Source organism: Glycine soja, chromosome 7, assembly GCF_004193775.1.
Source record: "Glycine soja cultivar W05 chromosome 7, ASM419377v2, whole genome shotgun sequence".
Lineage (NCBI taxonomy): Eukaryota > Viridiplantae > Streptophyta > Magnoliopsida > Fabales > Fabaceae > Glycine > Glycine soja.
In genome coordinates, this window is record NC_041008.1 from 9612663 (window position 1) to 9684751 (window position 72089).

The 72089-nt window shown below is 31.5% G+C and overlaps 6 protein-coding genes across 8 annotated transcripts; 4 read left to right on the plus strand and 2 right to left on the minus strand.

Annotated features, from left to right (window-relative positions):
• Positions 1–1741: 1741 nt before the first annotated feature.
• LOC114418663 (uncharacterized GPI-anchored protein At4g28100-like) lies at positions 1742–4940 on the plus strand. The gene is made up of 2 exons (XM_028384125.1): positions 1742–2594; positions 3843–4940. The coding sequence occupies exons 1-2, from the start codon at positions 1902–1904 to the stop codon at positions 4179–4181; spliced, it is 1032 nt and encodes a 343-aa protein (XP_028239926.1). The 5' UTR covers positions 1742–1901; the 3' UTR covers positions 4182–4940.
• Positions 4941–14287: 9347 nt separating this feature from the next.
• LOC114418660 (beta-glucosidase 44-like) lies at positions 14288–18211 on the plus strand. Its single transcript, XM_028384122.1, has 11 exons — positions 14288–14678; positions 15637–15695; positions 15781–15856; positions 15950–16021; positions 16121–16208; positions 16360–16612; positions 16704–16819; positions 17132–17349; positions 17447–17478; positions 17568–17670; positions 17763–18211. Exons 1-11 carry the CDS (start codon positions 14303–14305, stop codon positions 18038–18040), a joined length of 1671 nt encoding a protein of 556 aa, XP_028239923.1. The 5' UTR covers positions 14288–14302; the 3' UTR covers positions 18041–18211.
• Positions 18212–19230: 1019 nt separating this feature from the next.
• On the minus strand, positions 19231–23841 carry LOC114418659 (exonuclease 1). Its single transcript, XM_028384120.1, has 12 exons — positions 23684–23841; positions 23555–23591; positions 23293–23467; positions 23087–23165; positions 22562–22606; positions 22231–22380; positions 21978–22092; positions 21482–21582; positions 20630–20727; positions 20447–20539; positions 19980–20197; positions 19231–19845 (listed from the first exon to the last, which is right to left on the minus strand). The coding sequence occupies exons 1-12, from the start codon at positions 23759–23761 to the stop codon at positions 19307–19309; spliced, it is 1728 nt and encodes a 575-aa protein (XP_028239921.1). The 5' UTR covers positions 23762–23841; the 3' UTR covers positions 19231–19306.
• A 577-nt stretch (positions 23842–24418) lies between these two features.
• On the plus strand, positions 24419–30993 carry LOC114418658. Of its 3 annotated transcripts, none has more exons than XM_028384118.1 (10): positions 24419–24965; positions 25439–25944; positions 26625–26821; positions 26934–27101; positions 28078–28392; positions 29021–29170; positions 29242–29391; positions 29478–29678; positions 29854–30259; positions 30344–30993. In XM_028384118.1, the coding sequence occupies exons 1-10, from the start codon at positions 24575–24577 to the stop codon at positions 30680–30682; spliced, it is 2823 nt and encodes a 940-aa protein (XP_028239919.1). In that variant the 5' UTR covers positions 24419–24574; the 3' UTR covers positions 30683–30993. The 3 variants fall into 3 exon arrangements, with proteins under 3 accessions (XP_028239919.1, XP_028239920.1, XP_028239918.1); XM_028384119.1 differs by having other exon boundaries at positions 30347–30993; XM_028384117.1 differs by having other exon boundaries at positions 24420–24965; positions 29854–30993.
• A 2649-nt stretch (positions 30994–33642) lies between these two features.
• LOC114418664 (receptor for activated C kinase 1B-like) lies at positions 33643–36080 on the minus strand. Its single transcript, XM_028384126.1, has 2 exons — positions 35058–36080; positions 33643–33978 (listed from the first exon to the last, which is right to left on the minus strand). Exons 1-2 carry the CDS (start codon positions 35973–35975, stop codon positions 33880–33882), a joined length of 1017 nt encoding a protein of 338 aa, XP_028239927.1. The 5' UTR covers positions 35976–36080; the 3' UTR covers positions 33643–33879.
• A 21259-nt stretch (positions 36081–57339) lies between these two features.
• Positions 57340–60133, plus strand: LOC114418662 (WUSCHEL-related homeobox 1-like). Its single transcript, XM_028384124.1, has 4 exons — positions 57340–57804; positions 57937–58218; positions 58403–58479; positions 59386–60133. The coding sequence occupies exons 1-4, from the start codon at positions 57612–57614 to the stop codon at positions 59905–59907; spliced, it is 1074 nt and encodes a 357-aa protein (XP_028239925.1). The 5' UTR covers positions 57340–57611; the 3' UTR covers positions 59908–60133.
• The last annotated feature ends 11956 nt before the right edge of the window (positions 60134–72089 follow it).

The window sequence follows — 72089 nt, forward strand, 5'->3', positions numbered from 1 at the left end:
CATAGCAAAATTTAACATATAATGAAAATTACAATTGGCCTCCTGACAGGCTTCTGAACCCACAATTCCGTTCAAAGACATAAGGAAAAAGAAAAGAATAAAGAAAAACTGAAATTCTTAATTTAAACAAGAAAAAAAAAACTATTTGCTTTTTCTTCTAGAAAAAAAACTATTTGCTTCGGCTTCTCAATCAGGAATGGATACTGCTTTTTGCAAATCCCTTTACTATCAACTTAGAAATAGAGTGAAATATAGATAGAAGTGTTTTTGAATAAATCTCACGATGATCATCCTAACATTAGAATTCAGTTAGGTTAGGTTTTGAAATCACTTCCTTCAAATGTTTTTGTTTATTTTTTAGAAGATATAAATTTGAGATGAGAGGATAATTTTTCAAATCTTAGAATGAGACAAAATTCAAACTCAAATTATGTGCTTATTAATTATTATAAGTAGGACATTTTTAATTTTGTTTTCCTTTTGTAACATAAAATCAATTTTTTGGGTATTTTTATTTTTTTAACAATTATATGTCTAAGACTCGGACTAAAATCATGGATTAAATCAATTAGAATAACTTTGTCTTAGTTGATGCAACCGCCGGTGATAGATTTTATTCAAATGATGTACGAAAGCATAAATTCTTCATGTTAAAATTATATAATACTACATTTAACTTTATCCTTATGATACAATTGATCAAGTAATATCAAGGCTTGGAAAATATATCACAGTTATTCACTTGTAAAAAGAGAATATTTGCTCCTAGGCTCCTAGCCCCCTATACACCCCACAAGAAAAAGCGTAAATAGCACATAATTCATTTCCATGATTAGGATTTAGGAGTGACGAGTAAAAGAAGAATAAAGGTTGCAACAACTGCTGGTGGAAACAATTAAGATATGGGCACTTCTGCGTTACTCATTGAATAAGAACCCTCCCAATCATGTGAAAACTCTAACCATCCCTCTGCGCTCACAATGGCATGTATTAAATACATTTTACCTACTCATATTCATACACTCTAATCCAAACACCACACAACAACAAAATAATAATTTTGGAATAAAAAAACCCATAAAATTATAGCTTAACAACGTTAATTTTGTGATTACATTTCCAGCAGAAGTGTTTAAAAAATATTTGAGACTAAAATTAGTTTGAGATTATATTTAATTATCTAAAAATATGTTTGAAAGTAAATTTTTGTCTTGAAAACTTAATTTTAGAAAAAAATAAGACTTAAGTTGTCTGCAAACTTAATTTATGTAAACATTTGCCAAAAATTATATTAATTGTATCATTTAGTCCCAATACAAGTTCAATGAGTTAGTAATTTCATACTTTAGATTTTTTGTATTTCATATCTAAGCTGTCTTCATTGGGTCGAAGTCAATGGACTAATTCATTGAATAAGTCCAATTAATTAACAATTTCATACTTTAGACTTTTCGTACTTTGTATTTAAGCCTGAAAAATCTTATTTTGGAACAGTAACTAACGTGATTCTAGATTATATAACATGATTCGAAACAAGCTACAAGACCACAACCTAAATCAAATGTAGTTCTTGCATGAATGATTTGGTCATGATACTACATTCTAAACCCTTCTCTAAACTTTGCTGAGGGCGAGTACTTTAGAATATCTTAAACGAGGTAGCATACTGCCAAACTTTCCACAACCCCACCACTCTTTTTTCCTTTTTTTTAATCTTTATATATTGTACACAAGAACCCCATCATTTTTTACCCTTTATTTTTCTTTGCCTTTTCCCTTTGGTTCCTACCCATATAACCTACACTAACATCATCACATTCTCTTCTTTTTGGTTAGAGAAACAAGACATAATCTTTTTCTTCTTCCATTCCCTTCTCCTTTCAATCTCTAGAATTAACACCATGTCACTGACACTTTTCCTGAAGACCCTTTTCCTCTTCTTCCCTTGCTACCTGTGCCTCCTTGACTCAGCAACAACAACAACAACAACCCTTAAGCCCATTTTGCTAACCCCATCCAAGCCTGCAACGACAATCCCTGCATTCCCAGAACAATCTGATGTCTCAGGGTGCCCTCTCACCCTCTCAGATGAGCTCTTTGATGGGATCAAGAGTGCATGTAGTGGTGCCAAAAGTGGTGCTGACATGGAGCTCCACCACAGCAGGTGCTGTCCAGTGCTTGCAGCATGGTTGTATTCTGCATATTCTGCCACTGCACTAGGCAGCATGGCAGGCCATAGCCATAGCCATAGCAGCAATGCTCATGGTCATGGCCATGCCACATCAGCATATGACATGATGCCTTTGCTCCCAGATGACTCCGAAACATGTGTGAATGAGCTGGGAAAGGCCTTGGTAGTGAGAGGGGTTGAGCTGACAAAGCCTAATGAGACTTGTGATGTGGTGTATTGCTTCTGTGGCATTAGGCTGCACCACTTGACATGCCCTGATTCATTTTCTGTTGGCCAAAGTGGGGAACTTGTTGGGGATGCAATTGTGAGAAGGTTGGAGAAGAATTGCTTGAGTAGCAGCACTAATGTCAATGGCTTACCAGGTCTTGGAGGGTGCTCTAAGTGCTTAAATACCCTCTATTTGGTGAGTTTTCCTTCTGTGTTTGTATGTTTTAAAAAAAAAAAACTATATTTTTTTTTCTCTAGGGTGTTTTTTCATGTTTTGGTGTTCTATTTGGTGTCATTTTGCTTAGTTCATTATTGTGACTTGGAATTTGATGGATCTTATTGAAAAATTGAAGAAGATCAAGATGGTTTGTTTGGGTTTCATCTCCATCTTCTTGACTTCTTCACTCATGCTTGGTACTTGGTAAAGTTGTGTCTTGCTTTTGTTTACTTGTGATGTTGGTTGCTTTCTAAGCTTTTGCACTATTTCTCACGCGCCTTTGGAGCTTGTGTGGTTCACGAACTTGGACAGAACCAATAGTGGACTAGATGAGTGGTACACTTTTGTAGCGCAGTAACTATTTTTTTTGTCATGTGAGAATTTAGAGAGGAAAACAGTATTAACTCTAATGCCTTGAAGTTATTGAATAAATTTTAATATAAATGTTAAGCAAGTGCAATGTCGCTATCTTGGTACTTCAAATTAAGTTGTAGTTTTGTCATTCATGGTATTAAGAGGACAGTTTAGTTAGAACCGGTCCTTTTTGCTTATTCTATTTTGGATTAAATAGGAAAACAACTCAAATAATATGGTCATATGTGAAACAAGCTTTCTTTATTATGACAGAATATTGTCATTTTGTTAAATGTTAAAAGACCTTATAGTCTTATACAATTTGTCAATTTGACTGTTCTTATTATTAGGCTGCCCCAGTCATAAATGATGGTTCCTTAACATAGAATTTTAATTTTATTCTTTTTCTTTCTCTCATGTGAATTGATGTGTAACATACAGTTTTGAGGATTAGATGACAACATCATTTGTGGCTTCGTTTGGATTTGTCATTCTTGTTTCTGATTTATAATTAGCAGTTTGCAAAAATGATGTCCCTTGTCGCTCTTGCAATTGCTTCAGAATCTTAAATTATCATCTAAAGTCTCAAGCTAGGTGTCGCAACTTTTATTTTTGTTGCATTTAAACATATTATTCAGGACTGCTGTTTCATTAAAAATAATTTAATAATTGCATATTGCCACACTATTGAAAACCTTGATTAGGTAGTGTATTAGCCTTGATGTGCATCTGAGACCATTTATCTATGAGTGGATGTTACACCAACCAAGATGCTATTTAAGAAGCTTTGATGCACCAAACCCCTTTTGTGTAATCACTCATATCATATGCAACCTCTTTTGATATTCTCATTGAAATATTGCTTGTACGCAGCTTAACAAGAAGACTTCAAATTCAAGCAAAGCAGAAGACAGGACCACCAAGATCCACAACAAAGATTGTGAGCTCATGGGCTTGACATGGCTTCTGGCTAAAAATAGGACAGCTTATATGCACACGGTTTCTGCGGTTCTCCGCGCTTTGATGTTGAACACCGATGGCTCTTACCCTCAGTCCTGCTCTCTAAACAGTGATGGAATGCCTCTTGCTGTGGATTCATCGGAAATCTCTGATCACTCTTCATCAAACAACCTCCAACCACCCATCTCTCTTTCTTTGTTATTCCTTTGTTTGTTACTACTGCCTATGCATTTAACAATGTTATCCTCATAGCTATAATCTGAGCCAAAAGAGGATCTCAAACATGACATTTTGTAGATTTGAATCTCTATGGTGTTGCTTAGGAATGTAATTTTTCTCAGTTATTAATTCTAGGATGTGTATCAAGTTAGAAGAGTGTTTATAATGAGAGGGTAAGAGGAGATTAAATCATGATCACACAATCATACATGGATAGTTAGGATTAAAAAAATATTTAATGATGACAAAACACATGATTTTGTGATTTAATTCTAACTATCCATGTAAGATTATATGGTTTAGATTTTCTCTCCCAACCTTGTACAAACACTCATCTCACTTGATACGCGCCCCTTTATTGCAATAGTGTGAGGTGTTTGATATTTGTCACATTTTTGTTTTGGTGGACCACCATAATAGGGACTAGTGGATTGTTTTTGAGGGACAACATTTGGAAGTAGTGCTCAGTTTTCACTTACTAGGGTGGCATTTTTCACGAGACAGTTATGTGCTTCACGGGCAATTTATGCATTATGGAACGTCAACTTCCTCATCAGAACACTGAATTTTTCTGTTGTCTACACTTAATGTGGTGAGGTTGTTGCTAGCTGAATTATTCCAAGACAGTGACTTCTCACAAGTTCAACATGAAGAAATTATAACTCGCAAACGGAATTTTCTTTTTAGTGACAAAAGAAAACAATTCAAAAAAGCAGTTAATGGCAACTCGTTTATACTTTCACCTATTGAAGGTGAAAAGAGTAATGTTCCCATCATGCCATAATCTTTTTACATCGTCTAACCTTATATCCCTTTTTAATTCGTGTAAAGAGGATTAAGGATAATGTGTAGAAAAATTATGACGTGAAAATATCATTGTTGAAAGCTAAGTCCTAGGTCCATAGATAATATAAGGCCTTGTTCTTTATGATAATTGAGAACAAAAGTCAAAGCAAGGTTTGGTTAAACGAATGGACGATATCAGTTTAATGACTTGCGTTGGTTTTGTTAAATGTTCAGCATAAATTTTATGCATGAGAATTAAACTTGAGAGCTTGTAATTATTTTAAACAAAATTAAACTGAAGATTAAAAAAAAAAATTAACTACATATACATTGGTTTTAATATTCAGTGCCTCGATCAGCTTGAAGTTTGAATCTAGTGTAACAACACAAGTCTTATCATACGTTTATTTTTTGACAAAAGTCTTACCCTACTAGGTAAGAATAAAAGAATGGAACATTGATTAACACTTTGTAAAATCTAGTTTAACAACACCGATTGAAATTTAAAAGGATGGCACAGTGTGGAAAAAAATTGTGCAAATGGTGCAATAAATTAGTCACTTATAAACGAGTGAAAGAATTTTGGCACAAGTGAAAGCGACATATGTCGAATTTTGCAAATACTGTGATGTCAATAGTAGGAAAGACTATTGACATGATTTTGAAAATTAATGAACCAAATTCATTTTTTTATTAGTGAAAGAATCAAATTAAGCCAATTAAAATTTAAAAAACCAAAAAAAATAGTTTAACTTATATACCATTCACGGGCTTATTGATTTTATGATATATGTGGTTCACTTAAGTCTTTTAGTCTTGTTTTTAAGGTGTAGTAATTTAGTTCAACAAAAAATATATTTTGAAAGAAGCATTTTTTTACTTTAAATGAAAAAAGTTTTACATCATGCCTTTTTGTTCATACATGTGATGTTTTTACTTCAAAAAACTAATAGCAATTTTTTTTTTTTGGTGAGCCCAAAGCTTGAATAAACTAATAAATAAAATTATGATTAATATTTTTTGTTGGTGAGTGCAAAACTTGGATTTTAGCTATCTTATCCTTAAAGTTATTTTATAGTGTTTTGTTCTCAAAGGTATGGTGTGGAACGATACTAAAGTGCCCACATACTCATCAAGTTTTCACAAATAAATATGTATAGTCAGCATCGTTTAGGGGTTCATTTCTCTCCCCTTTAAATGTATTTTTGTGAGTTTTTATTAAATCTAAATCCAATTATTTTCTAACTTTAAATGGCGTTAAGAAAATCTGAACTTTTGTCCAAAAATAAGTAAGAATTTTTTGTTCATCAATTTAACTTATTGAAGCATTTGGGCCGTTGGAACCCACTTTGGGTCATTAACTGGACCAAGTAATAAGTCAATAACAAGATAACTAAATAATTTCTTTCTGATAATTACTTAAAAAGTATAATAAAATAACAATGAAAAAAACACTTAAAATAAAGCGCCCAATATAGGACTCAAACCCACAATCATATGGTCAGGAGTCTTGCATTCTACCAAATAAATGGACTTATTGTTATATTTTATCTGGATTGATATATAAGTAAAAAATTATTTTATATATTAAATTTAAATAGAAATAAATTTAAATAATTATATTTCTATTTAATAATATCATTCTCAAAATATATTTTATTTAATTATTATTTTATTTTCAAAAATTCTATTTTATTCATGATATTAAATTTTAATAAAAAATATTTTAAAAATAATCTTAATTTTTACTTGAGATTAATAAAATTAAATTACCTAAACTAACTTTTTTTTACGGTATGAGTCCAGAGGGGAGTATGTTAGAACAGGATAATATATATTGTAAATTTCAGAATTTCATGCCTCTAATGATTACTAAACTTAAAATGATTATACGTATTCAGATAGGTAAATTGAAGAAACTCCACATTGCATTGCTCCTTGCCTCCTTTTGTGTCCTTGAACCTTGACCCAGGACATTAATAATATGGATATCTGAGTTCATGTAGAAATTAACATAATATTTGAACCACATTATTTATATCCATGATTCATGGATTTTTTTTTTCGATAACGAAAACACTTCCTTTTACTTGTTTGCTTGCAGTTTGCGTATAAATTCTTATTTTTCAAGTTCATAATTATTATCTTAATATTTCATACTAATAAAATATTTTTATTAGAATTTATTATTTTTTCAGTTATTCAGCATTGTGTTATGTTGATTTATCGTTTATTTTTATTTGCAACTATTTTCTTTATGAACCTTCAACAAATGTTTATTATCAATCAGCCTTTTATTCTTCTAAATTTGTTCATTGACTCTTAACATATAAACTTCAAGCATGATTATATAACACATTAAAAGTATATGTCCCATATGATTAGTGTCATTTACCTATTCGGCAAATAATTGCACCATGCATGTTTTTCTCTTTCTAAACCTCTTTTGACGTTATTTATTATTTCAAAAATCTATATCTTGTAATAGGTAATAAAGTCTATGACGTAGAATCCGTTATGTTTGACTACTGATTACTGTGCGTGGAAAAAAAGAAATTGTATAGTGAATGCCCAATTATTAAAAATCGACAGAAGTTAAAGTGGTGCAGTAATTAATAGGTGTGCAGAATCGGTTTTTTAAATTGTTTAGTTTGTAAAATTGATTTTAAATAAATAGTTAAAGTTTTTTTCTAAACGGGTATGACACTTTTTATTGTGTAGTTCTGTTTAGTTTTATATTGGTTTTTGGTTTATAATGATTTTTCTGTCCATCTCTACAAATAAGTATATGCAAGTTTGAGTTTAATTGTCATGTCTAAACTCCACAAATTGTCATTCTGAATTATTTTTTTTGGAAGACGACATATTGCAAATTGTAAGGATCAGTTTGGCAGACACTTTTGACTCTGGCCTTTGACTATGCTGTATGAATTGAGGCCATTTTATTTATTTTTCTCATTGTAGCTTTTGAGACTTTAACGAGAATTTTTTTACAAGTATAACTGAGTAAAGTGTTGCAGGTAATTTTGGAGCCATTTTCTCTCGTTGCTGCTTTTAAATGTATTGATTTGTTGAGCTTTCCATTATAGATTAATATTAGAATTGACAAGGATTGAGTTTAACCTTAATGGGAGAGGATAAATTGTCCAAGTCGTTAAGAAAGGAATGCTATGTTTTTTTTAACAAAGAAAGAAATACTTTAATTTTTTGTATAAATCATATATGTCTTGTAGAAGATAATTTTGTTTGAATTGACTAAACCTATTATTATAGGTAGTAAAGTTTTCACTCTTAATATATAATATAATTATATATTCAGGATTTAAACTTAAAATTATAAGATAAGTTAGAATAATTTTTTGTCCGCTGTTTTATGTGTATAATAATTAAAAAAAATTATAACCTACATGTATTTTTCATAAATTCTATTCATGTTAGATAAAATTATTATGAATTAATGATAAAAAATTTTCTTTAAATATTTAACACAATTATATATCATAACTAAAGCTCAAGACTAAGACACTAATTATAAGTATAATTGACCATCTACAAAAGACACAACAATCTTTTTTTTTTTAAAATAAAATAAAAGACACAACAATAAGATTAAATAGATTTCTGGGAGATTAAAATTGGAAATAAACAAGTCTCACCCAATTCAAAAACCAAATAAAATAACAACCTTTAAGGTTTTTCTTTAAATTTTCACTTTTAGCCCTTAAACAAAAAATTTAATTAGTTTTAGTCCTTAATTTTTTTCTCTTAATATTTTTTGTTTTTGCTTAGAAGTATCATCGTTAAGTGATGTTATAATAATCGTCATCAATCAATTGAATTGTCATACCATCAATTAGTTTAACGTGACATCAATATTTAATTTTAATTTTTTGATAAATTATATTTTTAATCTCACACATTTTTTTGAAATTTACTTTTACTTTCAATTCCTCAACATCTTTTAACTAATCTTAATCCATTATCTTCTCATGAAATTTACTTTTAGTCTTTTAATAATTTTTTTGATAAATCTTGATCTCTCAACTATGCCTCTCATTATTTTTAAACTCTTTCATCAAATATTATTATTAAATAATGATGTGACTTTTCATGTGATTATTATTTTAATCTGACAATTACGCAATAAAATATTTGCTAGTTCGAGATATTTTACTCAGATAAAAAATTTGTAGCACCTTAAAATCATTTAAAAAAAAACTATTTATACAGGTAAAATGATTAAAAATAAATTCTTTTAACAAGAAATAGAAACACCCAAAGAGTGAGCCAAAATTTCAAATTGAGGCCATTGCTTGTAGAGTTGCATGGTTGAACTAGTTAGAGCTGTTTCGTGACGATAACGAAGAGAAAGGATAGGATTTTATGGATATATAATTGGCCACAATTGAACATTGAAGCTATCAATAAGGTTTGAGGTATCCAAGTTGAAGAAAGTTTGATGATGAGAAGAGTGGGTTTTATTGAACTTGTTGAGCATACTAGGGAGTTGTGTTGAATATGATGTGCATCCTAACAAAGAGACATTGAGGTTGAAGAGATATTTTGCGTTATTTTCAACACCTCGTGGGGATGTGGGCTCTATGAGTCACCATCTGCTTTTGAGCGTACCAGCAAGATCAAGTGGGAAGAACCAAATTTGGGTTACATGATCACATTACCTAGCAAGTGGCAAGTTTGAGGGATCTATATTTAGGAGAAGAGAAGGTAATAAAGTGGATGAAAATAAGAAAAACAAATACAATGAATGAATAGAAATAAGTGAGAGATAGAATGAATTTTATGGGTATTTGATTTGAGAGAAATGGAAAAGAAATAAGTTTATAAAAAAAAAAAGAGAGAGAGAGAAATTCAATACTCAATATAACTAAAAAAAAAATTCTCACATATAATAGGAGTGAAATAGAGAAGTATTATATGAAAAATAGTACATTTCCCCTTTATCTTATATATGAAATTATACCTGTGAATTTTGTTTTATTTTTTATATATTTAAAAATTAAAATAACATGAAATTAATTTTTTTTAAAAGTACATTTTAAATTAATTAATTAATTAAAGGGTGAAAAAAATTCAAATGAAATAAAATAAACCACTTCATTCTGTTGTTTTGTATCCCTAAACCAAATTCTACCTTAATTGAGTATTGAAATGAAAAACATCATACTAAGCGTTGTGATAAACATGTCTCATTATATTCCCTCCTTATTCTTTATTTCCTTCAAAGGATGGACTTTGAGTGACGAGTCTAGACTCACAATTATATACATAATTAGCAAAATAAAGAATCAAATTAGAAGATAAAGACATCTAGTAGCACGAATAAAACTCGAATAATATTCTTAAAAATATCGATATATGTTTATCAAGTTTATTTTACTGAAGTTGTGTAAGCATTTTTTATCAATTTTTTTATATATAATACATAGAATTATATTATTCAACATAATTTGATTTCTATTTGTCGTTAGTATAAAAAAAATTACATTATCAATAAATCATAAACTATGAGTATGACTTTTATACTTTGTTTTATTTGGAAAAGAAGAAAAAATGAAAGAAAACGAGTAAAAAGAGATGACTTTAAAGTTGTTTAGTACGGGAAAAAGGATAAAAGTTTTCTTTCATCTTATTTTTTAATTGTGTAAAAGATAGAATATATATATATATATATATATATATATTAATAAAATAAATTATAAAAGCAACTTTCTCTTCATTTTGTTCAAAATTGGTGGATTACAAACATACTGGGCTTCATTTACGTTTTTAATTTGGGTTTCTTTCTTTCTTGACACTTTGTCAAATGGTGGAATGATTTGTTTTTAACTTTATTTTGCCTTTATTTTTTCTCTTTCTATAATTCTAAACGAACAAAAACTTATGGCAATGATGATTTGTTATTAGATAAAAGTATGGAAATCCTTTACACTATTATATAGACTATTTATTCTATTACACATTTAAAAATAAAGAAAAATCAAATTAATCTAAAAGTTACTCCTGATAATAAAATAATATATTTCCTTCAATAAAATTGGCACTTTTGCTAAGACTAGGCATTTGGCAACCTTTTTCTAAACTAAGAATTTATTATTTATTTTGATAAACTTTTTAGAGTAGGAAATCTAGGTACCGCTAGCCCCGCTACATGACGAATTTACCCTTCAATTATTACAAAATGACAAACCTTGTGTCCGAAAAACTGGTCCATTTGTTCAAACAAAGTCGTCAACGCTGACTACGATAGTCGTCGAATAGTAAATTGTAATGATAAGATCAATTTGATTTTTACTCTCTCCATCTCAGTTATTATAATTATAATTAAAAAATTATTTTATATATATATCTCTTTTAATATTAACTATAAAAAATTAAATTTATAAATAAATTAATAATAATAATATAAAATTAGTTTTATAAGATTATTATTTTTTTATCTATTTATTATATTTTTCTTGATTTGTGCATAGTACCTTAAAATAATTATTTTGGGATGGATAAAATATATAAGCGTTGAATTCAAATTGTATCGTTAGACTTTTCTTGGTTAAATATTCGTGAACATTATTATTGGAACCTTATGCTATTATATTGATTTTTTTAAAAAAAGTAAATAGTTAATTATAACTCAGGTGTGGCGTTTTGATCGTGCGTAAGTAACCATTTTCACATCAAATTGTTAGGTAGACATAGAAGCATCTTTATATTGTTAAGATTGATATCTTATGTCAACAAGTGGGACCGATCTAGTTTTATCTATTTTCAAATTATGATTGTCTTATGTTCACTTCCAAATGATTCAATCTAAATTTTGGTAGTAAAGATACAAATAAACTCATCTCCACTTATCCCACATTTATCCCTAAATTGAATGCAATAAATCTAGAACTAAACTAATTTCATGATGTTTTTTTTTTTAAAAAAAAACATGTGATTGGATGAGATACTTTCTCTCTTTAGAATTAAACTGTTATAATATGTGAATGTCTCCTACCAATATATTTGTTTTTCGTTTAAAGCTCTGTTAATTGCCAATGAAACCATTTGTCTAATTCACGTTCAACTATTGGAAAGTGTGTGAACGCTAAAACAAGCACACACTTATTATTTTTATTTGCAAGTTAATCCTTGTCCCTGATAGAGTATAATACTTTGTTAGGAGCCCTTGTTGATCAAAATGTTCTAATGGTCTTATTAATCAAAATACTCAAATCTAGCCCATCAATTGTGTTAGTGTGAGAGTTCGAAAGAGCTTCACGTCCTTCAAACCGAAAAAACATTGAGTGAAAACTAAAATCCTCTTCATATTCAGATGTATAGATACAAGAAATTGATATTTGCAAAGGGATTGGTTGTGAGCTGATGGTGGGGAATAAAGAGGGGCCGAAATATAATTTTCAAAAGCATCTTTACTCTGCAATCTCAATCATTGTTTTTGATACATAATATATACATAATTTTAGTTTTTTTATGCACCGGTAAACAAAAGATATTCTTATAAATTATAAGAAACTTTTTTTTTTTTTTATCTTTCATGTTTCTATATGAAGTATCAATCTATAATGATTGCCTTCCGTGAGATATGGTCTTGTCCCGATTGATTCCTTTTTACTGCTTTGATTATATACACTTTCTATTTTTCTACAATATAGATTTATAGATAAATAATTTTTTTTTCTATGAACAATGTAGCCATTTAATTTAGAAACGTGGAGATCTTAGTTTTTTTGTTACATGCAGACAGTTATATATAAAAGTTGTCACTCGTCTCATATTGTTTTCAAGTCATAAAGCACGCGTTGCTCCTATACAACAATTTTCCATGAACACAATTATACAATATATATATTGTATTCAAGTCATTGTACTGGAACTATATTAATATTAATATAGCCTGAGTTTTCCTTTTTTACTTTTCGAGTTAATATTAACATTAAACTTGAAATTATAGCTTATTGTTAGTGGGTTAATGTAACATTTGATATATTTACGGTGTTCTAATAATCACTTCTCATTTTCTTTTATATTTTACTTGTTAAGATCGATATACTGTCACTTGTTAAAATATGTATTCATTTTTCTTTTCTTTTAAAATTTATGCTTTGAAAATTGATTTTTTTTAATGTAATCTTACAATTTTAATATAATTTAAATTGTTTTATTTTTTAAAAAAATATGGCCAACTCTACTCATAAGTAGGATGGACCAAAGTGTCTAATCTATCTTAAATAAGTAAGTCAATCTCACTTCATTTTTTCTTATTAAAGATGGGATGAACCAATTTATTAATCTATAAATATTCGATAAAATTAATTATTGAAATAATTGTTAAAATAGTTGTATAGTGTAAAAAACAAAAAAAAATTATATTTTATTTTAAAAAAATAATCATAAAATTTGATAAATATAAAAAACTTCGTACCCCATTGTCCAAAGACTCTTCACTATGCGAAGGTATGGGGGAGAGATGTTGTACGCAGCCTTACTCTTCCAAAATATATTAAGGATAAAAAATATAAAACATAAAAAGATTAGAGACTGATATTTTACAAAATGTTACTTCAAGTAACATCTAAAAAATGCTGAAAGTATTAAAAAATTTATTTATTAAATAGTCAAACAATTTTTTCAACTAATAAAAAAATTAATAATAAACTGAAATATATTGTGAAACATAACTTAAAAGGATCAAGAATAAGGAAGTATGATCAATTTGCTTGAAAAGCTCACTTATAAGCTTGGTGTATATTTTATATTGATTTGAATGAAATATAGCAAAATTCGTGCTCGTATTAGTTGTCACGTAATTTGTTTTCATAGCACGTAAAGCTTGAGGTATGGATTGCGGAACTGCCATATCATTCTTTATGCCTTTATCTAGATATGAAAGCCATATTGACATGTTAATGTAGAATAGAAGGATTTATACAATTCAGGTTGAAGAAAGAAGGCGAAAATGGTGAGTTTGAATTATTTTTTTTCCACCAATAAATGAATCATTAATATTGGGCTATAAAAAAAGAGAGTTTATTTAGTCTTTGATTTGGTGTGGTAAAGAAAACATCATTCACGAGGAAATTTTTAAAAAATAGTGTGGATTTCAACTTTTTTTTTTTCTATTTTAATCTAAACACACCCATGTAATACATAAATTCCATTTCACATTTTTTACTTTTGGCATGGTTGAAAAAGGGAACAAAGGTGCATAGTCATAGAGGTACACGTGCATGCCCCACCCATGGCCCTATTGGTATTGATAGATTGCGAAAGAGACACACAATTTAATTTCCCATTTTATCTTGTTATGGGCATTCAAAACCGCCACTGTCCACAAACGTGGCCTATAAATGGAGCTCAGTGATGTGATCAGTGACATTATTATCTCTTCTCTTCACAAAAACAAAGTAACAGTGTCACTCTTCACTCTTCACTCATTCACTCACTGTGTTGTGAGTTGTGTGAGCACCAACATGGTGTCTCTGACTCCGTTATGTTTCTTTTTTGCCGTGTTGATCGCTGGGGGGTCAGTGATCCGGTGTGCCGCGGGTGCAGATGCGGCCGCGGAGCTCGAAACGGTGCGTTTTGACACCGGGGGTTTGAGCAGAGAGACTTTTCCGAAAGGCTTCTTATTCGGAACGGCGACGTCTGCGTACCAAGTGGAGGGTATGGCCCACAAAGACGGTCGCGGCCCAAGCATTTGGGACCTCTTCATCAAAAAACCCGGTTCGTCAACATTCTCGGTTCAATTATTTTATTTTTTAATTGTTAATTTATATGTTCAGTTTCATGTTATTTCATTATTGATTTTAACGTCTAATTATGATTTGAAGGACTAACATTACATAATTTTATAAAATAGAAGATTAAATTTGTAAATTAAATTAATAAAAGATGAAATTTAAAATTGAAAGATAAACTGAAGGACAAAATTATAATTTTACCAAAATAAAATAATGCATTTCGTGCCTTGTCCTGATTGTGAGAAAAGACGTTAATTTCGCGATCTTGCTGTGCTGTGTTGGAGCATTCACTTCTTACACGTACGGCTTTTCTGGTGAAAAGCAAGATGCGAATGCGATGAGATGAGACACTTTCCGTTTCAGTACTTTCCAAACTAGTTAGTTTTCCATAAAATACCTTTTTTTTTCGCTTGTTGAAAGAGATTAATTGTTGAATAAATGCATTTGTAATTTTGCATAGGAAATTTCTGCTTTATATATAATGAAAACATTATATTTTAGAAAATATAATAAGAAGATTCAAAGAAAAATATGAAGCTAAACAATTGATGTAATATAAAGAGTTTAATTTTAATGTTTTGTCAATGTAAAAAATCTTGTATTATCAATCAATTTATACCAAATATAATTTTAAGGTAATTATTATAAAATTTAATATACTTATTATATATATATATATATAGAGAGAGAGAGAGATTTCTGTAGTGAACGTAAAAATGTTATCTGTGCATGTATGTTTACTTGTATAAAAAAAAAATGTTATACAAATTATAAACATGTTATTAAATAATTATTCATTTATAACAGATCTCTCTCATGTACCATAGAAGTTTTGATAAACTAAAAAAAAATAGCCATTTTTGTTACACCCATAGCTTAATGTTGAGCTTAAATTAGTTTTTTTTTTAATATGAAATATTGCTTGTTTCAATACAAAACAGGGATTGTTGCAAATAATGGCACGGGAGAAGTTTCTGTTGATCAGTACCATCGCTACAAAGTAAGTGGTTTTGATTTTTGAAATATGAAGGTTTGTTTAATATTCGCTCTTTGGAGATTTTTAACATACTGATTTCTTTGGACAGGAAGATATAGATCTCATGGCCAGCCTGAATTTTGATGCCTACCGGTTCTCAATCTCGTGGTCCAGAATTTTTCCAAGTAATTTAACTGTATTTGTTTTACATATTTGGTCATAATAACTTGATCAAATTGCTAAATTCCCTTAATAACTGAGTTTCACCACTACTGCAGATGGAACTGGCCAAGTAAATTGGAAAGGTGTAGCATACTACAATAGGCTGATCAATTACTTGCTAGAAAAAGGTAGCTTACATTGTAGCATGCATAAAATTTGAAATGTAGTGTTAATAACTTATTGTTATTGTTCATTTGTTCCTCATTGATTGTGTGAAACTATTGCAGGTATTACTCCATATGCAAATCTCTACCATTATGATCTTCCTTTAGCACTTGAGGAGAGGTACAACGGATTATTGAGCCGGCAGGTTGTGTAAGTACCAATATATATACAAGAGCAAAAATGGATTATTGATCTTTTGAATACATGTTTTCTCATAGATTAATATTTGAAGTTTGAAGTATATGTTAGCATGCTTATAATGCAATTCTGCATAACTAATGTGAATGCTTAAATTGTACAGGAATGATTTTGCAGATTATGCAGAATTTTGTTTCAAGACTTTTGGAGATAGAGTTAAGAATTGGATGACGTTTAATGAACCTCGTGTGGTGGCTGCTCTTGGCTATGATAATGGTTTCTTTGCCCCTGGAAGATGCTCAAAAGAATATGGGAATTGTACAGCTGGCAACTCAGGCACTGAGCCTTACATTGTTGCCCACAATTTGATATTGTCACATGCAGCTGCTGTTCAAAGATACCGAGAGAAGTATCAAGTAATATTTGTATATCTAGTCCTTTTGTTTAATGGACTTACTTAAGATGCTAAAATATTCTTATGTGGTGATGAATGTGCTTGTTTTTTAGGAAAAGCAAAAGGGAAGGATTGGGATCCTCTTGGATTTTGTTTGGTATGAGCCTCTTACAAGATCAAAGGCCGACAATTTAGCAGCTCAAAGAGCCAGAGACTTTCATGTTGGATGGTAAACATCTTTAACATTTGTTTTTAAGAAAATAGTATATGCACTGACTGTACACAGGATTTTTACACTTTCAACCAATCACAAATCACAATATATGATAAGTTTGTTTACTTACAATGACTAGTTTAAAAATCATAATTAGCATAATTTCTAATTAGTTGACAGTATAAAAATTGTTATAGTGCATAAAAATTAATTTCTTTGTTTATTGTGATCCTATATTGCATGTTCAAGTATTTATCTATGAATGTGAATTTTCCCGTGAAAGACTTTCACACACTTGATAACAATAATAGTGCTAAAATTGACCAGGTTCATTCATCCCCTTGTTTATGGAGAGTATCCAACAACCATTCAAAATATTGTTGGGAATAGACTCCCCAAATTCACTAGTGAAGAAGTTAAAATCGTGAAGGGTTCGATAGATTTTGTTGGAATCAACCAATATACTACGTACTACATGTATGATCCTCATCAAGCAAAACCTAAAGTCCCAGGCTATCAAATGGACTGGAATGCAGGATTTGCTTGTAAGACAACGCTTTCTTTAACCATTATTGATTAAAATATTTTCTATACATTTCCATAACTCACTCTCTTTTGGTTTGGTTTATATGAACATTGAAGATGCAAAGAACGGAGTGCCTATTGGTCCAAGGGTAAGTTTTAACTTAGTGACAGATATTCATTTTAAAGATACAAGTGCACCAACCATGCATTGACTAATTTTTAAGTTGAATTTTTACAGGCTTATTCTTATTGGCTTTACAACGTACCATGGGGCATGTACAAATCATTGATGTACATAAAGGAACGTTATGGAAACCCAACTGTGATCTTATCCGAAAATGGTAACATTATATATCAATTTCTTGCTTTTTCCTTTTTTTGGCTTGGTGATTCTGTTGTTTCAATGTCATGTGACATATTTTATGACATGTAGGCATGGATGATCCGGGTAACGTGACTCTTCCCAAGGGTTTGCATGACACCACAAGGATAAACTATTACAAAGGCTATTTGACTCAACTAAAGAAGGCAGTTGATGATGGAGCTAATGTGGTTGGATACTTTGCATGGTCATTGCTGGATAACTTTGAATGGAGGTTGGGTTACACATCAAGGTTTGGCATTGTCTATGTTGATTTCAAAACCCTCAAGAGATACCCTAAGATGTCAGCATACTGGTTCAAGCAACTCATTGCCAAAAAGAAGTACTAATAGCTGGGCTGAACATCTACTTTCTAAGCTTCTAGTTGCTTCAGATAATCATGTTTTAGTGGTTTTGGTTGAGTTAAAAGTAGTTCTGTAACTGTAATCATGTGACTTGATTAATGCAAGTCTTAGAATAAAATGATCTTTTATGGCAACAATTTACTTTTTCTGATAGTACCATACTGTTCAATGTTTTTGCTTATTTATATAATTTTCCTTTAAAATATGCCTTGATATGCTAATTAATCAGAAAATTAAAATAAGACTCCGATTAAAAAAAAATCTTATTTGGATAGATAAAATAGCTGAAAATTAGACTCGATAAACTTTAACTCTAGTAATGTGAAGTCTATCCCTACTAAGCAGTATTCAGTTGATAAGCTGTATAAATTAAGTGGCCGAAACAATGACGAACGGTTGGTTTCATCTCAGAATTGCTGGCCAAAGAAGTTGTCATGATAGAAATAATCTAAAATTGCATCTATGAATGATTTTTTTTTGCTGGATAGAAGTTTAAGTGAATTGAATATTAGGAGCTCATCAGGATGAGGATAAATTGTTTATGAATGATATTTTGAAATTGAATGTAAAATAATTATTTTTTTATAAGTAAAATTACTTTTTTAAACGGCTAAAAACAGAAGAATATTAATATAGATGGGTACGAGAGATACTGGGCATCGAAACTTACATAGTTAAGTAAAGTTGCACAGCAACACCAATAACGTAAAATTACTTTGAAGCATAAATATGGAAGTGTTTAAATATTTTGCTAATCGCATCTGAAATATTCTATTCACCTGAATTAAAAACTTTTACTTCTTCCAGATCAATTTTTTTTACAGACCCTCTAGGTCAATTCTACTAACTACAAACCCCAATAAATAAGTAGACTACAGCTGTTTTTTATTTTACGTTAGAGCACACATTACAATGTCAAAGCGTCTGCTAGATGCTAATTGCTTAAAAAAGGATTGTAATTAATTTAAAATAAATTCTAAGCGGTATCTTCAGTACACTTCACGACTTATAATAAAAATATTTTTATTGAAAGATGAAAAATTACACTATCCATAATTTTTTATAAATTTTTTATAATTTTTACAATAATATTTATTATTTTTTTAATTTTTTAACTAATATCCTTAAGTTACTAGACAACAAGATCCTTAATTTAAGAATCATATCTAATGTAATTTCTAATAACAATGTTATCAAAATTAAATTCAAAATTGCTGCCACAAAAAATATGGACATGTACATATTTGGTGATTACACTCTAGAAAAGAAACTCAAAAGAGTTATGTTGTTACTCCCCGTTTTCTTGCTGTTGCTTCTCTTGGATTGCTTATTACTTTCACTTCTTCCTTTCAAATCGGCAATTTTCTTAGTCTGATCAGAATTTATACTTTCGGGGGATTCCACAGCCATGCATGGAATATCAGATTTTTCTACTTCAGTCACTCCTGAAAACAGTTCATCAGTGGCTTCAACTTTATCTGAGCAAAAGTTCTGAAATTTCCTTTTCCTTGAGAGATTCTCAGACCCCTTTTCTTCAAAGTCATCTGGAGACATGCATAAGTCGGTATATCCCATGTTGCTGGCAAAAGAAACTTTTTGTACAGTGTCCTTTGTCTGATATGTTCCCTCATTTTTTCTTATCCTGAATGGATTGTTGTCAGGAAACTTCAAAGGAGTGAAATCAGATATAATAGTCTTTTCCTCTGTTCCATTATTTCCCAATGGCATGATTAGTTTATGAAGTGCTAATGCTTCATTGGAATACTTATCTTTATCTGAAAGCCTTGCCACTGCAGAGAAAGAAAGTGTTTATGACATGCTAAATGCTAATAACTAAAAAGTATAAACCATGCTAGCAAAAATATGCATATACTTAGCAACGTATTTACAAAAGTTGTAAACATCTCCAATTTATATCACTTGCCTGCATTACTTTCTCTGGTGTAATGAGAGGTGATGATTGAAAAGCTACTCCCCTGTCTAGATGGTGCAGGAACTTCAGCTTTCCGGACTTGATCAATGCTTTGGAGATCAATGGGCTGTAGAGGAAATCTAGAACATTCAGACTTATCAAAGGCTTTCTTAGTTGACGGATTCAAGTTTCCTTCAGCTATTGCTGTGACTATTGATGGAGGAATTTCTCTAATTGCATTTGGACTTGGTCAAGGAAAAATGATGTTCAACAAGCATGCATGTTAAAATTCACCATATATTCTCTTAGATGTGCTAAAAAGCTATATAGCATGGTGGAATACATTCAGAATTCTCAGCTAAATATTTGTACAAATCCAAGTAACTTCCAAAATGATACCAGACAGCAATATCAGTAACAAGCAGGAAAAAAATGCTGGATGGACAAGTTGAGAAAAATGAAGACATGATAAAGGATACGGTCCCAAGAAATCAAATTTTCCATCAAGTGACCCAAGAAAATTTTCTGGAAGAGGATTCATGTGCTTGAGCTCTTTAGAATTGACATCATATCTACATAGATATTCCAGAAGTAAATATAGTCATTCCTGAAAATTAGCAAATAATCGTACTAAAATTAAGAAATAGTTATAGTATTGGCACATTTGAGCATGCTCAAAAACCGCAACAGCCTCTTGAAAGGATTTGGCATAATCTTCAGGCATTTGGTCACCTTTCTCGATCTTAAGAACAGACAAGATCTGTTAAAGAACTGATATATTAGTCATAATGAAACTGAATATGAACCTTAATTCAGCTATCTCTATGAGGCTATATCACTAACCACTTTAACTAGTCACAGTAGCAGCAGAAAACAAGTATTGGTTACTGTTATATAGCATCCAATGAACACAAATTCCAATTGAGTAATGAAATATGCATTTGTCTTGTTCTCATTTTCCAAAACAAGATATATAAATGAATAGTCACAACATTTATGTCAGGTGGAATATATAACTTTATGGTTTCATACAGTAGTGTAGAACCAATTACGTATCTAAAAAGAAGCTTGAAAATGCAGCTTTTTACCAAGTGTCAAGAGCCTCTCACAGTTGCATCTCAGTAAATCAGGTTGAAAACCTATGTGGAAATAGCCATTTAATGTTTTCTTGTATACATCATCAGTGGAAGTACTATGAGAAAAGATGATCCTGTAATCTCTTTGGTTTAATGATGAATTCAGGATAGACATTTGAAAATTTGGATACTTGCCAATTGGCATGAAGAGAAAGGGATATATCCTTCTATGAAGCAAATAGAAAATGTAAGGAACAATGAAAACATTTCATATGAGCAATCCAATTGAGATGTCCTCATGATCATATCAAGACAGTAATAATAGGGGACAGAAGAGCTTCTAAAATTCTAAAGTACTTTGTCTCTATAGATTTCTTTTCAAATTCCTTTAACAAGCAATCAACCCTAATGTTTTTTAGCAGATGAGAACAAACTTACACGATCTAGGTTCCGATACTTGGAAACTAAAGCATGAGCTCGAGCAATACCAATTCCAGGAACAGATGGAAGAAAATCACAGCCAGCTAAGACGCACATACCTGGAGAGGGGGAAACCAAAAGCACTTTTTAGCCTGTCATAAACCTAGAAGCATGAGATTTCTTTTCTCTGACACAGATATCAAAGATCTCTTTGGAAATTAGTAGAACTCCTGAATTTATCCTAAATTACTAGTCATCTCAGGTTAATGTATCCAACAGGTCAATGCACACAGATTCAGAAAAAGGTCTTTCTTTTAGGCAAGTTCCTAGTTTATTTTCTTTCTTTATTTCCTGTTTGATAAGACATTTATGTATCAAGAGCTCTAGAGATATATAGCAGTTATATGAAGGCACATCCATGTATGCTCATCATAGGTTACAGGGCAACCTTGATCATTTCAAGAAATGCGCATGTGAGCACATACTACTGAAATCCACAAACAACAAAATTTACCTGTGAGGAGTTTCATATTGAAACTCCGAAATGAAGGTCTACCAGACTCAGCAGAAAACACTTTCTCTAACTCAATTCTTTCACCATTCCCATGACGGTCCATCTTAAAAATAATCTGTTCAAAACCACTGCGAATTATAATCCAAAATGCATGACTTCTATGAAACTGAATAGTGAAACAGTAAATAAATCAAGATATCAAAAAAGCAGTAAACCTCCATGCACAATATCACAGTATTGGAGGAGTTCTTACAGCTGGACAGCCATATGCTATTAGATCACTATCTTCTGTGATCACCGCTGCAACTCCACCATTTTCTACTCCAAGCTGAGACATGTACGCTAACTGAGCATCTGCTTCATATGGAGCTACAACAAACTCAATCTTCTCTGATTTTAGGGTCTGCAAGGTAATTAGATGATGGAATTACCCTAGAGTGTAGATTAACTAAAGATCATTGTTCTGGAGTAGCAATAGTATTCCACAAAGTTTGTGATAAGGGGAAAGGGGGTATGGTGGGGGTATTTTCAGTACTACCACTCACAACTCACAAGCTTGTACAACAGAAATGTTTACAGCATACCTGAATTAGCTTATGTGCCATAACGGGAGTAATACTCACAGCTCTCTGCACACAAAAGAAAACCTTGAATTGTTTTGCCTCATCGGCATAAACATTAGCATATAGGAAAATGAAAGACAAAAATATTTCGTTATAATAATGATAAATGACAAATATGTAGACGCAGTTTCTTGGGTGTTTTTGGTGTTATTCTCCAATAAAAAATTGGTGTTTTAACTTGATAACCCGCATAATAAGTGTTTACTTTAAAGGTCAGCATAGGTTCCAGAGGTATTAGAGAACAGCACCAAAAGCACATAAAGAATTACATCTAAGTTTTGTCCTTAGATTAATTGCTAGCAGTGTACATTGCTTAATTTTTCATTTTTTTTTCCACTTCCAACAAACCAAGACTACTCCAATAAAACTCTACAATCATCTGATTAAGACAGCATGCAGTAACATGTTAAAGACAAATCCTTGTAGTAATCAGCAATGTCCTCCAAAAAGACCACTTTTTTTTTCAAATCTGAGAAATGCTACTACCTGGAAGAGCTCTGAAGCTGCACCAACATTCCCTTCTTTGAGCTTCGCCATTGCCAATTCACGATTAGCCCTTCTTTTCCTAAAACAATCAAATCACGCACTGAGAAACAAGATTCACTTCATCAAAAGGACAAGTACTAGGAGTAAAAAAAGATCGAAAATTTGATTTAAAGCCTGAGATTTATTTAAAAAAAAAAAAAACATGCCTGTTTCTCTCTTCCTCAGTTGCGGCCTTGCAAGGAACATTGCAACCATCAAAAACAACAACTGGAGTTATTTTATAGAAGCGAAGCAAGTTCACTCTATGCATAAAATAGTCAATGTACCGCAACTTCCTTTCACTATTAGAATCCAGACAAAGCTCCATACTACACGAATAAGCTGAAAAATCAAAATGCCAACTTCAACTTCTCACCATTAGTTACCCCAAAATTGAAAACCATTCACAGTACATAACTCATTACTCACCCCCTTTGTGAAGCCATGAATACGCATCAATACCCACCTGCAGATTTTGCAAAGTGAGCGAAAACGAACACACCCCAGATAAAATCTTGCGGAAAAATCGAAACTTGGAATAATGGGGTTGATTCTTACGCGTTTTCCAGCGTACTTCTTGATGTGGACAGGTTCAATGTAAGGTTTCATGAACCTCAGAAGATCCTTGATGCCCATTTGCGATGTCCTAGGTTTTCTGATTCTTTCTGGGTTTTGTTTTGGGTTTATTCCATTTTTCTTTTTATTGGATTCGGAAATTTTAATGTTTTTGTGTACATAGTAAATAGGGAGGCAGAAAATGGCGGGAAGAGCGTCAAGCGGCGAAAGAAAAACGAGGTGACGAGGAAAACTATGATAGTGTTACATGTCAGTGACGGGAGTTTGTGTACAGTCCAATGAGAAATGCTCATAGTGGCTGTGAAGACGTGTTGGAGACTGATTGGTTGTTTATAGAGGATTATTACGTCATTTCAATGAAAATGTTTACCGGGAAAGAGTTTGAATTGTGAAAGACCTGCTTGGCAGTGAACTTATAATTATTAAAATTAAAAAAATAAACTTATAAAAACCAAAAGGAAAAAATATTAACTTAAAAAATAAAAAACATATTTAAATAAAAAAAATATCTCTTAAATTATGAGCAGTGACATTAAATATAATGCAAAATGCTTTTGCCTCTTTTTCAAAAAAGGAAAGAAAAAGAAGAACGGAGACTGAAGTGAAAAACAAAATGGGCCTTAACGGAACATATCTGGCGGGCCTAGCGGAAGCCCAAAGTTGAAGTTCGTTTGAAGTCGGCAACGAATGGGGAAAGAAAGAAAACCACAACGCCATATTCTGGACCCTCCCATTGTTCCCTTTCCCACAAAAACACGCGGCAATTTTAACCCATCACCACCGCAACCTTCAAATACACCAAAACACACTCTTTCACACTTTTTCTGTGAAATTCAGAAGAAAGAAACCTGAAACCCTAACAATCCCTATTCAATGACTCCTCGCGCCGACGATTTCGAAAAGGATAATCTCTCCGCCACCGACGACGACGACGATGATGACGACGGCCTCAAGGAGGACATGGACGCGCTCGCCCGAGCCTGCATGATCGCCGTCCCTCGCCCCGACGATAATTCCACCGCCGAAGATGATATTCCTGCGGAGGACCCGCTCCTCCTCGCCGGCGACTCCATCGTTCCCGCCGCCACCGACGACGACGACGACCAAGACGACCTCGAGTGTCTCAAGAGAGTGCAGAGCCTCTACCAGCCCCTGTCCATTCTTCCGCCGCTGACACCGCCTGCTGCCGGGTCCGACGACGACGACGTGGACGACCTCGAGACGGTGCGCGCCATTATGAAAAGGTTTAGTACCTACGACGAAGGTATTTGAGTTTCTCTGTTCGTTTAATTTTGAATTTTGATTTCGAAGTTCGATCGTAGTTTTTGAATTGAAAGGGAAATTATGCAAACTTGCTTGTGTTTTGATTTTGTTTAATTGTTGCTGTTAATGCGTGCTGTGAGGTGTTATATTGTTCCATATATTGTTTTTTTATGCATTTGAATGAGCTTTTGATTACACAAAATGTCTCTCTGAACTCTGAAGTGATTGTGAATTTTTGCTTTACTTTGGATGTATGTTTCTTAGATTTTGGTTTTTATTATTCATTACAAAACTGGCTTGTAATGTGAGGGGTGCCTTAGCTTTATAAGCTCTTATCTGATACTATCTTTAATCAATTTGGAACTTGGGTTTTCCTATTAAGGTTTATCTATTCTCCTAGTTGTTTTGTTGCCTGTTATCTTTTTTGGCTTCTCTTATTTATTTATCTTTTAACAAAAACTTGGAAAATATCAGGTTCTCATGAAGGTGGAATGGAAATGTTGGTCGAGGGGGATCAGACCTCCAGCCCAGGCTATGAGGGTGACATTGCTAATGACTCAATCTATTACGAATCAGACGTTGGTGAATTATGTCCTGTTTCTCAACATACCAATGAGGCTGCCACCAAGGAGTTGATTCAGAACGTTGAAATGAAGCTTAGTGATTTTGTTGAGAGTTCTGAACCTGATGCTTGTGGGTCATCCAAATTACCACAGAAAAGACTGAGCTGTCCTCCTGTAGTTAGGTTTTTTATTGATGCCATTAATAAAAATAGGGATTTGCAGAGATTTATTAGAAGTAAGTTGATTGAGTTTGAGGCTAAAATTGAGGAAAACAAAAAGATGAGGAATAAGATTAAAATTCTCAAGGACTTCCAGGCTTCATGCACTAGAAGAACAGGGAATGTGTTATCACTGAAAAAAGACCCACGTGTTCAGTTAATATCTTCAAAAAAGTCATTTGCTCCAAAGAACTCTAAGGTTAGTTGTGTGATGCTCTTATAATTCGGTGAAATCTGAATTATTATTTGTACTATTTCATTGTGAATTCATGGTACTGGTCATATATATATTCTGGAGTAGATTACTGGATATTGTTTAAGATTCTCCTTCATTTGAAACAAAAAAATTTATATTAGAAGAACTATGGTTGTTGTCTGTTTCAATAGGTATGGGGAGGAAGGGTTCTTAAAAATTCAAGATATATACCACCTAGATATGTTAACACGAATTAAAAAAGAAATACTTTACATCATAGTTACTGATCTCGAATAGTGTCATGTAGCAGTCATCTTTGAAGATGCTATAGCAGGAAACAGGGTGACTGCTATTTTAAATATTATAATACACTAAATAATTTATAGTACAAATATAAATACTTACAAAATGCCATGTGCCATGCTGTAGAAGTGTGAAATTTACTGGCTTTGATAATTGATTCTAGTATTATGCCTGTTTTGGGTGAATGAGGATTGAGGGGTTTGAATGTATTGCTTAGCAGTCTTGCTTAGTAGTATACTTTAACCTAATAAACGAGTGCAAAGATTTAGGTAATTTAGTTGTTTTCTAACATACTGGTGCATAGCATTTGTCACTTAGTATTGTCAGTTGTCACTGATTAATGTTGGGAATCCTTGATTTGCCTTTTTTTTTCCCGGCAGAAACCTAAAAAAGCATCTGCAATGTGTTATGGCCCAGAAGAGAATTCTCATGTCGCCAATTATAGGATGGTATTGGAAAGATTTCCACTTTCATTGGATCGGAAAAAATGGTCTAATGTAGAAAGGGAAAGTCTTTTGAAGGGAATTAAGCAGCAATTCCAAGAAATGGTGCTTCAACTTTCACTTTCTGTTGATAGGTAATATCAATTCTGTTTTTTCATATATTACTAAATTACTAACTGCCGTTTGACCTATGTGACCCTTCCCCTGTTGTTTTTAACTTTTCCCTTTGATGTACTTCCTTTACAGTTCTGAGGGCTTGCCTGGAGATGCAAATGGCATGGATGATGTAATTGCATCTGTTAAAGATCTTGCAATTACACCTGAGAGGATTAGACAATTTTTACCAAAAGTTAATTGGAATCTGATAGCTTCGATGTATGTTGGTGGCCGTACTGGTGCTGAATGTGAATCGAGGTATATATGTCCTATTTGGTGAACTTCTCTTTCGTTTTTGTGTGCATGAAAAGATGGTTCTTGGTTATGATAGTGTTTTATGTTTCTGATATGGTGGACTGGTGCTGAAGAATCAAGATATATATTTCTGAATTGGTTAAGTTTTCTTTTGTGTTTTTATGCATGAAAAATGGTACTTGGTTATACTGAAGTGTTTTATGTTTCTGATATCGTGCTATACTCATGCTGCATATCATATTTGTCATGGGAGAGCTACATTGATGCTTTGTGTTTTTATATACTGTGGATTTAACATTTTGCAATATTATTTTAATACACATAATGAAATAAGAGGTGCTACCATTGAGCTTGAAGTTGGTGAAAGAAAAGATTAAGGTAGTTTATGATTTAGTAGAGCCATGCACTTGTGTGTTTTGGGGGGGGGGGGGGGTCTTCACTTCATGTGAGGTTCTAATTGAAAACAAATTAACAAATGGCAATCCTTTGAATAGCTTATGATGAAATAATGTAGTTTCCATACTTAACCGGTTTATTCAGGTTGGGTATTAAAATGTTCTATCAATCAATCATTGGGGGGAAGATCGACTTTTCTCTTATATGCATTGTAGAAGTGCTTAGCTGCTTCATTATAACTCTGCTGTATTCTTAGTCTGGTCCATACAGTTCTTTAACTATTTTTTCATGTTTATTGCTTTACCATGAAAAATATTTTTCCCCTGCATTGCAGACATCTATGACGATCATCATCACAGACAGTTTACCATTTTTGGATTTCAATAAGAGTTCAAGATCAACACATATCGTGCAGGTGGGGCTGTACATGACATGATTGTTAACATGGTGGTGCTTAATATGTCTGTGATGGTTGTCATCATCACAGATGTCTGTTATGTAGGCTGTAGATTAATGCCTATATCTATGAATGGATGTATTCCATACTTATGATTCACTGTATTTTAATGGTTTGCAACCACAGGTGGTTGAATTGTGAAGATCCTTTGATCAACCAAGGTGCATGGACGAATGAAGAGGACAAATCTCTTTTACTTATTGTCCAAGATATTGGCATCAGGAACTGGTTTGATATTGCCACATCATTGGGCACAAGCAGGACTCCATTTCAATGCTTAGCACGATTCCAAAGGAGCTTAAATCCTTCCATGCTAAATAGTGAATGGACTGAGGAAGAAGATTCTCAACTCTGTTCTGCTGTGGCATGTTTTGGTGCTAGGGATTGGCAATCTGTGGCTTCTGTTTTAGAACGGCGGACAGGAACCCAGTGCTCAAATAGGTTGGTTAGCAATTTTGTCATATATTTGTAATTTCATTTTGCATATGATTGCAACCCCATTGTCTGAAATCAAATAATGTTTAATGGTAGCCTTTCACCATAATTAAGAGAGGGTACATTTTATATCTAGTCCATAATTTGCTGATTTGCTGGTGACTTGAAATCATCGTTTTTTAAGGGGTTATTATCTGGCCTTGATGACTTCTGGTGATTGTCAAATTCAATAATTTGATTTCAGCTCAGTGTAGTTTGAACCATTACTGTTTAACTTATTTGCTTATATAGTAGTCTTGAAAATTGGAAGGTTGAGAATGGAAGTATTTATTCTGCTATAAGATGAGCTAAAGCATCTGCCATTTTTTTAGTGACACAAAACATTAATATCCTATCCTGTTGTATTAGTCAGTACTTGGTAATTTACAACTTGGTTTCATCTGGGAGGTAATATCTAGTTACATCTTTAGGATGGTGATGTTTTATGTTTTTCTGGAGGTTGAATTGTTTTATACTTTATATACAAAATCCTTTGAAGAAGTACATTACTTTCCTAGTTTCTTGTAGGGCATCATAAACCCTGTCTAAATTTTGAGAGTGATTTGCTTCGATATCATTTTGTCTGCTGATGCAGATGGAAAAAATCCCTTTGTCCTGAGAAGAAAGGGAGCTTTACACGAGAGGAAGATATACGCATAACAGTAGCGGTTATGCTTTTTGGACGAAAATGGAATCAAATAGCTAACTATGTTCCTGGCCGGATCCAATCTCAGTGTAGGGACAGGTAATGGCATTTTATTTGAAAATTTTGGTGACATAGGTTCTTGTTAAAGTTCTAGAACATTCTTATGGCAGATACCTCAATTGTCTTGATCCTTCTTTGAAATGGGGTGGATGGACTGAGGAAGAGGATTTAAGATTAGAAGCTGCAGTTGTCAAGCATGGATACTGCTGGTCTAAGATTGCTGAAGAAGTGCCACCTCGTACTGATTCTCAATGCCGGAAGTATGAGTTTAAACTTAACTTCATTGATAAAAAATCTAAAAATCTTCAATTTCTATGATCTTATATGTATTCTTTTCATTGAACAGGAGATGGAAGGTGTTATGTCCTGAATATGTTCCTTTGCTTCAAGAAGCAAGAAAGAAGCAAAGGTCTATTATTGGTTGTAACTTTGTTGATCGAGAATCTGAACGCCCAGCCATTACACTGAATGACTTTCTACCTTTACCCGTGCCAGCTCCAAAATCTGATGTTGGTGCTTCAAATCTCCGCAAGAAGGCCAAGTCAAGGTACGCCCCCTTTAATCTCCCTTTCTTTTTCCTCTTGATTCTTAACAACTTACAGATATGATGCCAGCTTTGTTAGGATTATTGTTTCAGTATAATATGCTGGTCATATAATGTTTTAAATTGAATATTGCTCCAATTATACCTTTGTTTTCTAATTCTCATTCATTGCATGCAGCAATGTTCCCAAGAAAATGAGTAAGAAACTTGCAAAAAGAGCTCGACTTCATACCAAGGAAGTACAAGATACAGAGGTATATAGTGATGATGGGATCAAGACTTATGGTGAAGTCTCTGCATGCAGCAATGTTCCCAAGAAGATGAGGTCCAAAAGACATACAAAAAAAACTCGAAATTGTCCCAAGGAAGTAGTGGATATATATTGTAGTGAGAAGGTCAAGACTTGTATTGAGAGTTCAGAAAGTCAATCTACCTGTATTGCGAGTTCTGGAAATCAAGATTCAGACAACATAACTATTGCATGCTTTTTACGCGATAAATCAAAGGAGATGCTATCTAGATTTACCAAAGATTTGAGTCAGGCTTCCTTCTCCTCTAGGAGTATAGATGTTTCTAATAAGCAGGTTGAAAGTCAAGACCCCTTTGATGACCAAATCGGCTTGTCTAAGTCATTTGATACTGTTGGAACTGAAAATTTGTTTGTGCAGCAGAATGTTGCTTCTGATAGACGAGTGGGAAAACCAGAGGATGCAAACACTTTGACAGGTGGTGATCATGATGAAATGACCCTTGCATGCTTTCTGGGAAACAAATCAAAGAAAGGAAGTCAAGCTGCTAACGGACGTGGTGCATGCTCTTCGACCATCATCATACCTGATGATAGTGGACTGTCAATGTCAAAGCATGTTGAAAAGGAGACTGTTTTGCATGGTGGTGTTGCTGAACCAATGGACATCGTTGTGGAAGAAAAGGATGATGAGCTTCTTACTTCCTTCTTGCAAAACAGGCCAACGAGGCAGCGAAAACGACCCAGTAGGTTTTTATAAAGGTGATGCTAATTATCCAAATTTTGGCCTGGTATACTTTTTTTTTCCATTCCTAGGTATGAATAGAAGACAATTAATTAAAACCTGTGCCGTGAAATTGGGTAGTGGCTAATCCATATACAAAATTGTTGAAGTAATTGAAAGCCAACTTTGCCATGATCTTGAATTTGAAGTTGGTTTAGGTACAGTGAGTTTCGAGTTCCTTATGCTGAGCTTGGGCCTGTGTACAGATTTTCGGCCTGGCGCAATTTGTATACCAACCGATTGCCATAATTCTTCTGTTCCCAGTTTATATTGTTTCTATTCTTAAAGATCTCAGGCGTCAATGTGAAGCGTTTGGATTTTGGAAAACTGATGTCGAGTTTCTTTAAAAACTGATTGAGTACAGAATCATAACAAAAGTTATTCCAAAACCATCGATAGAGTACGGGTTTGAACTAATATTTTTGCAATTTTAAAATTTATCTTGTTATTTTTTTTTATCAAATATAGATATGATGTCAAGGTATGAAAGTTAGCATGAGTTTTATTTGAAAGACCATGTACGGAGTTCGTTTTGTTCTAGACTAGTTTAGATAATTTGCGAACCCGAGTTAAAGCAATTTTTATATCGCGATGAAATTGTAAGGCCGTGTGCTTGTTACAGATTAAAAAATATATTCTAATATAAAACTTAGTAATTAGGGTTGTAAGGGATATGATATGTGAATGTCTGTTAGATTAAATCATTGGATTGAATTGATTTTAATTTAATGAATTCAATTAAAATTAAATTTGGTGAGAGATTTATAGTTTTGGATCTGATCATGATTCAACCCAACCTCAAGTAAATTATTAATATAGCCTAAATTAAGGTCATATGATGTTTTGAAGTTTATCTTTTTTTTTTTAATTTTAAGGTAATAATATTATGTTATATGAATGATAGTGTGAGTATATGTTTATGATCTATTTTTTTATATATTATATAAATAGTATAATAATTTATGAATACTTATTTTTTAAATGTCCATATTATTTTATAAAAAAAATATTCTTAATATTTTTGAGTTTGAGAATTTTCTTAAAAAAATTTAAGACTTAAAGATGTGATATTTTTTTAATCTGAGCTAACTCAATTAAAGTTAGAATGAGCTGGTAAAAAAAAAAATAAACCTGCTCAATCCAATTAAATTAAGTTTAATTGGATTGAGATGAAAAAAAACAATCAATTCAATCCGGATCCCTTATATCTTTATTAATAATTTTTTAAAAATTAAAAATTAGTAATCTTTGTTTACTATCATAAAAAATATATTTTTAAAAATGCTTAATTTTTATGAGAAAGTTATTCAAAATACTTTTTCCTTTTTCTTTGGAATAAAGGGGATAGGTCCCAAACGAGACAAGAAAATTAAAAGTCACGAGGGAAACACGTGGACGACACATCAGCCGAAGTCGGAAGTTGGTCAAAGGCCGGAACATTATCATAAACAACACGACCATCCACCAGAAGGTCGTTCTTAGCTAAATGATCCGTTAATTGTTTCGCTTCCCAGAACATTATCAAAATACTTTTCCATTATAACTAGATTTTATATCTTTTATATTATTATTTTGAAAATTGATAATAAATGAATGGAGTTTTTTAAGTGATTATTTTTAGGTTTAATTATTCTTTGGATCTTCATATTTTACTGAACTTTGTTTATTGTTAGGGTGTATTGTAAGCATAAATGAATTAATTGTGATATATTTTTGAAAAGTTTCAACCTCTTGTAAGTTTATTCAACATAAGTATTCTTTCACAAACTTTCACAAAATATTTTTTTAGAGACCTTTGTTTGACTCTACAAAAAGTTAAAATTTTACTTCATAATTGACTAACTTGTGTTTCTAACACTTTCCAAAAGTACCAATGCAGTGTTTATACCTCTAGTGCATGCTTGGAAACAATTAACCAACGCGAATCCTATATTATCTCTCCACGTCTCACCCACAAATGCATGAAAGCAGGTCTTGGTAGCTTCGAAGTTACGTGCGTCAAAGGATCACCGACCAGAACCAAACACACTATAATTAGGTTTTTGCGGTAGATTTTTCATGACGATAATTAGATGAGAGGACCCAAATGAAAAAAAAAAAAGAGTTCAAGAATTTAATTAAAAATTTGATAGAAGTATGAACTCGTGGATCAATTTAACCTTATTTTAAAAAGTATTTTACTATGAAATACGGTAATAAATGAGCTTGTTTATTGTTAGAGTATAATTTATTGGTGGATTAAATTATAATTTTAGTTCTCATTTTTAAAAATTGAAAATTAAAATTGCAAGAAAAAAGAAAGAAGAGTTCCAAGAATCAAGAAATAAAGAATATTTGTTGAATAGAGATTTTTCTAAGTTGACATGATCCCATAAAAAGTCCAATCACTTCAAATATCTTTTGTAATAAATGAAAGATTAGATGATTAAAGTAAGACGGAAAAGAACTATGAAATCTTTCTCAAACATAATCATGCATGTGTCCAAACTAAAAATAATTTTATTTCTATAACTGCAAGATAAATTCAACAAACTTAAAAGCAATAATTTAAATAGTATAATGAATCCAAGAGTTTATACTCAAAATGTAACTATGAGTCGGAGTTTATTTGAATGGATTAGGTAACTTTTGGACTAAATAACTAATTAAGTCTCATTTTTTAATTTTCCTTTAACTTTTAATTATATTTTATTTTAGGTCAATTTTTATGTTTTTAGGCTTTCTAAGTTATTATAGTGATTAGTGAGATTTTATTTGTAGTGGAAATTAAATCTTAGTGGAATGTGTAGAAGGCAATCTAGTTTATAAATAATAGAAACTTTGTAACTTTTATATTTTTTTCCTGATCCTTGGGCAAAAAGTAACGTGTAACGATTAAATTTATGACTTCTCAACTTTTCACTTGTTTCTTATATGTAATCTCAATATCCTTCCCCTAAAATAAAACTAAATCAATTTCTATACGTGAACTCTTCATCAAAAGTTTACACAATTTATGTAGTCTATTTCTCGAATCAAACTACGAAATAGTAATTGTCTAATTGAATCAAGCATACCTTAAATTTATGAGAATCCATTCAACCAATAAGGAAAAAGAAAAAGAAACCAAATGCAAATCTAAATTTACCCCTAAAAATCAAAACATGTCAGCAACTGAAAAATCACCGAGAAGCTCAGCTAATGACTTCCCATATTCTGATTAGACCGTCGGTGTAACCACAGAACAACGTGTTCCCATCAGCATCCCAATTCATACTCGTGCAATAAATATCCTGTGAAACCACGTCAAAGAAAAATATACATTAACATACAAATTGAAAGACAATTCCATGCAATAAGCTAAGTTTGAAATATCATCCTATGTCACACAACATGAAAATCATCACATCCCTATCAATCTCCCAAACAGCAATTTCACTATATTTACTCCAATTGAATATCATTAACATAGATAAAAGAATAAGGGATTTAGAAAGAATAGACCCATTATGTCCCAAAAAGATTAATTTGTCTAATTACTCCCATAATCATCGTTAACTCAAAAAACACAACAGTAGCAGTAACGGAAAAGGCACACACAAAATGAGCTGTCAATTTAGTGGTTTAAAGTGGTAATGCATGCTACTTTTATCCTCGAAAGTTTTCATTTATCCTTTGACATCTTTCGGCTTATAGTTAAAAAATACTAAGGTTTAGAACAAAAAATCATTTTTAAATACAACTCGACCGTGATTTTACCAAATATGTGTAAAAGAAACTTCAACTTTCAGTCTTCACTCTTCAATCTATGATTTGCGAAGTATAAACAACAGTCCTAACTCCTAAAATGCCCTTTTTTTACAGCCCTAAAATGCACTTAATTGTTCGCAAAAACGTTACCAGGTTTACACTAATTGCAACTAACAAGAATGAAAACAATTAATACAAATTATCACTTAAACCTCAAAAGACCAACAATATGCCTGGTTTAGATAAAAGGGGAGACAAAAAATAAATTATTTTCTAAAATTAATTTGAGTCACACTAGATATCCAATCATTATGTACTAGCAACGAAAATACATGAGAAATTACTAAGTAATTTATAACTATAATTAAAGTGTTTATATTTCAACATTCCTAAATATCAAACACCCCATCAATAAAGTTAATTTCTCTTTGACTATTTCTTCCTATCACATTCAATTATCTATCATATCAATATTTTTTTTTACCTTAAGGTGTTAATTGATTTTGTACACGTTTAAGGACTGTTTTTCCTACAATTATCACTATAATTTTCACAAATATGTATCTGTAATTGAGTGTTATTAATTTTCTTTTTATATAGACAAAAAAAGTTGAACACCAACCTTGTTGTTGGCAGTGATTTCAGTCCCACCATTGATATAATTGTAGTGGTCGTTGTTACCATTGACATTCAAATCCTTTATAATGCTATTACTCTCCAAATCCCAAACCCTAACACTCTCATCCGTGGCAATACACATCCAATACCTGTTTGGAGAAAACCACAACCCATGCACAACCGAACCAACCTCAAACTCATAAATCTTCACCCCACCCGCCATATCCCACAGCAGCACCACCCCATCCTTTCCCCCACTCGCAACCAACGACGCGTCCGGTGACACCGCCACCACGTTCACGTAACCCTCGTGCCCGGAGAGAGTAAACCTCTTCCCCAACGCGCCCTTGTCCACGTCCACGTCCCAAACCCTAACGCTCCCGTCCCACGACGCCGACACCAACCTCGGTGGCGCCGCGTCCGGAATGAACCGCACGCATGAAACCCAATCCGTGTGACCGTCACCGCTGCCGTTGTCCACCGTCGACATGCACGTGCCGCACGTGTTCCACGCCTTGATGGTGTGGTCACGTGAGCCGGAAATTATAACACTGTCGTTCAAGAGCGCGACGGAGAGGACGTCCTTGGCGTGACCGATGAAGCGGAGCTTGGTGGCGCCGGTGGAGAGGTCCCAGAGGCGGAGCTCGCCGTCCCAGGAGGCGGAGACGGCGAAATCGGCGTCGGAGGATAAAGCGACGTCGCTGACAAAGTGAGAGTGACCGGTTAGCCTGCGGTGGAGAACACCGTAAGAGTTTGAGTATTCCTTAGTGAGGCGCCACACGATTAAGGAATTGTCACGGGAGGAACTGACGATGATTTTGTCGGAGTTGTTGTTGTTGTTCTCTGGGGTGGCTATTGCGGTGACAGTGTCGGTGTGGCCACGCAGTGTTCCTCGGAAGACGAAAACCTCTGCCTCTGTCATGTTGGTATCGTAGGTTACTTACTTCTTTCTACCTTCTTCTGTATATGCTATGAGTTTTGGCAATAGTGTACGTATGCTGGGACGCGACGGAAATAGAAAATAGAGTTTTTTTTAAAAAACAAACTATATCTATCTATTGTAATCTGTTTATTTTTAAAATTTAAATTAAATTTTAAACGAATGAACATGGAGAGAACTTCAAATTTAAATAATTAATATTGAATGATCCGAAGATTTAGTAAAATAACATTAAACATGTTTTTTTTAACAATCAATTAGGTTACCAATCGACCTCGGAAAAAAAGGTTAATAAATCAGTTAAATTAAGTGACAAATTAATTTTCTTTACAATTCTTTTTTCCAATAACAAAATCTAAAATATGTTTAATAACAGGAGTCATAAAATAGTTTATTATAATCATTAAAGTAATTTTAAATTAAATTTGTTAATTTAATCATATCAACTAATTTATTAAAATATTTAACTATAATCAGTTAATTAATTTTGTGTGTTAATATTTAACTAATCACGCAAACATACTCTAGCTCAAAAAGTAAAAATAGATTTATATGAAATAAAAAAGTTGGTGCACAAAATTATTATACAGCAGAACCAAACAAAAAATGCACTAATATTGTATTAAAAATCTTTTATTCAAAATCATTTTGAAAATATTATTTAAAAATATTTAAAGAAATTTATTTTTTTTATCAATGAAATAATAAATTAAAGTGAAATTTTAAATCAATCTAATAATCAATTAAATCAAGTAAAATGATTTAATAGATTTATTAAACTTAATTGATTAAATGTCAAAATATACTACAAATAATTATATTGTTAAGATATTATAAACCGTAAGATCATTACGTGTTAATAATTTGAATTTGGTGTAAAGGAGTTATATTGGTGTTATTTGATTCTTCCCCAGTTAAGTGATTAACATATACTGGATATTATTTTATTAATTATTTAATCAATCAATTTGTTGTGAAATTTAAATTCTAATTTATGGATTAGTTTATCTCTATATTTAATTTATATTTTTTTTTCATTTCCACAAGTATCTTTTTTCAAAAGCAATATTGTCCATGCCTGATTGTGAATTAAATATGAACACTTTTTCTAATGGAAATTCAAATTTTGATTGGCCACGTTGTAATGACTAGTGCCTTCTGCGAGTTAAACCTAATCCTCATTGGTCCAATTATGTCTTTATCTTTTACCTCTATATCTAAATTGAATTTCAAAAGTTTTTTTAAAGAAAAATATCATCCATAACTGAAAACTAGTATAAAATTTACATCATAGCTGTGAAAATCATATTGGTTTGACTAATCAGACCGGTTTGATTGGAAATTGATGGTCTAACCAGTTAAGCTGCTATTGGATCAAAAATAGAGTGGACCTAGATCAATCCAGTTTAACCCGATTTGATTTGAAAAAAAACGGTGATCCGAATTCATGATTTGACCAAGTTGATTTTTTTTTTACAATTCGTAATATATTTTTAAACTATTAATAACTAATTATTGAATATCATATAATATCCTCCCATAATATTATTTTAATCTTAATAATAATAAGTAATAAAATAACTAATATTATTATATTAATCTTGATTTAATATTTATATATTTTATATATTTTCACTAAATTTGTTCATGAATCATGACCATTAGACAGCTTTAGTACCATTAGACAGCTTTAGTACATAGCAGTTAAAAGTAATAACACCCAACAAAATAAATTATAACAATAAATAATTATGTAATATTACATTTCGGATTATGAATTGATCACCTTTTTATATCATATAATATGTCTTTTTCTCATTAAAAATAACTTTATATTTATTTGAATTGTTCATTATAAAGTTAAAATATAATTTTTATATCTAAAAATATTATTTATTTTTTCATTTTATTATAATATAATTTATAGGCTAAAATGCTAGTGAGTACATACATTGACTTTTTGAATAAAATAGTATTTAAAAAATAAAACTTTTTCAAAAAAGAATAGTATGAGATATTTAGATTGCAGGGTGGTGCGTGTGGTGCGTCATGTTGACTGACTGACGCCTCCCAAAGCTTACAATGTCAAAACAATACTGTACTGTAAATATTTCTCATGCCACTCTTTTATCGTAAATAATTTTTTTATATACTATTCTTGTCAAAATGCCTACATAAATTATACACAATCGAGTATTCCATTATAAGAAAAAAAATAATAATTTCTTGACATTAATTATAAATTTTTTAAAATTAATTTTTTCTTAAAAGTATTATTCATTTAATTTAATTTCTAATTTTGATAACTCTTGTTAATTCAACTAAAGTTATATAATTAACTACCTTTTTCAATTAGTATAAATTAATTTTTTTTGAGACCGAAGATACACATATAACTCAATATGGTAAAATTTTACTATTGGCAACTTCTACATGACTTGATCTCGTTGCCGTGGTGCTTGGTTATCCATGTCACCAGTTACCAAAAATTCACCTACAATAAAATTAAACAAAAGAAATAGGTAATAAATTAAAAAACTAAACTTTAAATACCAAAATTAAAAAACCATATTCTACATGTACTGAAACATTATTTCAGACAATTTTACATGTACTTGAGTCTCCACCGAATTCTATCCGTAAACGTTATCGGTTTGATCTTTGTCATTACTACAAAATCTCATTACAGATTGAGGTCTTACATATGTCGCACATTTATAATTTAATAATTTAATCCATACATGTATGCAAAATAGTAATCCGGTCCTTATTTCTATGGCTAGATTAATAGTGGAGAAACAAAAAAAAAACTTAGTTATACGAAAAACAAAAACATTTTAAGCAAAATGATAATATATTTAAATAACATGTAAGAACAAATTTCATCTCATAAAAATTATGATAATTTATGGGAAAATACAAAAAAAAAAAAAAAGTTTGCTTTTACCATGAAAAAATTATAACTTAGACAATTTCTCACCAACAACCAAATTGCAAACAAAGGGTACGTTTAACTACCTAATTAAATGCTGATGACTAGAACTGAGATTGATATGACATCTGACGTACCTCGAAAAGTGGAAACAATAAATTAAAAAATTTAGCCAGTCCATTAACTGGATTAGAATTCAATCACCTTGGTTCAGCTTAAAATCTAGCAAATATCTAAACTAAATTTGTATGTCAAGACTTATGTATCGTAGTAGAGGGTTTATTTACATGAAAAATATTCAAACATTTCGTCTCATTATTTTACATGGTCCAAGTTACAAACCAGTAGAGTAGTACCTTACGACAATCGTCCTTTATATCTACCACTTTTAATACGGTGGATTTAAACCCCATCCTTGTTTTGGCGACTATTGGCGGAATGCTTTATCATCTAATCTCTCGTCGACTAGTGCAAAACATAATAATACTCTTTTAAATCAATCTACCTTGAAGAAACATCTAGCATTTTCATAAGTTCATCCAATTGAACCCATACACCCTATCATTAAAAAAAAAAATAACTATACAACATACGCAACTCAGGCACGAATCATATCCTCTTATTTGATTAAGTTTAGGCAATCGTATCCGCGTATGTTTTGTCCAACCAAACAAAACTGGGAAGAACGATTTCGCAATTACCAACTAATTGAAGATTTATTTATCAAAATCCAAAAAATTCAGTTAAATTATGTAAAGTAAAACATTCACATTGTTTTTCCAACAAAAATTATCCTAAGGGGACATCATCATAATATAACCAAAGTATTTGCGGTTTTGTCATCTTTAGTTACACAAAACCGCACGAATCACAGTCTTGAACCTTCTATAAGCACTTTGTACGATCTATAAGCCCAAGACTTGTCACATGTCTCATCAACCAATCAATAAATATGTAGACAAATCAACGACACAGCCAAGAGCAAGAGCAAGAGTCATGAGCATACATCCGTACAACAATGTTAGGGATGAGAAATTCCTAGGAAATTCGCACTGAGTTCAACAATAAAACTAACATACTTGACAATACATGCAATCTAGTGTCCTAAACTCCGCTAGACCATATATTTTCAAGCATGCATGTCCAGATCCAACAGAACGTGCAGCAAATTAATTAAAATTAGACAAATACAACAATAAAAAAATTGATTATAGCAACAAATAAGCTTTCCAAAATGATCAAATAGGTTCCATATATATCAGGCTCACTTCAGTGATAGACAAATTCAGTATGGATCTAATCATGTACATACCTTGAACAAGGATACTCCAGAGCAAGAACGAGATTATGGCAAAAGAGAAAAATGAAAAACTAAAAAAAAAACAATCATCAAATCTAAATTATGTGACAAAAGGGGAGAAGGGTGTAGAGCTCCCTTCAATCCAAAGAAGGATAATACTATAAAGGCAAATGAAGCTCCCCAGATATGGAAGCCACAAGACTACCACAAAAGCACTTAATGATGGGTAGAACTGTGGGATCCATAGCTAAGCAGCTCAATCCACCCAGTAAGATCCTCAATTGGACTTCAAGGAGCTCCACTCCATAACCCCCTTTGTTTTGTGATTCCCTTTGACCTAATAATAATAAGTTCAAAACCTAACCTAACCAAGAACTTTCCAACTTCATTCCACTCACCACCTAAACCCTTGCTAGAACCACCCCCACTAAGTAAAACACCAAAAACACAAGACCATGAACCTAATCGCAGAGACTCATCTACATAAACACACCCAAATGGGAACTAGAAACCTGTCTGAATCCCTCATCTGGACAAGAGCATGAAACTACAAAGTAAACTAACAACAATACACAACACAAACCAAACTTTTTCGTATTTCTTAGAAAGAAGAGCAAAACAAAACCCTAGATCTGAGATCTAGAATCCTCCACAAGATTGAGGACAAAATGTTCTATGTATATATATAATATATATACACATGACCTCATAGGTTAAAGGGTGCATCAATAACCCTTGACCATGATGAAAACCCTACCTATGCCTATTCCTAGCTACCCTTGTTGGCTTCCATAAATAAGGCAGATGGAAGGGAGCGCATGGGATTTTCACCACCACACTTGATCTTTTTTTATCCTTTTAAGCTGTGGAAAAGTAATAATAATAATAATATTAATATTATGTGGTGTGGTGAGAAATGCGAATGATGATGGTAACGTGGTGGACCAGTTGCTAGCTGTTTTGTTTTTGCTTTTGCTTTTGTTGGATGCTTTATCGCCATATGTCTCGGGAACCGGCTTTGTTAGATTCCCTCTGTGACTGTTAGGTTTGCTCATCACGTGCCCTGCCATTCTGCTAAATCCTCGATTTATGCCCACATTTATTCACTCTACAGTTCTTTTTTCATTGTTATCGTTATAACAGTCTACAGTTTAATGCACTGTTTCACCACGTTCTTGTCTTACAGTAACACCTACAAAATTGTCGAATATAAAAATAAAATAAAAATCCACAGGAAAGCGAATATCAAATTTTATAAAGAAAAAATGAAAAGAATTATCGGAAAAAAGTAAAAAAATAATACATTAGATGGACCAACATGCAAAAAAAAAAGTGAAAGATATTTTATTAATCATAAAATTTATGAATGTTGTTTGAGTATAAGACAGGTAAGAAGACCATTGATGGGATTATGGACTCAACCTCAACTCGAATGAAAGACACAATCAACTCAATTGTGAAAAAGATTTGTAAAGCATGCATGTATAATTTTTTGTGAGGGCTAAACTCCAATTTCGATGGCCCAAATGCCAAACTAAACACAGCCAAAGTTTTTGTATTGGTGTTGAAGGAACAATGTACCACGATCTTATTCACATATTTTACAATATGCTTCCGTTTCAATTCTTGGAAGTCCATGTGCGTCCAAACATGAACTAAGTTTTAGTTCAAATCAGTTATTTTTGAAAATTCATTTTTCGTTAGCAACATTTATTCAACAACAAAATCAAGTAACAATAGGTTTGATTAGTATTATTTGAAGAAAAAAAACTCATTTCATTAACATATTTTTGAAAAAAAATCCTAATATAAATCACATGATAATGAAAAAAAAATCATCAAATCTAAATCTTTAACACATTTTTAATTCAAATTTATGTTTATAAACTTTAATTCATATACTAAATTATTTATTCTTTTACCGGCTATAAATGACCCATTAGTCCACTGTGATCTCATTCTTTCTCTTATTTTATTCAGTCTTTTACATTTTTTTCCCTACCTTTTACATGTTTAGGTGGTGCTCCGTACTAGAGAAATTGAGGGAGTGTAAAGAAAGTGGTGGAAAGTATGACTTTCAGTTGTTCCGAACCTACAAAATCAGCTAGGGAAGTTATGAAAAAATATAGGACCCCACACATTTTGATTTCACTTAAACAATAACATAAGATGCGGTAAAAATCTACAAGAAATTCGTGACTTCAACCGATTTCTAAAACTACCCTTTTATCTTATGGGATTTGTAGAAGGAGAACCAATTTCCCATGCACTAAAAAAATCAAGCTAAAATTGTATTTTTGATCTATTTAGTTGTTTTTTATTTTGATTTTAGTTTATTTTTAAATTTATTTATGAATTTAAACTCTCAATTATGTTAAATCATTTAAATATGATCTTTAAGTTCAAATTTGAATTAACAAAAAAATATTAATTATCACGTTTTGATTGACAAACAGAATAATGTTAGAGCTAATTTTTTTATAACCATAATTTGAATTTTAAAGAGAGATTGAAATCAAAATTAAAAATAACTAAAGAGACTGAAAATATAATTTTGCTAAAAACGAAATTGGATTATGCTGCCAAACAAGGATATATTATTAAATGAAAAAAGAAGTTTACGTGGCCTGAAAAAATTCTATGGGTAAAGTTTAAATTTTATAAATAAGATGCTCTTTTTAATTTTCTTACCGATTAATTTATTTAATTAAAATTTTTATTTATTTATTATTCTATTTCATTTTTATCAAACAACTCAGTTTAATCTCTTTCATTTTTTAAATTTTTTTTTACACTTTTATTCATTTTTTTTCTATCAACCGTAACACAGGCTTACTTATATTTTAACTTTCTCCTTTTTGTATAAACAATATAAAAAAAATCTGAAAAAGTCAGGCACAGCGTCTCCCAAATCTAACGCTAAATCTGAAACTGCAGGGTGAGGGTGATGATACATTTACCTGCTGGTGGGGACAGTGTCAGACAAGTTAATTTTGAATTGCAGAATGCTTTTGCGCACCTCGTTGCTCGCCACAAACGCAAGAGGGCGCAATGGGACCGGCAGGTGATGATATCACAACTCTCAATCTCTCTGCTATGCCGTGACTTCTGTCACGTGCCGTGGCCCACTTTTTTTTTATCGCACATACGGGTCTGTTTGAAAAGAAAATATGTTTGGTTGAAGAAAAATTTTAAGAAAAATCGAGTTCAATACATAAAACTATTTTTTTTTCACTTTTCTTTTAATTTAAATTTTAAAATTTTATTTCTTCTGTTATTTTCCTATCTACCAAACTTCGTTGAATAAAGTCAAACTTCGTTTTTTTTTTTTTCACACCAAATCGTGTATCAAACACTATTTATATCTTCTCAAAATAAAAAAAAAAACTATTTTTATTTCTAACAAAAAAAAAGAGTAAATTACATAAATCTCTCATGAAATTTAAAGATATTACATAGTTCTTCGTTTTTTTAACTTACACAAATGTTTTATGAAATTTAAGAAAATTATCAACATTTTTTCTCTAATTTTAATTACACATATATGGACTATTACAATTGAGCACGTGGACTATTACAATCGATGCATATATTTGATTACACGTATACTTTCATGGTTTATGGGAAGCTGAGGAACAAATGTAATTGATACCAATGCTGAAACATTCAATTACCATTTCCCAGGGCGGAATACAATCTTTGACAGGTGTAATCTGGATGGAAGAAACCCACAACTTTGGCTAGTTCTATTTCTCCAAGTTCTTCCAGGACAATGAGCCAATGGGCTATCCAAGTTGTGCAATAATTTTTCAAATTGTTGTGAGTTCTGAACAAGCATACAGAGGTTTGGGTAAAAACATGTGTGTAAGAGAACTATTGAGTCTACTTCCAAACTTTATCATGTTGTTTTGCCCATTCATCATGTATTCAGCATTTAGCATCTAAAAACTACCAAGTTTCTACCATATGTATATGTCAGGCATTGTCTGGAGTAACAACATAAGTTATGTTTTTAGCATTTGTTGCAAGTTTTGTTTCATCGGAAACAGAAAGTGAACAAATTGTTTTGAGCTACGAGACATCAGAGAACTAAAATCTGCCAACAAAAAGTGAAATTGTGACAATGAGATTAAATTGTCAGATATTTTCAAAGTCCAAAAACAAAGAACAAATCTAGATTTTACGTGCTTTAGGATAACTGATCTGAAAACCTCAAGTAACAAGTAACTCCACCCGTAGTTGCTGAAAACAAGAATGAAGTATGCAACTCTATCCACACACACAAAAAAAAAGGTACACCAGCTAGGGGGGAAAAGAGCAAATTCAAGTCTGAGTAACCCAGCTGATATTAAGAGTTGATATTTGCATCATATTTATAGTTTAACTCTAATGAAGCAATGGGTTATGTATTAACCAAATAAACGTTCACAAGTAAACTAGAAAAGAAAAATCCAAGCCTTCAAAATAATCACCATTCCTTATATCATCTCTTATGTCGTTTCATTCAAAAAGGTAAATTTTAGATGATCATTAGAATACAATCCTAATAAAGTACTCCAAAATAAACCTTAGCCTTTGAAAAAGCTCCAATTAATTTTGTAGCAATGACCTCAAGGAAAATATCAGCATATGTAACACCTAAGACAACTCAGAGGATGGAAACAAAACATTCTTGTATTTTTAACTCTCCACTTTGTGAAAAAAGGCCACAAGAAATAAGCAAAAAATGGTCTAGTTGTACTCTTCATAAACTCAGGTAAAAAAAAGTCAACTATAAGAGACAAAGCATTTCAAAAAAACATGTCAGATTCAGCTTGGTTTTTGTTACCTAAAAAACAATTATCAGTGACTGAAAAAATTCTTAAAATTAAAAAAAAAAAAAAAAAACCTATTTTGAACTTGTAACTTACACTTTTGTTTAAAGATGAAGTGGTTAGATGTTCCAGTAATGATATTATTCAACCAGCAAACTTGAAAAGTTACTTTGCAATAGTATTGGACACGAAGATGTAGATGTTGGATCATGGATGATGATAATAAGGAATTAGGAATTTCAATCGTAACAGATTAAGTCATCAAATAAGATTTGTGAGTTGTGACTTTAAAGTTATAGGGATATAAATGTTATATTCGTTATTATTTTAACATATTAAATATGTGTGAAAATGGAGGGAGTTAGGTAATAAGTACCTATACCAACACTCATTACCATAAAATTATAATACACATATTTAACTCAGATTCATGTAGTACATAATTTTCTTCATTCATAGGAAGTATTTGTTTGCAAATACTCATTAAGTTTGAGTCTAATTACCATCCATGTGAATGTGGAAAATCCGCAAAAGGATCAAAAGAAGTTAAGTTGAAAACTAATTTAAATTCAATTCAATTTACATCATTTACACTCATACTTTTAACGGGCTTACTTTAATTATATTTGTAATTGACGTGATTCTCAACATCTCCCTTCATCAACTTTTTCAGTAAAAAAAAATGGAATAATTTTCCTAATAGTAATAATATGCCAGGAGTCGTGATTCTTAGCTCTTATCACAGGTCAAGCCCATATACCTCAGAACATAAAATAGTGAAACAGACAATTGAAAGAATCGGAGGGTAAATCTATTTTATTTTATTTTTTTAAAAAAAAGAAATATGTTAGAAACCACAAACAGAAATAAGAAAAACTAGTAGTGAACAAACAAAACACTATTGAGAAATTTGTGTGAAGCATAAAAGGAAATACAACGAAATCGTAATCTCTATTGCCCAGAGCAAAAGCTCCTTCAAAGACACAAATACTCTCTGCCCATAACTAACTTCAACCACAAATCCCCTCCCTCCTCCCCTCAGGATCCCTATAATAGAATTCCCTTCACAACCCAAAACACCCAAAACCTATTACTTTCTCTCTGCCACCTCAACACTCATTCATTCCTTTTCTTATTCCTTCTGGAATAAACCCTCAAATTGGGCCTCTGAGTCCACATTTGGGGTGCTAACATTGTCCCCTCCTTGAGGAACAGATTTGTCCTCAAGTCTGAACCGCAAAATCTGACTCCGAAAATTGAACTCCTCTTCTTAGGTTGCTTCTTCAACAGCTTGCCCTTCCAATGTATCAGCAATTGGCTAACCAATTCACCTGCCAAAATAGCCTCTGGTTCACAAAGGGAATGTCCTCCTCTACCCTGTATTCGTGCAGTTTCCGGTAACTACACTTTGTATGCTACAACTCCTATTCGTTCAATTACTTGGTACAAACCATAGTAACAAGGAGCCAGCTTGGGCCAAATGCCCGCTTCAACAGTTTGTTGTCCCTGAGAGCGTAGTTTCAGAAAATTCCAATCTCCTATCTCAAAAACTTTTTCTGTCCTTTTTCGATCAACATAGGACTTCATTCTACACTGATGGCGCTGCAAGTGATACTTCACTGGACGTAACGCTTCATCTTTGTCCAGCAAGTCTCGTTGCACAGCTTCCACCTTTGTTTCTCCAATTAAGAAAAGAATTAGCATTTGAGGTTTTTGTCCATAAAGAAATGGTGTGGTACCAGTAGAGACATGAAATGTGATATTGTACCAATACTCCGCCCAAGGCAACCACAACACCCAGGTTTTGGGTTGATCAGCAATAAAACATTGAAGGAAAGTCTCGAGACACCTGTTGATCATCTTCAACTGCTCCCCCTGCAATTTGAAAATCTCCTTCCAAAATCCGGTGACAAAATAAGATCTTTGTCACTCAAAACGGAAGCAGGAACTCCATGAAGCCGAACGATCTTCTTGGTGAAAATTTAGCTAATCCGTGAGCTATATGTGTATGCTTCAAGGGAATAAAATGACTATATTTGGATAAACCATCCACAACCACTAGAATTACCACAAAACCTCTGGACTTAGGAAGTCCAGTGATGAAATCCATAGAAATTTCCTCCCAAATCTAATAAGGAATGTTAAGGGGTTGGAGCAATCCTCTCGGGCCACAAGTATACTTTTGGTTTGTCAGACATCACATTCTGACACAATTTGTTGAATGGAGTTCTTCATGCCCACCCAATACAGATTTGCCGTGAGCCTTCTATATGTGTGGTAGAAACCCGAGTGCCCACCTTGCAGAGTGGAATGATATTCCTTAAGCAGTTTGGAATCCGTGAAGATTTGGTTGAAATTACGAGCCTACCTTCATGGAGTCGCCATCTGTGACAAGGTGGGTCGGGATGACGATTAAAAAAAAGATAAAAAGATAATTTCTGAAAAAAGGAAAATTAGGATTGTTGTCATTAATGGTTATTTAAGGACAACGTTTGAAAAAACAAAAAAATAAGGAATGATTTACCATTTGAGAAAAATGTCATTTATACACAAATAAGGTGTTAGCACCTCACACACTAATTATAAAAAAATGACCGTCTTTCAAGTGTGATAAGAATAAAATAACTTTTAATCTATCATTTAAATATTCATTTTTAATTTGTCAACCTCTTATTTTTATTTAAATTATCATTTAAATATTCATTTTTTAAATAAATTTTAATATTAATATTAATTACAATCATGCTAATAAAGATTATTTTTAATTATTCATATTTTTTCTCATAGGATATCATTCAGGAAAAATATAAATAATTAAAAATAATTTTTATTTCAAAGACGATGCTTACATAAGCACCGTCTTAGAAAGTTGTCGATTTTTTAAGATGGTGTCTTCTTACCCGCCGTTGAAAATGTTGTTGGTTTCTACGACGGTCAACAACCATCGTTGAATGCCGTTTTTGACCGACGTAGAAGACCATTTTTTTAGTAGTGAATCATTGATCTAATTGAGGTAGTGGATCAGTGGTCTAACCAGTGGACTAGTAATTGGCTCAGTTTGACCCGGTATATATTAAAAAATTCAAAATTATATATGTATCTATTATATATAAGTATATAACTAACATTATTTGATTAAGAAAAATTAATTCATACTCCAAAATCCAAAATAACAATTGAAGTATTAAAGTTGATAACACAAGTCCACAAATAATAATTCAATAACACCATTACACAAGTCCTGGTTTTTTTTAAAGTGTTTTTTTTTTGTTTTTTTATTTACGCGAAACGGATTTTAAAAGCCGATCTGGGTCGCCAGGTTTATCCCAAGCCAGTCAGGTCTAATTGGGTCATCCCGGGCCAGATGCATGGCCTGCCCAATAACCAAACCGGCCCGGCTATGCCACTGGGTCCCAGTTGGACCGGAATGACCGACCGATCTGACCAGGTTTTTAAAACTATGGTTCCAACACTTGCAGTTCCAATACATAGAATTCCAATATTAGCAGTGTTTAAAGCAAAACCAAACAACTCTGAAAATTTTGATTGGTTCAGTTCGATTTTGATCAGATCTATAAATTTATACCCATGATTCAACCTATATATGAATGATTTTGATCGATTCAGTTCGATTTTGACCTAATAAATAAATGACCCAACTCAAATAGATCAGATCAGTTTAGGTCAATTTAAATTCACAAGTAACTCGTATCCATGAAGACTCCTAATAATAGTTTAGTTTTTGATACTCCCTCAAAGAAAGAAACTATTGTGTAGCTTTCAAAGAAATAAGCGTTACAAGATGAACAACTTTTAATTTTAAATGTTTGCCCTAGTCTTAAGAACAAAATGATGGCTGAAGCTCTACGAGTCTTCTTCTCTAGACACAACTAATGTTTTTATCTGTTTGTTATCTTTCGTTATCTGTCTGAAGCATAAAAAAATAGAGTAAATGAATGTGTATAGTGTTATCAATCTATGTTTGCAATATTAATGATTAAATGTCCCAAGTAATTAATGTGTTATGAGGTTATTAAAATAATTAACAGTGATTAATTATACTTTAAAACAATTAATTTACCGGGTGGACTACTGAGTAAATGTTTTTCAACGGAAAAATTATAACTTTATTTAAGGTTTAATTATATTTTTAGTTTCTAGAATTTACCCCTAATGAAAATAAATCATTTTAATCCCTCAAATTTAAAAAATACGTTTAAAGTTTTTAAAGTCAGACAACATTAATGGAAATGATACAACATGGTGACTTAGCACTTACCAGTTGACAGATGTTAAATACTAACAATTCAATGTGATTAGCCACTTTATATCACCGTTCGTCATGTGATCTATTTCTTTCTTCCTCAATTCCCTTCGCTTACATACATTTAGGGTGTACGTTTATCAAAACTTGAAGAAAAAAAAACATATAACTTATTTAAAATAAAACATTTGATTAAATAAATTTTGTTAATAAATCAATACAAGCAGTTTTATTATGTTATTATTTGAATACTCATTTTGATTTTATATACTTTTAAATCCTCTTTTATTTGTGTGATTATATTTACTTCAACACCTTAATTTTAGTTTTTTTAAGGCATACATTTTTCTTTTATAATTAGTACTACTCTTTATTTTTTTTCAACATACATTTTTAACCCAATCTTATACTGCGATATTTTTTCTCTTAAAGTTTTAGACAAAATTATTTTTTCCTATGTTTTTCTTTTTAAGTTCTACCGTTAATTAATATTTAATAGTTATCTAAGTTATCAAATGCACACAATGTTTCTAGCACTCGGACAACGTTTTCTTAAAGGAAGTACTATCTGAGTATGGAAGCACTGTTTGAGTTATGACTTACACTGTTTGAATTATGAGTTATCACTCAACTTGTTCATAAGATAGCAGAAGCATTATCAACACTACGTGAGACCCCTTCAATCTTGTGCTATGCAGGATCTCTTGTATAGTTGTATTGCTATTGCTACTAAACAATATTGCTTCCATGATTCACTATATATATTAGCATCTCGTAGATTATTTTGGCTTCGGAGTCTGATACCAATTGGAACTGCAACTCTTAATTTAGTCCATGGTCAATGAACCAAAACATGGTCTATTGTTTCAGCGAACACCCAGGCAGCATATATAATGTATGCTTCTCTAGGTATAATTAACTTGGATTGAAACCAACCCTAGCTTGTAGAAATTCACCACGAGGGAAGTACTTAACTTTCACGCATCTAGACATAAGAGTGTCTTGGCCTTGGAAATTATCTTACCCACAGAATTTTCTACAAAAAAATAAAAATAAAAATCTATCAATAATTTCTGATAGACAAAAAAATCCATTGAAAGAAGTTAGCTACTACAACTTTACCATAAATTTTTATTCGTCGAAAATCCGTCCAAAAATAATCTATTCCAATGGGTTTTGACTGTTGTAATAACGAGATTTCTTATAGTGATCTAACCCAATGACTTTTCCTTTCTTATTCTTTGCTCCCCACCAAAAGAATGCTTTCATACATTCAATATAATCACAGAAAAAAAAAATAAAAGGGAAATTATTTAAGTTATATATTTATCAAAAAATTCATCTCCAAATAAAATGTCCTACTCACGGATGCATTGCAATTTATTCAACGACATTAAAATTACCCAAAAAATAAAATTATGCCCAAAATCGAGAGTATGACATTACAAGATAATCTAAGATAAATTAATATAAAAAATTTGAGGGATAAGCCATTATTTTGGTCTCATGTAAATCAATGATAATTTATTTTATGAAAAAAAATAAAATTTTAATTTTGAACTTGAATATTTAAAAAGTGTAAAGTTTTTATTTTTGCATGTTAGGGACTAAATCAGAAAAAAAATTCCTTCAGATAATAAATTATCACTAATTTACACATTTAAGAACCAAAGTGATCATTTATTCTATTTTAAAGTGTAAAAGAATAAAAAAAATGCAAAAAAAAATATTTTAAAATTATTAGGACCAAGAATTATCTAAAGTGGGCCGAAAATGGGCCAAAAAAAGCAAGCAGAAGTTTGGATCCTAAAAATGAGTTGGAAAAAACCATGCAATTTGACCCGCAACATGTATTATCTACAACAAATTAATTGACTTATTTCACATAATTTCTCCACATTTTGATTTATAAATCTTAGCATCATTGATTTAATGTTATTTTTTCGTGTGACCCATACAATAAACCTGTATATATTTCCTGAAATCGGATGACCCTCTGAATTATTTTTGGCAGCAAATGTATTGTCTTTTATCATTTTCTCGTGGCATGATTCAGAGCTTACTATACTCTTGGGAAAGAAAGAATTTTTCTCACAAAACCGAGACAAGACAGTGTCACCTGAATTTGTGAAAATAATGCATGCATGCCAATCATTACAGAAGTATTAGTACACATGAATATCATACGCAAATTAAATATCTATGTAAATTTAGCTAGTAAACTTCATTTTTTTAATAACCTAGTAAACTTTAAAACAATCATTATGTCTAATTTTGAAGCACGAGGATGTTTTTGTTAATTCCTCATCCACAATTAAGTTTATATGTAAAAAATACGTGTATAAAAATAATATTTTCTTAATAGTATTAGTCATGTTGGTTAAGATAATTTTAAGAACTTTTAGAATATGATAATTAATTTAGATTTTTTTATAAAATAATTTAAAGTTTTTAGATATTTGATTTTTTTAATTTTTTTTTAAAATCTTTCAAAGATTCTTAAAATTATCTTAACCAAAAGAATGTGGAGACAAATTATATGAAATTTTAATTTAAGTCATCTTCTATTTTAATTTAACTATTGATGTTAGTTATATTCTTACTCTCCCGAAATAAAATAACTCTCGTGTGTGTGTATATATATATATATATATATAAGAGATAAAATATATATTCCAAAAATGTGGAGACAAATTATAATAGTTATAGATTTTAGTTTTTTAATACTATTTTAGTATTTTTATTATTAAAAATAAGTAAGTTTGGTTTCTTTATCAAATTTCTTCTTTAAAAAAAATTCTCAAATTATTTTATATTTGAGAGTTTATTATAATACTTGAAACATGAAATATAGTTAAAAGTTTAAATTAAGAAATTTAGAAATTTGATAAATTGGTCAAGAAAATCCCTCATTACATTTCACGGGCCCATCAAGTTATTGTTTTCCTCGCCAGAAATGACAACTGATTAGAGCTTTGTTATGCATGAAAATAACATTACATTTTCTGCATCCACATCTCATAAAATAACACATACAAATAGCAGATGATTCAGAATTTTGCAGGAAGGTAGGCCCTCCACCCACCAGAAAAGCTAGGAAATAATTAATCAATAATTACAATATATAGTTTTCAAATGCTATATCAGCCAACATGGAATTCCAGTACCTTAACTTGGCAACTGAGGCTTTCCTTTATAATCACAAGAGGTCACTCATTCATTTAATAAATTCATACAATATTTTTTCATAATATTATTTTTGATCTTTTTTTATTACATCAATTGTCGTATATCTCTTTTTTATTCATAACCTTTTGTATAAATTTCTTGTATCAATACAGTTTCTCTAATGACAAAGGAATTATTATCTTTCTTCTTCTGTTCTCTTTTTATCTTCTTTGTATAACTTTTTGTGTGTAAGATTTTTGTATCAATAATTCAACATAATTTATTTAATGACAAAAGGACCATTATCTGAAAGGATATGTACAGCTAGAGACAGAAGCAGAGGCAGGGAGAGAGGAAGGCAAACCAAGCCACACAATGAGGACATGAACAACCACTCAAATAATATATCAACTAAATAGGTCTGGACCATGGAAAATAAGATTTCTAATGCATGATTGTACGTAAATTCATTAGCTTGCTATGTCCATTTTAAAAGTTTCAAAATTATTTTAGTGCTATGTTATATTGTTACATCTCGCATTGCTTATTTTAACAAAATTACATAAGCAACTAATTAAAAAGCCAAAAGGTCAAACCATGTCTAGAGAATTAGATCGACTATGTTTGATTTTCAGTTATTAGTCTTAATTGTCAATTCAAAAAAGTAAAATTGAAAAGGAAAAAAAATCTCTTGTTTAATTTTCTGTTGGGTTTAATTTTAATTTTGTCTTAATTATCAGTTTAAAAATGAAAAAAAAGAGAATTACTATTACAAACTCAGTTTATAAAATGAAATCTAATATTTGGATGTGCATTGATAAAATCAATTTTGAATTAACATGAATTTTTAGAATTAATTTTGAAGTAATTAACATAATTTTTGTTTGGATAACAAATATTTGAAAATAATTGTTATAGAAAATTTTATTTGGATACTATTGATAAAAATTGTTTTTAGATGTGTAATTATTAAAATTGGTTTTGATATCCTTATATGGTTATTTATGTAATGTCCATCAGTAATTCTTTGTATAGATTTTTTCTACTATATATAATTAGCTATTTTGATATATAGATTAACAAATTAAAATTAAGCCAAATATATTTCATATCTGTGAATACATATTGCTAAAATATATAGCTTTATGCAGGCCATAAGTAAGGACGGTCCATGGAATACAAATCATTACTCATTGGCTTGACAAAAGAAATCGACTTTTTTAATTACAAAATAAGTAATATAAAAAATTATATACCAAAGTAGAGTAATTTAAAATTATTTATATGTCATGATTGTTTTGCCACTTAAGATAACAAAAAATATTATCTTAAATGGCGTTTAGTATTCACTTAACATGAGGCGTCATCTTGTCTTAATATTATCTTAAATAGAATTTTGTCACTTAAAGAGTATATTCTTGCTTCTTTATATTAATTTGTCTTAATAATTTTATCTTGATATTATTATTATTATTATTATTATTATTTCAAAATATATGAAATTAAAATAACATGTGACTAGGAATATAAATATATTTTATGAAAAAACGTCTTAGAAAGATATTTTAAGATGATTTTTTGAAAAAATTATTTTAAAATTCTCAAAATATTTTTAATTTTTTTAAAAAAATACATTCTAAGATAGTTATTTGAAAAATCATTTTAGAATCCTCAGTATATTTAAATTATTTAAAAAATACATTCTAAGACGATTTTTTAAAGAATTGTCTTAAAAAGTCTACCTTTCAAAGATATTTTGTAGTTAAAAATCGTCGAAAGATATTATTCTAATTTTTAGTTAAAAATCGTCTTAGAATGATATATTTTTTTAGGATGATTTTTTATGAAAATCGCAGAAAACAAAGACTTTTTATAACGTTGTTTATGTAGAAAAATATTTTTTTTATGTGAATTGTACAAATAACTAATATAAAATAAGTCAAACAAAAACATGTTATTAACATCTCGTGTTAAATGAACACAAAATTTCATTTAAGACGGTGTTTCCAGTTTTTTAAGGTGACAAAAACAAACCATAAGATATAAATAATTTTAAAATTACTCTACTTTCATATATAATTTTTTATTACTTTTTTTTTAAAAAAAAAGTCAAAGAAATCATTCATTGGAAATATATATGTATATAGGAGAGACTCTCTGAACAGGAAAGGAGAAATATGACATAATTAGATTTATCCTTTTATGGTACCCCTGGTGCTTTTTTTTTACAATCAATTTGGTTTAACAATAAAAATGAATCCATTTCATTTTCATTATAACCAAAAGCTATCCCAAGCAGCTACAAGAATTAGAAGGTAAAAGCTAAAAGCTACAGTAATTAGAAGGTAAGAGCTAAAAGGCATTTTCATTATAACCAATATAACATGGTTTGCAATCAGAAACATACAACATAGTGAGAACAAAGGAATTTAGAAGGTAAAAGCTAAAAGGCATTAGGTTCTTAAAATCATAGATGTGAAACCAAACATATTTTTGTGTAGTAAAACCACATCTAACCGTCTGTAAACTAGTACTGCATTGATTTCACGTTGCTAATATTGATTCCAATTAAACACACTCATTCAAAATTAAGTTTACATAACTATAATCTAAACATGAACTTAGTACTATTACTATATCTATCTATATCTATACTGTATACATATAAAAATGTTTTAAAAAATGAAAATTACACGTGACTTTCTCTAGAGTTTTACGTAATAAATTGGATTGAAATAAAAAAAGAAAGTTACAAATGACTTTCTCAAAAATAAATTGATTTGATTAAAATATTTTGAAAGGAAATTGATTTGAAGATTCTAAAGAAGAATTGTCAAACATTTCTGGATTTGAATTTTTTTATACTTATTATACTGAATTGAAATAAATTTGATGATATTTGTCCTGTTGTGTCATGATGATGTGTTGCATTTATTCTTTAATTATGGAGCATTTTAGTTAGGATTATTTGTATTATTAGTTGTTTAGGTATTTGTTTTTGTTTATTTTGTAGCATTTTATTGTTTTTGTTAAACTTGTTACGTCGTGAATATTCATTTTATTAGTATTGTCATTCACTAATTATATTTTCTATTTTTACTTATATTTTTTTAAAATATCTAATATCTTAAAATGAATAAATCATAAATTTACGTGAACTAATTCATTCAATAGTAATTAATAATTTTAAAAAAATATATGTATCATGATAGATGGTTTGTATCTAAGATAAAATTCTTATTATATGTAGCTCATAATTTTTAATTCAAATTTTAAATATTAAAAGTTTCAAATATTTTACAGCATTGATCACAAATTAGCATATATTGTCGTGCATGACTCATATCATTTGAAATTAGGTTTTAAATGTCTTTTAAATAAAAATATTGTTAAACCTATTTTTTGTAAAGAGGAATGTTAGGAACAAATTCTTTAGCAGGCTCTTTTAAACATACGCTTTCTAAATAATTAAAATTTATTAAAAAATACAAAATAAAAAAATAATTATTAAATATAATGTGAGACACACTAAATTTTATCATTTTCAATAAATTTTAATCAATAAAAAAATATATTTGAAAGAGAGTGTTTATAGTATTTCTCTTTTAATTTCTTAATTAGGAACACTACTTTTAGATTGATAGAGTTATTTTACAATAATTATTTAAATTACTACCTTACCAAATACACAATTAACTTTTCTCTAAATTATTATATTTTAAAAATCATAATTTGCTAGATATATAATCAACTATTTATCTATAATAGAGATATTTCTTTTGAATTATTACATTTTAAAAATAATAGTTTACTGTATATATAACTAATTATGTATCAATAATAGAAAACATTTATTTATAATTAAAAATATTATACTTTAAATCTATGATTAAAATAAATCAAAAAGAATTTAATTTTAGGTCATTTTTAATATAATTTTAAGAAAATATTTATATATTTAAAATATTTTATAACAATATTTAGCCGTGCACAACGCGAGTCACACGTTCTTTTATATATATATATATATATATATTCTTGTATTAAGTCGTTAACAAATCCCCCAAACACATAGGTATAATAATTATATATATAAAAAGGGGTAGAGACTGATGCATGTGTGACTGTGAAGGTGAAAATCTAAGAGTAGAGACAAAAATCCGTACAGTGTATGTGCAGGAGAGAGAGGGTGGACAGCATATTAGACAAAGAAAAAAGGGCAGTTTGGATTGAGAATTAGTGTGAAAGGCATGAGACATGAGGAGACCAATAAATGAGAATGGTGGAAAAAAAGGGTCAAGAGGGTGATGAGCCTCATCATAACCCTCATCATCGTTACGTCGTTTTACATTCCCTTCTCCCATATTCCCTCCTCCTTTTTTCACTTTTATTTTTGTCTCCTTAGAATAGAAAACTCAAAAAAATATATTTATTATAATAATCATAAATAATGTAATTTATTAGATTTTAATTATTTTTTTCTTTTAATTTTTTAAGAATTCTGATAAGATAATTTTTTTTTCTTTTTTATTTAACAATCTCTGTCAACACCCTTCCTTCACTTTTGTCCCATGTTACACCAACACCACCACTCTCTCTCAACCAACTCATCTTTCAACAACAACGTTTTCTGCTTTATTACCATCAATCTATGTACCGTATATATAATTTTTGTCTACTTTTCATTTCATGTAGCTAGGACTTACCATTTTTCTATCTATCTGATCTGGTCACAAACCTGCTTGCATGTTACCTCTACTCTTCACACTACACATTCTTAATTCTTTTTCTTTGTTTTTGCTTTTTTTTCAACTTTAACACCATTCTAGTATATACTCTATCATTTCAACTCCCATTGCCAAGAGACAAGGGAAGGAAGATAGAGACAGATAAAGAAATCTATTTAAAGCACTCCCACTTTATATGCATATTAATTCAACACACCCCTTTCATTGTTTTAGTATATATTCTCTTTCATTAATTATAATGCTATACGTGAATATATAAGCTGATAAAGCTAGTACATACGTAGCTTCGTTCTGTGCTATATATAACCTTTTTTCTATTATCACCCTTGTGACCACGCAAAAAAAAGGAGGGACCAAAAACCCTAGCCTTTTTGCTCTCATTGGCTACCAAAATGTGGATGATGGGTTATGAAGGTGGTGAGTTCAACATGGTTGAACATTCACTCATTACTGGAAGGAAACTCAAGCCTCTCATGCCAAGGCCAATGACGACTTCTCTCAACAATGCACCAACAACAACCACTCCTAGCTTATCTCAGATCCATGGGAATGACTTCCTTTCACAATATCATTATCACCATCTTGGTATACATACATATATATACATATATATATATATATGTATATAGTTGTTTATGTGCATTTGTTGCTTTATCTTTTCTAAGAGTTATCTGTACAAAAAAAAAAAACTGTCTATTCTTTTGGCAACAATGGCAGAACAAAACAAGAGAGAGTTCAATGGTGCAGCACCAGTTGTTGTGAGCTCAAGGTGGAATCCAACCCCAGAGCAACTAAGAGCCCTTGAAGAGTTATATAGAAGAGGAACAAGGACACCATCTGCCGAGCAAATCCAACACATCACTGCACAGCTTAGAAGGTTTGGTAACATTGAAGGGAAGAATGTGTTCTATTGGTTTCAGAATCACAAAGCCAGGGAGAGGCAAAAGCGTCGCCGCCAAATGGAATCAGATGCTGAAACTCCAGAGAAGAAAGATTTAGGTTACATGATACATAATCATTTTATCCATAATTAATCCATAATCATTTTATCCATAACCCTTCATTTTTGTTTGTTAGGGATCTGTAGATTATATGTTATGTGTAGCTTTTCTTTTTTACTTATTCTGATTGTTGCTTGAGATGTCAATTAAGTTGTGTTGTTTTGTTTTTCTTTCTGCTACAGCTGCAAGTAGGACAGTGTTTGAAGTTGAACGGACCAAGAACTGGACACCCTCAACAAATTGCAGTACTATTGCAGAGGTCTAATAATATTCCATTTCTAATATCCTGCTTTTGTATTTGTCTTTCCTCATGGACTAATTAATAATATCTACCCTAGCCTTTTTTTTACTTGGGATTTGCTTAATAGCAAAAAGTTCATAAGCATATCCATTAAGTGGTGATTATTGGCAGATGATTACTAGAGATCAAGTTGATATGGGAAACATGTATATTATGGAAAGATCTGCACTAGGTATAGGGAAAGGACCCAACAAAAGCTTCGTTTGTTGGGAAATGAAAATGGCCTAAAAGCTGAATTCCTTCCTTTCTGTCGGCTCTGCTGTTATGAAACTTAGCTTTGCTTTTGAGGCTTGTGCTCATTCATGTCATTTAGGTCAGTAGTTTCAAGGGCATCCCAATATAATATTCTATGCAATTGAGCACCTCTTGTGATGGAAAAGACATCCTTAACCCTACTTTTATTTGACTTCTCTCCTTTAGACCATGCATGCACCTTTTAATTGAATGAATTGAAAAGAAATTTAAATCACCAATTAATTTTTAATAATAAAGTTCATATGAAAATCCGTGCAAAAATTACTTTAACATTACTATTGTATAATATTATTTTATAAATGTTAATGGGATATAAATTAAGAAACTTAAGTAAACATATTTTTATTTTAAAATTAAAAATTATATTATTTATAATTTTTATATTCTTTTATGATTTACATAATAAATATTTTATTTTTATTAGCAAGATCCATATAATTTTGTATTGGTTGTGTTTACATTAATTGTGTCTATACAAGTATAATTTTCTAGGAACTTGAAGTGCACAATTGATTTGAAATATGTGCTATATATGCAACACTTTTTTGCTCCTTTTGTGGTTTTCAATTTCATGTGGTTGCATGGCTGCAAAATTCAAATCCTCCACAGGAATCTGTTTCAACACAAAGGACAGCAAAAGCAGTGGCTGCAGAGAGTAGAACAGATGGATGGCTCCTATTAGATGAAGGGGAATTACAACAAAGAAGGAACGTTTTTGAAAGGAATGCAAGGTGGCATGTGATGCAGTTACCTTGTCCTTCTCCTTCTTCTGCACCTGTCACCCACCTCATAAACACCCCTCCCAATGCTTCTGTAGCTAGTAGCATGGCCACTACTACAACCACAGTAACAACAAGAAAAATGGACCCAAACCTCATTAAGACACATGATCTCAGCTTTTTTATTTCACCCCAGAGAGAAAACAGTGCTATCTACTTTAGTGGTAGCAGTAGTACTAGTGAAGAGGATAATTGTGTGGAGTCTCAAACCCTTCAACTTTTCCCATTGAGGAGTGGTGATGGCATCAGTGACAACATGAAGGATAATGAGACAGAGATATCAGCTTCAGCAATGAATGCCAACAACTTGACCCCTGGTCAGTTTTTTGAGTTCCTTCCTATGAAGGAGTAATATCAGAAACGCATGCTATGATTGTAAAAGGATGGGAGTGTGTTTTGATTTTGTTATTTTGTTGGAAAATGGCACTGCTTTTATTGTTAGTTGTTAGATGATGTTATGTTTCGAGGAATTGGTGCTGTAATATGAAACTGGCTTTGAATGAAGGTGTTGCCTTTTACCTTTAACTGCATTTGGACTATGATGGTTGAACCAAAAGGAGAATTATTTAAGTAATTAATTTGATGGTTAATGTCTGCATGTGGGTTCTGATGAGAGCTGAGGATAGGGGGAAGGGGGAATTTAATGAAGAATGTAAGGAGTTTGATCTCAGAATTTTATTTTAACACAGAAATAGGAATAAGATGAGACAGACTCGGATGTTGGAACAGCTAGCTATGAGTTTAGGTTGGAGTGTTTTTTTGTTCTTTTGTTTTAAACATGGAAACGGTGTTGCCGTACACATATGCGGTGCATTAATGTAATCTAGTGGAGTAAGTAAATTTTGAAGTGCAGTTTATGACAATGAAGAAATCATATAAATGCAAGAGAAGGGAAAAGAGGCAGGTGCATTTAAAGTGAAATTCATCTATATTCTTCGATTGAAAAATGTTTTGTTGATACAAGAAGTTAAAACAAATTGGTATATATAATATCATGTGAGAACCATACTCATGAGAGTAATAAATTTTGATTATACAATCTTAATTACCTTGATAGTCAAGAGATTAGTTTTATTCAATTTTAGTCTTGACATATTTTTTTTAGTAGTCTTAATTAACATATTTATATACCTATTGTTGCTAATTAATATTGTTATTATTCTCATGAGAACGGTCGGAAAGTGCTGCAAAATTCTAGAAGAATAATAGAATATCTTAGAAACTATCCACTGAGCAAGAAAAAAGCTTGTAAATTATTGATAATTCTAGAATATAAAATTCTAGAATATAGTTTAAACTAAATGCTGAACCGACATTACGAAGGACGGTGCAGCAACACTATAAATATGCAATGCAATACTAATTATAACCTGAGTTTGAGAGAAATCAATAAATCTTTCTCCAAATATTAATTGCTACACGACATTTATTCTTTACTAAATCACACTATAGAGCTGACACGGCCTACACAGTAAGCGTTCTACTATTTGTCTTCTAAAATTCTTTGCTACACCTGCTCAAACCCACTTATCAATCACCATTCAACAATTAACCACCTTTCTATTTCCCTAAAATACTAACAAGAACCATTAATTTTTACCCAAGTATTTTTTACTTTTGTGAAGATGAAAAAAAGGTGGGGCACAGACGCACAGTTTTCAAGTGCAATTTTCACAAACTTGTTTCAACAACTATTCTAAAAACAATATACCCAAACAAGTTTTGTTGTATTGTTTGAAAACACAATTAATTTTCTTGTTCTCTAAACAAGTATGACCAAAAAAGAACAATTTAAACATGCCTTTGGTTTCCTGTGTATTTCTACGTGTGAAAGTAGAAAAAATGAAAACAAACTTAAGATGTTTAATTTTATTTTACTAATTGTACGTATGGTCAAAGGTTGACCTATAAACGAAGAATCCTCAACAAAAATCATCACTTTGAGACCACAATATATTATGATGCATTATAAACTTAATGATTTCTTTTGTGAGTATAAACTTTACCTTTGCTACCTATGAAAAAATAGTTATTCTTGGCACTTACATGTCACAAGTGATCATGATGTTATGTTTGTTGAATTGATAAAAGCACATGAATGTTTGTCCATGTACAATATAACATTGATACTTTTATTGTTTCTGGAATCCAAATCCAAAAAATGTATTATTATTTGTCAGTGAGTGAGACAGGATTATTAGGATTAAGGAAAATAATTCTTTAACACCCAAAGAATATACAAAGCTAGTACACACCTTGAGAGAGAGATAATAACATATAAGAGATAAGTGATTAATAAGATTGACGGTATAATCTGTCAGAAAGGTAGATAAAGATAGAAAAAAAAAATAAAATATTGATGAAGTGTTTATAAATAACGAATGTCCTAATATCACCACTCATACTCAAATATCCGGGACCAATAATGTGTGAAGTTTCATTGATTTATACACTCATGCAGGAGAAGACAGCTTTTCCCCTTAAGTCCCTAACCCCACACTTATGCATAGCTGCTGCATTGTGTGATTGAATCAACGAGTCAGTGCTTGCTGTGATCAGATTTAGCGTTATATGGTTCAAATAATTATTTAGGCAAAAATCAACTATTGAACTTTTTACTCTGAATTCTGAATCACAAATTAAAGCATATGGTTAGCAAGTGAATACTATAGATTAGCCTCTTATTTGCGCACAGTATATCCCATTATTAGCCATGACATTCAAACCACACAACTAGGTAGATCCTAGTGGTATTAGATTGCATAGCCTCCGAGGTTAGTTTTGTCACTGATAATAGCTATTAAGCAATTAGATGGTCTTGATGTATATATATGAAACAAATCATATCAGAATAAGAGAAATTAAAAAAATTATATAAGTATAAAATTATATAATTGAGAATAATTTAAAGAAATTAATTAATATTATATTAATAAAATGTATTTATTTTTTGATAAATTATCGCTTAAAAATTTTATACTTAAATATATTTAAATTAAAATAGCTATGAGATGAATAATCTTTATAAAAAAAAACATGTAAATGAGAACATAACACATTAAAAAATTTCATATTAATTTATAGAAACAGTCAATAATGTTGAGAATAATGGAGCGGTGCCAAAATTGATTTTATAAGTTTTACCGTGTTAACCGCTATTATTCAATCACATGATCTTGATGTAGATGCATACATATTTACCTAACATAGAGAGAGAGTAGAAGGAATTAACAATTTGAATTGAAAGATTTTTTTATTTGCAAAATTAAAAAAAAATATGAAAAAATTTATATTGCTCATGCTTAATTAACTCAACTAGAGGTAATAATTTGAATTGAAGGATCTTAATTATATAAGTTTATGATCCTATTTAACGGCTGTAAATTAATGAGATCTTCTATTGTCCTTAGATAACATTAAAAAAACATAGTAGTATTTTTGGTTAATTAACTAATTGAAGTATCTTTAGAAAATGACCACTCACGGGTTGTTTTCTAGTGCATAATTAATTGAGTGGCAGCAATATATTTGTAAAAATGGTTAATTCATTCACCGCATCTCGCTATTCTTCTGTTCCTCTTCCTCACTTGACTATTAATCCGTACAAGTTCGGTCCCTAGTACTTACTGCATTTATTCCACATATGCACAGTGAGTGTAGCAGTATATCGCTTTTAAAGGTAACTGAGCTGAACAAAACAACCAGGAGAATCAAGTGCTACTTTCGGAAACTTAGAGCAAAAAGTTTTTCACTTTTTTACTTGCCACCAAGACTGAGAATAGAATACAACTTGATTTGAAACTTTGGTGTATCTTTTTGCAGAAAAAAAAAGCAAAAAATTACATTAGTCTCTACTGAGATTAAAATTTATTATACTCGATCTCACTTTTTATTTTGATCCTACGTAACTCCCATAATTATTTCAAATTGTTACACCAACCATCCCTGCGACTGATTGACAGGTGATAGTTTTATGTTTTTTCCTTCCAATATTACCCCATCCCCTGCCTTCATCGATCACACCGGAGAACATGAAAAAAAATCACGAAATATACAAAAACTAGACACAATCAAGTTCCAAATTAAACAACACAAACAAGAATACAATGATAAGAAAACAAAATAACAAAGATCAATAAAAACACTTTTTTTTTATCAAAATTTCAAAGAATCCCAAAAATTTCAAAACTTTTCTCTCAAAGGAATCACACAAGATTTTCAAATTCAAGCCAAAATCAAACTCAATAACACCATATCAAGTTCAATATATTCCATCTAAAATTCCTTCAAATATTCTAACAAACATCAAAAAAGAAAAAAGAAAAAAAGAGATGACAATAGACAAATAGCCTAACAACAACAACCAAGGGTGACAACGAGGGTTCAAAGGATTGACTATGATGAGTGCAACGAAGAAGATGATCTGGAACCTCAAATCAGAATTGGGACAACACCATTTACTACCTCGAAGCGTAGATTTGGAATCTATAAGCTCGTATCTCAAAGATTGTAACACAGATCTTGGACCTCAAAACTAGGGGTGTGCAAAAAAATACAAATATATAAAATAATCCATATCCAATCCAATCTAATCCACTTTAAATCCGTTTGAAAATGGTCTGGTTTCATATCCAAATTCAATCCAATTAACTGGATATGGATTGGAATATTTGTTTGGATTTTTAGATCCAATACAACTTTTTCGATGATGATGGCTAGGTTTTTTAGGCCAACTTTACTAGGAATTATTTTTGATTGATGTCGTCTAGAGTTATTTTGGCGGATGTCAATTGATGATATTTTTAAGCAAAGATCGATTGAAACTGTTTTGGTTAATGGTCGGTAAGGGTTTTTTCGACCAACGTTGGTCAAGACTATTTTTTGTCGACGTCAGTTAGGATTTTTTTTGTCAATATCTGTTGAGATTATATTTTAGTCAACGTCGGGTAGGTTTTTCGACCAACATCAACTAGAGTTTTTTTGATCGACGTCAGATGAGACTATTTTTTTGCCGACTTCGGCTAGGATTTTTTGAATGACATCGGCCAAAAAACATCATCAATTGACATTGGCAAAAAAAAAACCTAGTTGACGTCGACCAAAATATTGACCCAATTGACGTTGATAAAAAAAACCTAGTTGATATCAACAAAAAATATCTCTAGCCAATGTCGGCCAAAAGAAATAGTTATGACCGATGTTGGCTAACAAACCCTAGTTGACACAAAAAATAATAGTTCCAACCAGCGTCTGCAAAAAACCTAGTCAACATCGACCAAAAAATAGCCTCGACTGATGTTGACCAAAAAATATCGATGACCGGCATCGACCAAAAAAATCTTACCAATGTCAGCCTAAAAAATCCTAACTAATGTCGACCAAAAAATAGTCATGATTGACGTCGATCAAAAAACCTTTAGTCGATGTTGGCCAAATAATATCACTAACCGAAATTGACTAAAAACCCTAGCCGACTTCAACCAAAAAATAACCTTACCCAAGATTGAACAAAAACATCCTTGATTAACGTTGACTGAAAATGCACTGACTGATGTCAGTCGAAAAATAATTCTGGTTGACGTCAGTCTAAAAATGCTTGAGCCAATGTCAGCTTAAATTGTCCTGGTTTAGGTAGATTGAAAATACCTTAACCAAGATCGATCGAAAATAGCCTTGACCAAGGTCGATTGAAAAAAAACTCTTAAATGGGCAGGTGCTAAGTTTTCACTTTTTAACGTTTAATTACTCAAATTTGAAAAAAAAAATCCCTTATGATATTTAAGTGGATATAGATTGGATATGACCAAATCCATATCCACTTAAATGGATTAAATCTTGAATCCAAATTGTTTAAAAAAAATATGGATGTAGATTTAAGATTCAATCCATTTAAGTAGATATGGATTGGATTCTTAAAAATCCAATCCATGCCCACCCCTACTTAAAACTATTGGTGGCTGGAGATCAACCTTGGAGGAGATATGTGGCCTGAAATTGGCATTGGTGGAGGATAAGGAATACAATCGTCACGGACGAGGTCAAAGAGCTTGAGGCGGTGGCGGGGCACATGTGGTGTAGACCATATGGCCAAGGAACTTTGATGGCTCTACCGCCAGCTAAACACAAGCAAAGCAAATTTTGCATGGTGGTGGCAGAGAAGGTGGTGTTGTTCATAGCTAAAATAGAAGGGGCGGGGGCGGGGTTGATAGTGTCACTGTCAACATAGCAGAAGCTGGTGATGGGAGGCCTTTCATGCATGTTCTCGTCGGCCACAAGTTTCTAAGCAATACTTTGGAGCCTTTGGCTTTGGGTTGGGGTGGCCAAACAAAGTTTTGGAGGGGTTGGTGTGTCTGGTGGTGAGGGAGTGGGATTAGGAATTCAAATTGGGGTAAGAAGTGTGAAGGATGAGAACGGTTGTTTTTTGACATTTCACCTAAAGTTAACATGGTTAATTAACAATGTTAACTTAGGGGTGCAAAAATAATGCATTTTAACGGAAAGAGTGTGACTTTAATAAATCCTAAACTCAGGAGACAAGTGTAATTTGCTAAAAAATATTATTATGTTAGAGTACTTAGTTCTAACCCACTTTTAGTGACAAATTAAACTACCAAGACAACTATACTTCCTTGTGATGCTGATGCATGATAGGGTAGCTAACGTAACTCATTAAAAGTATATCAAATATATCTTTGAAAGTTATTATGAGCTTTATTTATTTTTCCTAATCAATTGTAAGTATTTATTTACGGGTATGTGAACAAAACGAGCTGATATATCGTGACCTCATATTAATTTCTGTGAACATTAGTGTCGACCTTTACTTTCAGACCCATGATGGATGATGTTTAGAGTGAATATATACTATGGCTAGGTTTTCTCTATCCAATTTTGATGGCTTACACTATGGCTTTGTTGGGAAAACTCGGACTTTCCCGCTTCGTGAAGTTAAGATAGGCACTTAGTAATTAAAGGTAGTAATGGGAGCACACGATTATAATTCTCCAATATGGAGATTCTTCCACTATACAAAGTGATAGTAGGGTTACAAGAATGTGTTTACGAAATTGACTCACTCTATGGTGGCTCACTCAAGCTTGAGGATAGAGACTTTCCAAGCTATTTATCTTCTCTCTCAGAGAGGCTCTCTCATGCTTGAGGATAGAGACTTCCCAAGCTATTTATCTTTTCTCTCAGAGAGGCTCTCTACTTGGATTGACTCACTCTACGGTGGCTCACTCAAGCTTGAGGATAAAGACTTTCCAAGCTATTTATCTTCTCTCTCAGAGAGGCTTACTCAAGCTTGAGTGAGCCACAATAGGGTGACTCAATCCAAGTAGAGAGTCTCTCTGAGAGAGAAGATAAATTGCTTGGGAAGTCTCTATCCTCAAGCTTGAGTGAGCCACCGTAGAATGAAAAAATCCAAGTAGAGAGTCTCTATGAGACAGAAGATAAATAGCTTGGGAAGTCTCTATACTCAAGCTTGAAAGAGCCTCTCTGAGAGAGAAGATAAATAGCTTGGGAAGTCTCTATCCTCAAGCATGAGAGAGCCTCTCTGAGAGAGAAGATAAATAGTTTGGGAAGTCTCTATCCTCAAGCTTGAGTGAGCCACCATAGAGTGAGTCAATTTCTTAAACACATCCTAGTAACCCTACTATCACTTTGTATAGTGGAAGAATCTCCATATTGGAGAATTATAATCGTGTGCTCCCATTACTACCTTTAATTACTAAGTGCTTATCTTAACTTCACGAAGCGGGAAAGTCCGAGTTTTCCCAACAGTGGTATCAGAGCCAGGTTGTTCGACTTGGTGATCGGCTCAGACGAGTAAGATGGCGGTGATGGATCTCAGCTTTGGGGATCCCATGTATCGAAATTCTTCCTGGCGGTGAGTCCAGGCAACGTGTCCCGCAGATGGAGCGGCGGTGCAAGTACCGCAGGTAGCTAGAGCATGAAGGCTCTAATGGTTATACTCGTGGATAATGACTTTTGCTCGAAGGGGGAGGCTACCATGTGGAAGTGACTCACACTTGAGTGGGAGATGTGTTGAAGTACAAGTGTGAGGTGAAGTCCCACATTAGGAATCTCCCCGGTATTTCCTCCCATCGAGTTTTTTCCCAACAGGCTTGCCTCGTTGATAGATAAGTCTGAATATACGATTAGAGAAAGAAATTATATTTGGCCTTTTCCTCTATACATCTTTGGATTATTTGTTGGGTTATAACATAGGTCATCATGGCTTCAACAAGTAGATTTTGTTTTTTTGTAATTTCATTTTCGTCTACATCTTCAAGGTGATTTATTGTGCAAGAACATAAGTATGCATGACATCAATAAGTAGAAAAAAATATTTTGTCCTTATTTCATATATTATCATAATTGTTTTGTGTTGGACTTTCTTATAGGTTTTGTTTTGAAATATTAGTAAGTAGATATATGTCTTACAAATCTAACTATTTTGAGAGCGTATTCATTAAAATTTGTACTTAGGACTAACTCTGTTGTACAAAATCGACTTGTGAGTTTAAGACTGCCCTAGCAAGTCTTATAAGATTTCATTGGTTATGTCTCTAGGTAATATATAAGACTAAAAATACTGCCTCACATCCGGAAAAATAAAAGTGTTCCAGAGAGACCACAATTAAAAGCAATGCAATCGTGATTGGAATTAAGATGACTTTTTAACACATCTCCACACCTAGGGCTATAGGCCAAAAGCATGATAGTGTAGTTAGGAGACCCAACAATAAATCTATATTATGCTCTAATATCATGTTAAAATTTGAGTTTAAGACCTAATTTAATATTAGGTTAACTTGTTAGCTAAGTATTATTCAAGCCTTATAAAGATCAGTATCAGTTTGTTTGGATAAAACAATAAGGCTTGTAAGCTGATTATTGACTTGTTAGCTAAGTATTATCCAAGCCTTATAAAGAGTATCAGTTTGTTTGGATAAAACAATAAGGCTTGTAAGCTGATTGTAATCCTTTGAATTTGGAGAAGAAAGAAGATGAAAAGGGTGACTGAGTAGAAGGCTAAATCACCTTTTATTTTTATACATTTGTTTATTTTATTAACTATATTTTTATTATTTTATATACATATTTAATTTTCTTTCCTTTTATTTTTTATTTTTTTTATCAATCAACTTATTTATGCATCATTTTTTATTTTTTTTATTTCCTTTCCCTTTCTTTCCTCAACCTAACATACATTAGAGTGATGTATAGGCTAAATATCTAGTTCTTAGGTAGGAAACATTCTTACGTTCTTAATTAGGTTTATTAATTAATGTTATAAGAGGATGGCATAGATTTTTTTTTAAGAATTGCTTATATATAAGAATTCGTTTTTTCATTATTAACAAAATAATTGAAAGGTAGTTATGCAACTTAATTTATAGAAATATCAAAAAATGAAATGATTTATGAGGCCTAGCTATTTTAAGTTCCTAAAATAAATTCTTTACTAATAGTTAAAATTTATTAAAAATTACAAAAAATAAGATTTATTAAACAAAGAAAAATGAATCACATGTAATTTACATTCTTCTATAAGTTTTAACTAGTGATAACAATAATGTATACTATTATATTTTAAACAAGACAGAGTAACAACCATTTAGTAAACACTTAAGAATCCTCTTTATCTCTCTATTATTACATCGTAACACATGTATGACATGCTCGTATATCACCGTATACTTATAGGCTTATAGCAAATGGGTTGGGAAGGTCTCTAGTTGGGCTACACGATACTGATGGTTTTGTATGGGAAGGATATCCCTTTAATGCTGGATGTTGTTTTCTGCATCTCCAAGCTGTTTCCTGCACTCTTTTTGAAAAAATTTCACCTTTTGAATTAGTCATTTCAGAAGACTAAATGAAGGTACAAAATGTAATTTTACATTTTAAATTAATTATTTCATAAACCAAAAAAGGGATGAGGAAGCAACTTAGAGGTGCAGGAAGCAACAACCTTTAAATACCTGAGGTACTGTTGCACTGGCAGTTATAGAAGCCCGCGGGCCTGTGGGCCCACAGTGTATTCCAGAATCTTCAAGAGCTCTTGTCCTAAGGTGTACTCCTATGCCTTTGATGACACCACCGGCCTTGTTACTTGCTCTAAGGCTAACTATTTGGTCACTTTCTGCCCTAATTAATCGTATCATCATTTAACTAAACAATAATTTTTATCTACCTAGCTAGGCTTATCACTAATGCCAAAAATGTGTTATTATGCTAGTATGTAGAGTTAGGGTACTCTGTGAGTTATGGTTTGTTCTAATATTTTAAGTTTCTAATGCCAATTTATTTCCAATTAGTATTCGACGCATTCTGGTTGTTGAGCTTTTGTTTGAACGGTTCATCAATGATCTCTAGCTGGGTAGGTAGGCTTATGTTTATACTGCACTTCAATTATTTTATTTGTAACCACCTGCAATTCCTCTTACTTCATTGGCTGCCTCGCTTTGGTAGGATATGTCCTAATTGGTAATAATGGGTATCAAGTGTCTCGTTCTTGTAATATGTACTGTTACTACTATTTATAATCTTATATGGCAATGTATATTCTATGGTGGTTGTGCTTTAATTTGGTTCTTAATTTGTTTTACCACAGAATTAAATGAGACACCAAAAAAAAATTAATTCAGTTAGTAAGAAACAAGTTCATATTTCAAAGATTACTTTCAATTTGTTTGTAAAATTCAGTTAGTAAGAAACAAGTTCATATTTCAAAGATTACTGTCAATTTGTTTGTAATATAAAAATGATTAATTTATCCATAATTTTATAAATGTATCAATAATTTAATCCTATCATCAAGTCTATTCTATTTTTGTTAACTTTTTTTGTGACATGACACATGAACGATGATGTGACAAATCCACATAATTAAAGTGAAAGTCACGAGTTGGGTTAAGTATGTGTGACCCAAATTATCAGTTGTAGTATGTGTGTTTTTGAAGTTTTTATTAAGTCATCAAAAGAATTAACCATTCATATATCCTCTTTCTTTTTACATAAATTGTGAGTGCTACATTTGCTCTGTTCCAGCCTTGGCATTGTTGGTGGTCGTGATGACATGATGGTGGATGCTGGTGTTTGGTTTGTGGCTGTCATTTTTGTTCGATTTATCCCTTTGCATTGGAGATTGTCTTGATGAATGTTTGAACTATCCATGGTCTATGTAAGGCTTGCGGTGGATATAGTCAATTTCAAAAGATGTTTTATATGGTACCAGGGAATAGGGTTTGAGGATGGTTTAACTCCATTTAATAATGATGAGAATGTGTTAGTTATGTGTATTGAACAAAATTTGTCGTTTAAGGCTACATGCACCTTTTTATATTTACAATATTGTTGTGGATCATTTTGTCATTAAGTTATATTTGTTGGGTCCATTTTATCGTTGCAGAAGAAAGTATTATCATGAAATTCAGAAGAAGAGTCTTCTTCTCAAAATAGTCATTACTTTTGTAAATTTTAAAATCAAAATTAAAAAAATCACAAACATTATAGTAAAAAATATTGTTGGTTGACGTGAAACATCCCTTGCACACGTGGATTTGTCATGTCATCAAGGACGTTTCGCATTGACACTCAACATTAATTTAAATGAATGAGACTTGTGTGTGTTGTCACTCTAGGAAGTTGTCATGCGATTCGCGTACGATCTTCTCAATGGAACCTAAACTTTTTGAAAACTGAAGTTACCATTTTTTTAAGGCACAGAAGTTACCATTTCTTTGAGTAGTATAATTTTTTTTAGCTACCATGATGAGGGTATTTGATTTCTTGAATGGTCCTTGAGATAACTATAAGCTTTGGTTTTTAGATTGATTATCCAACTAATCTTTGATTCAGAATTTAGTCATATTTAAAGTTCATTGTCCAAGAATATATTTTGTGGCGAACTCTATTTTCAAGAAAACGATTTTGGAGAGCTTGAAATTAATTTTTAACTAATGTATCGATCATCCATAATGAATTGGAGTTCCAATTTTATTTGTTGGATAAATATTCATTTTCGTCATTGAATTTGTTAGGCACTGACAGTTAGGTCCCTAAAAGATGGAAAATTAAAATTTTATCCCTGATTTAGTAAAAAGTATGACAAATTAGCTCTATCGTTAGTTTTCTTTGATAACTCGAAGAGTTGTACCTATGCGACACTTTTGGTGATAATGTGACAATTAATGATTGTCACGTGTCAAAAAGTTAACTTTTTGATTTGATCTTTGAACTTAGCAACTTGATGTTATTTTATTCTTTGAACTTAACTATTTACTAACATTTTGGTATATGAACTTAACACATACTATGGTGATAAGTTGAAAATATGATTGACAAAATTGAGCAAAAAATATAATTCACCCATTATATTCTCAAAGGAGAAGGTAACTCTTGTTTGTCATGTCAGAGTATACAGTATACATTACCTATAAAATTGAGTATAAAATATAGTTCACTCATTATATTAGTTGTGTTGGAGTATACAAAATAAAAGAGAATACCTTAAAAAGTGAAAAA

Coding starts and splice junctions, on each gene's coding strand:
- LOC114418658 (XM_028384117.1), top strand. CDS start 24,575: ATGACTCCTCGCGCCGACGATTTCGAAAAGGATAATCTCTCCGCCACC. Junction 27,102..28,077: donor GGTGCTGAATGTGAATCGAG/GTATATATGTCC, acceptor TTGCAACCACAG/GTGGTTGAATTGTGAAGATC. Junction 28,393..29,020: donor GGAACCCAGTGCTCAAATAG/GTTGGTTAGCAA, acceptor CTGCTGATGCAG/ATGGAAAAAATCCCTTTGTC.
- LOC114418659 (XM_028384120.1), bottom strand. CDS start 23,761: ATGGGCATCAAGGATCTTCTGAGGTTCATGAAACCTTACATTGAACCT. Junction 23,166..23,292: donor ACTGAGGAAGAGAGAAACAG/GCATGTTTTTTT, acceptor TGATTGTTTTAG/GAAAAGAAGGGCTAATCGTG. Junction 22,607..23,086: donor CAGCTTCAGAGCTCTTCCAG/GTAGTAGCATTT, acceptor TTTTGTGTGCAG/AGAGCTGTGAGTATTACTCC.
- LOC114418663 (XM_028384125.1), top strand. CDS start 1,902: ATGTCACTGACACTTTTCCTGAAGACCCTTTTCCTCTTCTTCCCTTGC. Junction 2,595..3,842: donor GCTTAAATACCCTCTATTTG/GTGAGTTTTCCT, acceptor GCTTGTACGCAG/CTTAACAAGAAGACTTCAAA.
- LOC114418662 (XM_028384124.1), top strand. CDS start 57,612: ATGTGGATGATGGGTTATGAAGGTGGTGAGTTCAACATGGTTGAACAT. Junction 57,805..57,936: donor ATATCATTATCACCATCTTG/GTATACATACAT, acceptor CAACAATGGCAG/AACAAAACAAGAGAGAGTTC. Junction 58,480..59,385: donor ATTGCAGTACTATTGCAGAG/GTCTAATAATAT, acceptor AATCCTCCACAG/GAATCTGTTTCAACACAAAG.
- LOC114418660 (XM_028384122.1), top strand. CDS start 14,303: ATGGAGCTCAGTGATGTGATCAGTGACATTATTATCTCTTCTCTTCAC. Junction 16,022..16,120: donor CAATTACTTGCTAGAAAAAG/GTAGCTTACATT, acceptor AAACTATTGCAG/GTATTACTCCATATGCAAAT. Junction 17,479..17,567: donor GAGTGCCTATTGGTCCAAGG/GTAAGTTTTAAC, acceptor GAATTTTTACAG/GCTTATTCTTATTGGCTTTA.
- LOC114418664 (XM_028384126.1), bottom strand. CDS start 35,975: ATGACAGAGGCAGAGGTTTTCGTCTTCCGAGGAACACTGCGTGGCCAC. Junction 33,979..35,057: donor AAATCACTGCCAACAACAAG/GTTGGTGTTCAA, acceptor GTGGTTTCACAG/GATATTTATTGCACGAGTAT.